The 71,859-nt window shown below is 48.9% G+C and overlaps 2 protein-coding genes across 3 annotated transcripts in view; both read right to left on the reverse strand.

The window, feature by feature from the left end:
- Positions 1-3,755, reverse strand: part of Atp9a (ATPase phospholipid transporting 9A (putative)) — a 107,229-nt gene extending 103,474 nt beyond the window's left edge. The window contains exon 1 of one of the 2 annotated variants that reach the window (NM_001427018.1): positions 3,708-3,755. In NM_001427018.1, the coding sequence (NP_001413947.1) occupies positions 3,708-3,721 (14 nt within the window). In that variant the 5' untranslated portion in view covers positions 3,722-3,755. Of the gene's footprint in view, positions 1-3,301; positions 3,597-3,707 lie in introns of those variants that run through there. The other variant, XM_039106727.2, reaches the window with a different exon arrangement.
- Positions 3,756-9,028: 5,273 nt separating this feature from the next.
- On the reverse strand, positions 9,029-27,067 carry Sall4 (spalt-like transcription factor 4). The gene is given in 4 exon segments (NM_001427495.1): positions 9,029-11,223; positions 13,107-13,393; positions 13,738-16,101; positions 26,833-27,067. Coding segments are annotated over 4 exon segments (3,213 nt in total). The 5' UTR covers positions 26,951-27,067; the 3' UTR covers positions 9,029-10,779.
- Positions 27,068-71,859: the final 44,792 nt, after the last annotated feature.

Raw genomic sequence — 71,859 nt, forward strand, 5'->3', positions numbered from 1 at the left:
GAGACAGCAGCTGCCTTGAACCAGCTTCTAGACTCTGTCCAGGCAGCCAAAGACCTTTGACATGGAATGCTGCTCAACCAGAAGCTAAGGTCATGATGTCATCAAATGGTTTACAGCCATGTGGTGCGAATGTCTTGCTTCCGGACTGGACCTTTCCGACAGTCTTCCCCTCCTCCGACTGACGGCTCTGGGGCCAGCCAAAGCCTCGGCACTGGAGGGGAATCTCTACAATGTGTCACTATATGTGTGTTTTCGTTTGAGACGAGGTCTCATGCAGCCCAGGCTGGTCTCAAACTCAAGAGTGAGCCGTCTCTCTCACAGTTTTGTGGGGACTGCCAGGACGCCCAGCAGAGACTGGGGCCACCAGTTTCCTCTCTGCTCACTCCACTGGCCAGTTATGATTGAGGAAGACCAAATTCTCACCTTAGGCTGGAGAGACGCCTAAGAAGATTGAGGCCATCTTCTGACCCCCCCCCAGACACTCCACGTGCATGGTGCGCATATACACAGGAAACATAAAATAAAAGTAAGTTTTACAAAAAAATCGAGACCTGGCTGGCCTGGAACTCAGATCCACCTGCCTCTGCCTCCCAAATGCTGAGGTTATGGGTATTTGACACAGCATCCACTTTTGGTTTAGTTTTTAAAAGAAAAAGATAAGTTTTAACCAGACAGGTGGTGCATACCTATAATCCCTGGGGAGGTGGAGGCAGGAGAATCAGGAGTTCTAGGCCAGCCTGAGCTACATAGTGAATCTGAGGCTGACTAGCCTTGGCTATATAAGACTTGGTTAATAAGAAATGCCCTCTTCTGCCCTGAGGGCACCGCAGATACGGTGCGCGCGCGCGCGCGCGCGCGCACACACACACACACACACACACACACACACAAATGTAGGCAAACCACCCATACATGTAAAATTAAAAACAAGCCAATCTTTATTTTTTATTTGTGTGTGTGTGTATGTATATATGTATGTATGTATGTGTGTGGATATGTGTTTGCACACATGCAAGCATGAAGGGGCGGTATATGTCTGAGTATGAGGGGGAGTGTGTATGTGGGAACACGTGTTTTGCATATGTGTATGTATGTGCACCGAGTATATCTATGAGCACAGGGGCCTAGTGCTCACAGAAGTCAGGAGAGTACTTCAGATCCCCTGGAACTGAAGTACTGAACGGATGGCTCTGAGCCACCATGTATGCCGCTGACAGTAATCACACCCGGGTTCTCTACAAGAGCAACAAGTGCTCCTAACTGCTAAGCAGCCTGTAAACCAGACTTTAAATAAACGACTTATTTTATGTGTGTGGGTGGGTGCAGGGAAACACCAAGGTGCTATGTGGAGCTCAGGGTCCAGCTCAGGTCACCAGGTTCAGCAGCAAACATCTCTCTTCAGAGCCATCACCAGAGGCCTCACTCTGTAGTTCTGCCTACTCTAAAACTCTCTCCGTAGACCAGGCTGGCCTCAAACTCACAAGAGATCCACCTGCCTCTGCCTCCTGAGTGCTGGGACTAAAGACGTGCGCCACCACTGCCACCCATGATTTTTTTTTTTAAGATTTATCTTATGTATTAAGTATACGTTGCTCTCTTCAGACACACCAGAAGAGGGCATCGGATTCCATTACAGATGGTTGTGAGCCACCATGTGGTTCCTGGGAACTGAACTCAGGGCCTCTAGAAGAACAGTCAGTGTGCTCAACCACTGAGCCATCTCTCCAGCCCCTCATGATTTTTTAATATAAAATTATCTGCCCTACTCCTGCTAGGCCTCTGAAAATCAAAGCACATTCTATCCTGTAAACCAGCCGACTTAAGCGGATTGCTCAAACTCTTCTGAAATGCACTGACCCAGGCCCTCAACCAGGACTCCCGTCTAAAGTCAGGAAGGGGCCTCTGGAAAGATACACAAAAGCTGGACCTGGTGGCAAAGGGACGTCATCCCGCCTAATCTACTAGGGTGGCTGAGGCAGGAGGGTCACAAGTAAGTCCCTCCTGGAGAGCATTCAGAGCCAGGAGAATTTCAGTGAGAACCCAACTCAAATAAAAGACAGAAGAAGCTGGGTGTCCGATACAGCTGAGTGTTTTACAGCGCTTGCCTGAGCCCAACCCCCAACACTGGAAAAGAAACAAAGACAACACCGTTTGCTAGCACAGGACCTCAGCTTCTTGTATCAGAACCCAAGGGCACTCAGGCACTTAAGGAAGGCCGCACAGCATTCGGCAAAGCCTATACGCCTCCCCCACTAGATTGTGCACGCCGCCCAACGCCATGTAAATACTACATAATGGATCACACCGGCCCATGAAGGCATGCTGACACGCTCAGGATACAGGTCATTTCCGTTCTTCACATTTCAAAAATCAGCAGGTAGCTGAATCTGTGAACAGAGGCCACAGACGAGACCCCAAGATTCTCATTTTATGGTCTTTCAGGGATGGCTTCAAGTTCCCCAAGTAAACACCTGCACCTGCACACCTATTAGTCAGCCCTTGTTTAAGTCAGATTTTCCTGACAATCACCGGGCACAGTCTGCATTTAATAAGGAGACACGAGTCAACCGCGGCACATTAGTCTGCTGATCTTACTAATTAAAATGTTTATTGCGGGGGGGGGTAGGGGGTACTGGGGTGGGGTTCCAGGCAGAGCTCTGAAGAAGTGTCTTCATAAAAACACATATTCTGGGGGCTGGGGGTGTAGCTCAGTGGTAGAGTGCCTAGCAGGCTGAAGGACCCGGGTTTGGTCCCTAGCACCATCAAAACCCAAAACAACAAGAAAGCCAGCAAACACACAAACACCACCCGCAGGAAGTGTGGGGCAGGAAACGTGGGAACCGTCTTCCAGCACCTTCCCGCCCCCGCCCCCACCGTTTCCGTTTCCCACTCGGTAGAATTGAACCGAAGCCTCAGGGAAGCCAGGCACAAAGAGCCCACAAGATGGCAGCTGGCATGTCTCCTTCTTACACGGATACCTGGTTAGCAGCCCCACCCAGCTCCGGCGTCCCGCGGCCCAGCCACGGGGAACCCCGGAGAGGGCGCCCCAGGCCCCGCCCAGCCGCATCGCCTCACCTGCGCGGCCCGTAGAAACGCACCTCCCAGGTCCCACCCCCAGGGGCTCCGATTGGCGGGTGGAGGCGCAGCCTGGGACTCTGCGATCTCTCCAGCCTGACCCCTGTCCCCAAGGGATCGGACCCGCCGGGGCCGCCAGCCCTTGGAGGTCCCCCGCATGGCGGGACAGGCTCCCAGGGGCCGCGGCAGGTGTCCCCTCCTCCCTGCCCCCGGCCCGGCCACTCACCCCGCGCGCGGCCTACTGTCCACCCGCTTCTTGTGGCGCACGGGCTGCAGCGGGATGCTGTCCGTCATGTCGCCGCCCGCCGCGCCCCCTGCGCTCCCCGCGGCCTCCGCGCCGCCCCGGGGCAGGGGGAGGAGGCGCCGGCAGCGGGCGGGCCGGGCCCGCAGCGCAGGGGCGAGGTCGCGAGCGCCGGGCCACGCGCGGAGCCGCCCGCGCGGCCCGACCGACGGACACGGCCGCACCATGGGCCCCGCTCCGCGCTGCGCCCACGCGCGCGCCCGCCGCCCGGGGCCGCCGCAGTGTCCCCGCCCCGGTCCGCGCCGCGCGCCCCCCACGCGCGCCCACCCGGCCACGCGCCCCCCGCCGTGTCCGTGCGCGCGAGCGCGAGCGCGCGCCCCGCTGCACTCACCCCACCCCGGGCATTCTCTCCTGCTCGCTCCGAGCCGTGTGCACACACCCCGCCCTGCTCACCCCACCTCCACGCCGCGGCCACCCGCACACACAGCCTGCCTCCTCTGCTGCACCTTGGGTCTCACGCTCGGGTCCCCCGAGTTTCGGGCCGGGGTCGGGGGGGCGAAGATGGGAAGGTTTTCGGACCCCTACACACCCTCTTCCACCACACCCCTCGCTCCAGCAGCTTTCCTAAATCACAATAACAGACTCAGCTGCGCCTTCACCCAAACACCCAGACACAGTCCTGCTCCACCACTGATCGTGTGCACAGGTTCTGCGTCTGTCAGTCTGTCTCTATCTCGCAAAGGAATTTGTGAAAATAAAAACACTCAGGGCGTTTTAAGAGCAGCCACCATTGCTTGACACACCTGCAACTTCAGCCCCTGTGGATGGAGACCCTCTGGTGGCCTCCCAGGGCACCTGCGCACTCGCGGCATACACTCAGCACAGGTATTTGCTATTTTAAAAATCATGAAAACAAACCTTTAAAAAAATATATCAGGGGTTGGAGAGATGACTCAGTGGTTAAGAGCACTGACTGCTCTTCCAGAGGTCGTGAGTTCAATTCCCACCAACCACATTGGTGGCTCACAGCCATCTGTAATGGGGTCTGATGCCTCTTCTGGTGTGTCTGAAGACGGCTACAGTGTACTCACATACATGAAATAAATAAAATATCAGTACTTAAGATTGGCGAATCTGTTTTAATATAATTGTCAAGTTGAGAAGTGTTTTGTAGGGATTTAGCTCAGTGGTAGAGCGCTTGCCTAGGGAGAGAGAGAGAGAGAGAGAGAGAGAGAGAGAGAGAGAGAGAGAGAGAGAGGTGTTTTGTATTTAAATAGGTATGCTCATTTCAACACTCTTTATTAATAAAATGTATTTCAATGTCAAAAAAAATCAGTACATAGGAGCCAAGTTTGGTGCCGTATGCCTTTGATCCCAGCGGTTGGGAGGTAGAGGCAGGCTATCGGAGTTCTGGTCTACAGAGCCTTGGTCAGCCAGGGATACACAGAGAAATGCTGTCTCAAAAATAAAAACAAATAAAAATTTAAAAATCAGCATATAGCGGGCCAGAGACATGGTTCATTGGTGATGTGCGTCAGTTGCACCTGTACAGGACCTGAGTTCGATTCCCAGCACCCTTGTACTGATCATTGTCGATAGTCCCGTTCCAGGGGAAATAATGCCCTCTTTCGGTCACTTCCGGTATTGCATGCATATGATTCAGACCAAAAAAACAAAAACAAAAAACCAGTAAAAATACACAAATCTTTTTAAAAATGAGTCTGTATGTCAAATACCCCAAGATGTAACACAGTGTGACTAACATAAATGATGCCAAAATTGAGGAGCAGTTTCTGCTGATGTCTTCTGCCAGGGTCCCTGCCTTTTATAGTTTCTACATCAAGGAGGGAATCTGGGCAAAAGATACCAACCGAAAAACATGACTGAGATTCCAAAAAAACTCCCCAAGAAAGGAGGCACCAGAAATACCTTTGAGGAGAAAATGCCATTCTTCTACCAGCCAACAATTCTTCTTTGCTTCTGGAATGGTACATCCCAGCCAGGTCCTAGGTTTCATCCCCAATATCAAGACACTTGTGCATGTACACACACACACACACACACACACACACACGCACACACGCACACACGCACACACCCCACCATATATGACATGACACACAGTCAGAGCTCAGTCAGTGCATTTAGGTAGACCCATTACAGTAAGAGCAAATCCTACCTCCTGACTCACATCTTTACATCTTTCCCCAACTTCTCAGACAGGGTCTCGCTATATAGCCCTAACAGACCTGGAACTCTAGACCAGGCTGGCTTCAAAGTAATTCACCTGCCTCTGCCACCCTAGTGCTGGCACAAAACCATGAGGTCATTGGGAACCAGGGCTGGGTTCCACACTCCAGCCATCAGTAAATGGGCCTCGGGTCACAACAGACAGAACCCTTTAGAGGACCAAACAAACACTGTCCCATACACATTCAAGCACTCCCTGGTCTCCTACGGCTACCCTCCCTGGGCCCCAGCTGTAGCAAGAGCTGCTGGTCAGCCAGGATCCTGGAGGCTTCCAGCACCTTAGAGCTGTGAAACACCTCCCAGCAAACCCCACGCTCTGCATGGGGCCTATTTCCTCCTCTGAAACAGAGCTCAGGACAGTTCCGGACTCAGGCAGCCTTGGAAGAAGCATCAGTCAGCCATTAGCATTAGCAGGGCTAGTGTGTAGGCGGGAAGAAACACCATGTGGGCAAGGTTCCAGGGCAGCAGAATGTGCCTGTGTGTGAAATGGTCTCCATGGCTAGCCCAGGTTAGCCTCGACTTCCCAATCTTTCTGCCTCAGCCTCCCGAGCGCTGGAATTAAGTACAAGCCCCACCTAAAAGAAACACTTCTTAAAGGCTCCATTCTAATAAGACAAGGTCTCGGGGAGAAAGACATCCAAAGCCTTAGTATTCACTGGGCACGGTGGTGTAGGAACACTGAGGGTTGACTCCAATGAGTCGCAGGTTCTCCTGGGCTACATGGGAAGATCCTGTCTCAAAAAATAAAAAACAATGTTACAGCCCTCTCCTTTCAACCAGCTCTGCGTCCTTGACTCCTGGGTGTCCAGAAAGATGTTTGAAGAATCACGTGATCTAGTCCGGCTCTGGCTTCCCAGAAGTCAGCAAGGCCAGCTGGTGGGCTTCACACAACTCAGGTGGCTTCCTCCGAGGACGGCAACCGGTGTGAACCGGACTATACTGGAGCCTCTTAGTTCAGGCCACAGAGCTTCAAGCTCTTAGCCGAGGCTGCAGGCTGCTTGCTATGTAAGGAGTGCTGGCAGGAACGCAATGAGACAGAGGGGGTGGGGAACGTGGGGGTCAGGATGAATCAGAACTCTTTGTTTCTGGATCTGACATGTGAACTGGCTCAGGGGAAGGCACTAACTGCAGCAGGGCAGTGATTTGCAACCCAAGCCCATGTAAAGGTGGGACTGGGAACAGACTCCGAAGGGCTAGTCACTCCCCATGAGGCCCATGAGAAGTGACTACACAGCTATCCTCTGACATATGCCACTCTGATGGGTGCATGCGAAGACACACACACACACACACACACACACACACACACACACACACACACCAGACATACACACACTCTTGTGCACACAACACACACATGAAATGATAGATGGCCCAGCAGTTAAAGGTGTTTCCCATCAAGCCCAAGGGTGGGAGGTCAATCTCCACAATCTAGGTCAGAGGAAAGGATCAGATGCCACTGGGTTTCCTCTGTGTCGCCCCCCCCCCCACACACACACACCCTCCAGTACTCACACACAATAAAACAAGTACAACTTTTTAAAAGGTTTTGCATAGGGCCTGGTGGTATATGCTTTTAATCCCAGTTTTACAGGGCACAGAGGCAGGCAGGTCTCTGCGAGTTCCAGGCCCCTACTTAGGAGCTAATTTCATTTATTTATTTATTTTCAAGCCAGGGTTTCTCCGTGTGGGTCTGGTTGTCCTGGAACTTGACCTGTAGAGCACACCAGCCCTGACCTCGGAGATGTGCCTTCCTCTGCCTCCCAAGTTCTAGGATCCTACGTTTGGGACATACCATATCAGTCAGTCAGTCCGAGTTTAATTTCTAACTACCCAATCCCTCTCTTCTGTTTCTGGAAAGCAGCGCTTTTAGGGCCAAGCCATGAACCTACAGAATCTAATCATCATGCAGCCCAGACTGACCTTGGATTTCCTTTCTTCCTTAACTCCCAAGTGTGGGGATTATGGGTGTGGGCCCACACCTGACTTTAAACTACAATAGTTTTTTCCAGGAAGTGCAGGGGACCTGGAGGAGGAACTCCATCTCACATCTCTCACTTAGGGGCAGGCTTGGAACAGTCCAGCCACTAAAAGGACAGATATTACACTCAACAGGAAAGAAACTCTCCAGAGGGGGATCTTGGTCGCAGGAGAGCGAGAGAGACAGACGGGATATCCTATTTTGTCCACTGGTCAGGATAACCTAGCTTTATTAGCTTTGAGCTCTTGTGTTATAAAGCACAGCCGTGTAAATGCAGAGGGTCCCGCCAGCTGAGGGCTTGCCCTGCAGCCATCAGCCATGCTTCCCATCAGTTTGTAAATTCATTTCTGATAGTGTGTAATTTAAATGTTCTGCTTGGCTTGAGGGCAGTAGGGTGGGGACGGCAGATAGGGCAGAAGTCCAATTTCGGGGAAGTTCATTTTTTCCCCCTCATAAAAAGGTCAGATGTGTTTTAGCATTAGAATGAATTTCCCTACCGAATTTTTAGTTACTGTGGATTGCTATGCTGGGGGCTGTTTTCCCACTCGGGGATTAATTCATCATTAAAGAAGATATAAGCCACCCATCCCAGGACAGGCTGGCAAGGTCTCCACACCTCAATCCTGACAACGGCCTAGACGCAGGTCAGTTCACTTGCTTTACTTTTCTGCAAAAGCACCACTTTGTTTCCCAGAACCACCCAGATGTCCCTTATGTAAAGCTGATGCTCTTAAACACTTTCTGTTTGGCTAACCAACTGCGGCCAGCAGTCTGTACAGGCAAAGCCCCTGAAAGGAATGGCACTAAAGAAAGCAACAGGGCTGCTATTCGATTGGCCACTATTCACATATGGACGTAATGCCAAAATCATAAACTTGCTCCTTGGACACCCCCATTTCCACTGCCCAAGCAGTGCCTGGAACCACAAGTTCCTAGTCACTTTCATGTGAATGCTCTGGGGTGTATACCCATCAGGCTGAAGAGTTAATTATTATTAATGGATCATCTTACATCCTGTGCTACATTGGACCCCGTCCCCCCCCCAAAAAAAACCAAAAAAACAAAAACAAAAATACCCCGCCCCCCAAAAAAGCCACCTACCCCACCCACCATAAAGGGCCTACTCCATGAGTTCTAGGCCAGACTGGATACATGAGCTTGCTCAGCAGGCAACCTCTGCCAAGTCTGCCCCCCAGTTCAATCCCCAGGACCCACTAGTGGGAAGGAATCCCACAAGTGATCCCTTGGCCTCCAGAAGCACAGTCTTCTGCAAGCACATGTGTGTGTGTGCATCCATGGTGTGCACAGTATATAATATAAGCGTGCCCAAAGTTCAGCAGCAGGTCGACCCTCACACTCACGCATGCCCCAGCAGGTCCAGAATGGACCTAACCACATACATGTTTGTGAGACTCTAAAATTAGCCAGGGGAATGCTAGGAAAACAGAACCTATCAGGAAAAACTTACACGCAAATCTGACGGAGGGGAAAAACATTCAGTTTTATTTCAGACATACAGCATCAGCAGGTAAAACTATGGCGTAGTCCACACATTCATTCACAGGGCGTGAGAAAGCCACGGCTGGTGTGTTCTCTGTAACAGTACCCACATCACAGTGTAAACAGGTGAGCAGGCGAACGCTTCATCACGGGGCTCACTTACAATCCCAGAAGGAAAGGCACGACTTGGCAAATAAAAAACAAAAACGAAAGCAAAAAACACCCCAACAACAGCAACGAAAAGTCTTGGATCCTAAAATCAGGTGCAACAACTCTGAGGAAAAACACCGCTGAGAGAACTCTCCAACTTCGTTTGGCAACGGCATTCCACACGGCGGGAAGAATGTTCTTCCCAGAAACTGGAGAAGTCTCCCCTTCCTCATTAAACCATCAAAACACTGTTACAACAGCTGTTCAAAATTATTACACAAACAAAAATGTAATTTAAAAACAAACCAAAAACACAGAACCAACAGGTCCTTCTCGTCAGTACAACTCTCAAGGTTTAAGACCTGGCAATACTTGGGTGGTCACAAAAATAGCAAAATAGAGACTTTTTGACTATAAAAATAAAGATAATTGAGGTAGATAAATTAAAGCCCTCATATCCAAGACTTGCTGGTCTCAACTCTATAACCTTCACGATGGCAGGGGACGGGTGGATGTGGAAATATTCAGGACTTGGGATAATTGAAATAAACGAGAAAGGTTAGCATATAGAGGCGTTGAGGAGACCCTCCTGGTGGCTGCTAGGAGCCTTTCCCTAAGAGGAAACACGCAGTTCTCCAAGGCAGCAGGCACTGAAGATAACCATGTAAAACCTCCTGAGGTGCTCACTCTAATGCCCACCCACCCCAGAGTCTGGGAAGGTGGTTTGTGGGAGATGGGGGGAGGGGGGTGAGCTGGCACTCTCAGGGCTCTGAACTGTTAAAATAAGCAGCAGGATAAATGGTGGGCTCCCCAGGGACCAGGGTGTGTGTGTGTGTGTGTGTGTGTGTGTGTGTGTGTGTGTGTGTGTGTGTATGTGTGTGTAGGGTGTCCTATCCAAGGTCATAAGGTTGAAGGAAGTGGGATAATTGAACAGCCCTAAGTTTTCTGGCGTTCTTTTTCTATTAAAGTACATAAAAAAAAAAAAAAAAAAAAAAAAAAAAAAAAAAAAAAAAAAAAAACAAGATTTCTGAAGACAGGCTCGGGAGGCATAAAACCAGGTCCCCACATTTACCCGCATTAGTCACCACAGAAGGACACAGCACCCTCACCCCCAGGACTGGGTTAGAAAGTTGTCACTTCCACTGTGGTCCAATGAGTCCCAACTGTTTCACTTTGAAACAGGCGACAGTCTTTGGAAACAGCCATGAGGTCACACAAAGCTTCTAGTATACAACTCGTCCCAAGTTAACAAAACTATTTTTCAAAACCAGATTCTTTCCAAAATGTTTTAAAAAAAAAAGTGGTTTGTTTTTTGTTTTTTTTAGGTTTTTTTTTTGTTGTTTTTTGTTTTTTTGGCTTGGTTTTTGTTGTTTTTCTGTTTTTCACTTTTTCTCCATTTTGTTTTCATTCTTTTTTTTGGAAAGCAGCATAACGTGATTGTAGGATTGCCCAAGGGTATGGTCACAAGCCACATCACTTGCATATCAGGAAGAGTAGGGAGAAAGGGAGATGGGCTGTTAAGGAAACTGAACAATGAAGAAGACTCTAGAATCTCACTCCGGCAGCCTCCTCCTCTTCCTCCTTAGCTGACTGCGATCTTATTTTCCTCCAGAAAATGAGGAAACTGGTGTTTGGCCACCCCATCGGGAACGCCAGGCTTCTCTAGGTTCCCGCTCATGGCCCCACTCATGGCCCCGCTCCCGCCGGTCTGGGAGCCATCCAGCTTAGAAAGCGTGGGGTTGCTCACCACGGAGCTGGCCCCCAGAGACACAGGCAGGGTGGGGATCCCTCCACTCTGGATCACAGAGATCTCATTGGTCTTCATGGCCAGACCCCCATTGAGGACACTGGTGTACTGGTTCCACGTGGCAGGGTCCACACTCACCGTGGGGGACAGGAGCTCCTTGGGAAACACCTCAGGTGCTCTCTTTCCCTCAGCACCCAGGGCGGCCATGGTATTCTCTATGGCCAGCTTCCTGCCTCGGCGGGCGGAGTTATTGTTGGTCCCATGAGTCATGTAGTGTACCTGTGGGGGGGAGGGGAGGAAGGGAACACAGCACAGAGAGGGTTTTATCAGATGTCCTCTGCTTGTAGGCAAGCCCAAGTCACCTGGCTTCATCCAGGTCCAGTGATGAGTGGTGGGAAGGGCAGCCTGGGTTACAATCAGACCTTATATCAGTAATCCAGATAATAATAAAATTCAGGTATCTGTACAGTTAGAGAACATGGTCATGTGTGGGCACCACTACCCAGTTGATGCCAGTTAAGACCGTGGATCTGAGTTCAAGGATAGCCTGGGCTACAGAGGGAGCTCCAAGACAGTGAAACAGCCTTAATTAAAAAAAAATTCTTTTTTCTCTTATCCTTTTAAATTATGTGCATGTGCGTGCACATAGAGGCTAGAGACATCAGGTCCCCCAAAATTGAGATGACTGGTGGCTTCGAAGCCATTGAACATGGGCACTAGGAATGCAACAGACCCTCTGTAAGAGCAGTATGTGCTTCTGACCACTGAGCCATCTCACCAGCCCCCTGGCTGACATTCGAAAGCCCCCTCAGGTGTCAGGCTCACAGGCAATACATGTTCTCTAGGCCGTCTGTAGCACCCTTACTGCTGCCGGCAGCTGCTGGGATCATGTATGTCCGCCATCCCAGTAAGCAGCAGTGTTGACTCCAGCATCTGCTGCCGAGGGAGACTAAGGCTCCTTCCTCACCTGCTCAGAGCCCTCATGGAGAAAGGCACTCCCAACAGCCATGCAGGGCCAACGAGCTCATTAACTGCCTTCTAAACTAAGGCAACTCCATTCCTAGCCTGATGTTCTAGCCAACTAATTTGTTTTGGTTTTGGTTTTTAAGAGACAGGCAGATTTCTGAGTCTGAGGCCAATCTCGTCTAGAGAGCCAGTTCCAGCCAGGATTACAGAGAAACCCATCTCAGAAAACACACACATACATACACACACACACACACACACACACACAAAGACAACAGAAGAGATAAGAATCTCTCCTAGCTGAGACTAACATTTAATACTGACTCTCCCTGCCCACCACCTTCGCCTCCTAAGTGGAATCACCAAGGCTGGTTTAAAAGACGACAGACATGCCCCAAGAGCTTTCTGATACAGAGAGGCACTGCCAGCCCGGCTTCACCCAGCACCAACGTGCACTCTTGGTAATGCTGGAGATGAACCCAGCATCTCCAACACCAAGAGGTGGGAGCCATCCCACATAGGTGCGGAGACCTGAGCTCAGGTCCTCTGCAGAATAGGGATCCTGGGTGATTTACCACATCCAACCACTCATTAATTGCTCTTATAGAATCCAAGGTTGGACTCCCAGAACCCACGTGGTAAGCTAGCTCTAGAGACCAAGCTAGCTCTCATGAACAATTTACTTAAGTGCCAGAGAATCTTCCTCTGACCTCCATATGTACAAAGCTCTAATGTGGCACACATACATATACACACACGTGTGCAAAACGCTCACACCCACAGAGAGAGAGGGAGAGAGGGAGAGAGGGAGAGAGAGAGGGAAGGAGGGAGGGAGAGAGTGGGAGAGTGGAAGAGAGGGAAAGGGAGAGAGGGAGAGAGAAAACAAGAGTGAGATCATGCGAGCCCTCGTAATCCCAGTCAGGAAGACTGAGTTCCAGCTACCCAAGACACAAGTAAGACTTTTACCTCAACACATAGGAGGCAGAGGCAAGAATATCTCTGAGACCAGCTTGGTCTACATACAGTGCAAGTTCAGGATAAGCTAGTCTTATGTCAGCCACGCTGGCCTCGAACTGAGAGAACCCTCCTGCTTCTGCCTCTGGCGTTGCTGGGTTTATAATGTTTTGAGACACACGAACCCAAAGGATGTGTTCTGCGCACACAGAGGTCACACGCCAACACCTGTCGGGACCCACCTTCAGGTTGCCTTTCGTGGTGAAGGCCCGAGCACATATGTTACACACGAAAGGCTTTTCTCCCGTGTGCGTTCGCTCGTGGATCTGCAGGGCACTGGCGGACGAGAAGTTCTTCCCGCACCGGGTGCAAGAGTGTTGCTTGGCCTGGCGGCGCGGCGGCTGCTGGGAAGCTAGCAGAGGCGTCATGCCTGAGGGCACGCTCGGGGGTCCCACAAAGGAGCCAGGTACTTCAACTTTGACAAAGGTGGGCTGTGCTCGGATAAATGTCGAGGGGAGGCTGGTACGGCCTAAAGTGAAGAAGGGGAGAAACACAAACTTTTATCATTGAACACCCAACTCACTGCTTAAATAAAGCAAAAGGGGTTAAGGTTCAAAAGGGTTCGTGGGTTCAAGAGGAGGGGGGGGAAATCAAGACAAAACCAGCATTCATATTGTACACACTCAGCCTACACGAATTATGATAAACAGAGAAAGCCTACTGGGTGCCGGGATAGAGGTAGTTATTAAGATTCCCGAGACCCAGAACAGAGTAATTGCCCTAAAGAAGCCGCCTCAAGTTCAACCTAGGCTCTTTTTTCTGATGACCTTGAGCCCAAAAAGGACATTAGGGGAAATCCAAAGCCCCCATCACCTTCGGTGTCCACGCGGCAGCTCTCGACACCCTCGGCCTTGTGACCGTCGGGAGACCGGGACTTGACACTTCCAGCTTGGCTATTGGCAGGGGACACTGCCTGGTAGCACATGGTCTCCGTGGCATCTGGGCTCCGGCTCGGACACTCCTGGTCACCCATGAGCGAGGAAGAGTCATTGGTCAGGCAACTGTCACCGGCCTCCAGAGAGCCGCTTTCTCGACTGCTCTGCCGTTGCAAGGCCAAAGCAGGAAGAGCCCCTCTCCCCTGAGCATCCAGGGGAGCCATCACCGGAAAGCCCAGGGAGGGCGACGCCAGATGGGTTCCGGGGAGCGGCGCGGAGACCGTCGAGGGGCCACCGGGAACATCCTGGATACAAGCCTCCTCCGCTTCCATCCCTTCTACCGCGTCTTCCTGGCAGACACCGCTGCCACCGCCGTTCTCACTGACGGCCATGGGCTCGGGAACTGTGAAGTCGCAGGGACTCTCGGGCAGAGGCGTGTTGGGGATCTGGCCACCCATGTGCATCCGGATATGCTGCTGTAACATGACGGCATTGGTGAACTTCTTCTGGCAGATGGGGCACGAATGCTGGGTCTTTACGGCCATGTTTGTTCGGTGAACCCCAAGATGTGTCTTCAGGTTGCCTTTGGTGGAGAAGGCCCGGCCACAGATCTTGCATTGGAATGGTCTCTCTCCTGTGTGGGTACGGTAATGCATCTTAAGGGAACTCTGACAGCTGAGGACCCGATGACAAATGAGACACTCGTTGGGGTCGGTGGTGGCCTTGTCTATGTTCTCCACTAGCTGCTGTAACTTCAGGGTCTCTGACCCTGACTCTGGGGCTCCAGTGCCCTGGAAGCCCCCAGCCCTTGGGGGATTACGCATCATCCCCGCCCCGAGGAGTGGAAGGCCCACCTCGCTTTCTGGAGAAGGCCCTGGCTGTATGTCGTTGGGCAAGGAGCCGCCCATGAGGTCCTTGGGGTTAGGCCCTGAAGTGAGCTTCTGAGGTAGCCCTATGGAAGGGGTTCCCGTGACCGGGACAGGCTCAGTGTCTACAGAGAGACTTGACTCGTCTACAGGGATGGGGACAGGGAGTGCATAGTGAGGACTGGTGCTTGATGCCCCTTTGTCCTGGAATTCAGTGGCAAACAGCTGGGGGTTCGCCTTCACCTGAGGGTGTCGATGGAAGTGGACCTTGAGGTTGCCCTTGGTGGTGAAGCGGTGACCACAGACAGGGCACACGTAAGGTCTCTCTCCGGTGTGGGAGCGAAGATGAATCTGAAGGGAGCTATCGGTCCCGAAAACCTTACTACAGTACCTACACTTGTGCTTACCGAGGACAACCTCGTCCTTGGTCTTGGCATCTAACATGGAGGCGGAGAGGTTTTGGGGTTTCCCCTTTCCTTTCTTGGACTGGTCCAGTGTCACAGTAGAGAAGGGACTCTGCAGGAGCACAGAGCCCGGGGTCTGAGGTAGCAGGGCATTCGGGAGGCGGGACATGAAGTTGGGGAGAACTCGAGTCCCGTCCGGCTTCAAGGCGAAGGGTGTGAACCCCGAGGACAATGAGCTGGCCGTGGAGGGGACAGCGGCATGAGGTAGCTTGGCTTGTTTCAAGGCATCTAGAGACAGAGTTGGGTTGGAGGCTTTCTGGCTAAGCAGGGCCACAGCAGCAGACACCTGCTGGGAGACAGAGACCTGCTGAGACACGTGGTTGCTTAAGGCCTTGAGAGTGTCCGCGCCTGCCACGCCAGAGTGGAGGGCATGCGCGGCCCACATGTTCACCTGGACTCTGATCTGTTCCGTTAGCTGGATCTGCTGGAGCTGCTGCTGCTGCAGGCACAAGATCTGCTCCAGGATCCAAGGGATGCTGAGAGCGGCAGGCACGGGGGCCGCGGGGACATCGGTGCTCCGCTGGTTCACTGCCACCTTGGTGCCACGGAGCGCTTGCAGAGTCACATTGGTGTTGGCTACTTTGCCTTTGGGCAAATAGCTTATGTCCTGGGGTGCGGGTGGCTGGGTCGCCTCTGTCTTCAAGTACAGGATGGAGTCCGTGCCTAGGTTCTCCTTCAAGTCCCCCGAGCTGCTGCCGCCATTCTCCTGGAGACCATCTTTATTGCTTGGGCTGCCCAGGACAGCTCTGGAAAAGTCCTCTGGAGGCACAGCCCCCTCGCTGTCATTCATGATGAGGACAGGAGGGTTCTTAGTGCAACTTTTCTTGTGTTCCATGAACTCAGAGAGACTGAAGAACTCCGCACAGCACTTGTTACAGATGTGAGTATCCTCCCGTCGGGACCGCTTCACCGGGGCGGGGGCGGGGTCCTCCGAGGCTTCATCTCCGTTCCCTGAGGAATTCACTGGAACACCTGTGAAAGGAGTCAGAAGGTGAGCGCGCTGCCCTGAGAGGGGATGTGGAGTGACCCACAGAAATACAGCTCTCCATCACCACGCCCTGACTCGAACAGACTGTGTCAGGGACACTAAGTCCCCCTTCGCCCAAATGACCGAAACAGGATAAGGGGAATTATGTCTCCCTAAAAGACACTAGCAAGCCTCACGCCCCATGACTGTCTGTGCACATGACTTCATCTGGATGGGATCTCACTTAGTCCAGGCAGCCCCAAACCTGTTTTATAGCAGAGGCTGGCTTTGAACTCCTAACCCTCCCTGCCTCTATTTCCAGAGTGCTGAGATTAGAAGAGTCTGTTACCGTGCCTGGACTGGACAGAGCTTTTGGCAATCGAATGTTAAGCTGGGTCTTAACACTCGAGTGTTTAGCACGGCTCCAAGAGGAATAGGGACCAGTGAGACACGGTCCTAGAGAACAGGGCCTGAAGAGATGGAGTTAAGGGCCCTCAAAAACAACGGCTGAAACCACAGGAATCTTATCAGTTCTCCAGAGCCGGGAGGAGGAACCCTGACCCTAAATTCAGTCCTTCTTCCACATCTGTGAGAATGAATCAACTGTTGTTTTCAGTCCCTCCAACTTGAGGTAGTTTTTTAGAGCAATGCGGGGTGCACAGTATTTTACTACAGGAACTCTGCAGCCCACATTAGCATTGATTTCATAGCAATTCTACCTCACTCAGCCTCCCAGAAGCTAGGATTAAAGCCACGTGCCACTCCACCCCACTAGTTAAACTAACCCCATCAATCCCGATGCCCAGGGATGCCTCCCTGGGCATCGGCTTGCAGACTCACAGACAGATGACAGCCAACAGCAGACATCAGAACAGGGTCACATCATACTGATCGCCACAACCCAAATGGCAAACAACAAATCCCATCCCACCCAGGTGATGAGCACCCACCATTCAGGAAAGACTGGGCCACGGCTGGGGAGATGGCTCAGTAGTTAGAGTACTGACTGCTCTTCCAGAGGCCCTGAGTTCAATTCCCAGCAACCACATGGTGGCTCACAACCATCTGTAATGGGATCCGATGCCCTCTTCTGGTGTGTCTGAAGACAGCTACAGTGTAGTTATATAAAACAAATAAATAAATCTTAAAAAAAAAAAGACTGGGCTTAAAGAACTTTAAAAGGCCCAACAAGACATCATCAATCCATCCCAGTTTAGTACACCTGTAGTTATCAGGGACCTGGGAGGGTGAGGCAGAAGGATCATGAGTTCAAAACCAGCCTTGCTAGCTGGGGCCTTTAACCATAGACCTTGAGAGGCAGAGGTAGCCAGATCCCTGGGAGTTCAAGACTACTCTGACACATAAGCCAAGTTCCAGCCATTCTGTGAGCCCCATTTCTTTTCAGGTTTATTATCTATAAGTACACTGTCGCTGTCTTCAGACACACCAGAAGAGGGCATCGGACCCCATTACAGATGTTTGTGAGCTAGGCTGGAGAGATGGCTCAGCGGTTAAGATCACCCGACTTTGGGGCTGGGGATTTAGCTCAGTGGTAGAGCGCTTACCTAGGAAGCGCAAGGCCCTGGGTTCGGTCCCCAGCTCCGGAAAAAAAAAGAACCAAAAAAAAGAATTCAATTCCCAGCAACCACATGGTGGCTCACAACCATCTGTAAGGAGATCCGATGCCCTCTTCTGGTGTATCTGAAGACAGCTACAGTGTACTTATATATATAATAAATAAAATAAATCTTAAAAAAAAAAAAAAAAAACAGATGTTTGTGAGCCACCATGTGGTTGCTGGGATTTGAACTCAGGACCTCTGGAAGAGCAGTCAAGTGTTCTTAACCACTGAGCCATCTCTCCAGCCCCTTGAGCCCCATCTCTAAAAGCCAGCTAGGTAACTTAGTGAGAAGGGCTGGACTCGGGAGATAGAGCTCAGTGGTAGAGATCTTACCCAGCATGCAGTGGTTCTGAGTTATATCCCGAGCACCACATACACAATCACTCATGTGGAATACAGATGGCCATACACAGGGTGAGTCTGAGGATGAGAGTCTGTCTACAAATGTCTCCATGGGAAAAGCTACTGGCAAAGGTGCGGACAGACTTCGCCTCCTCCAGGAGAGTCAGGTCCAGCTCTAAAAGCAAGCTTTTATATAAATATAGAAAAAGAAAACTGGAGATGCACGATGGGGAACCGACACCCCCCCCCCCCCGACTCCGCCACTGGCTGACATTAAATAACAGAAGATCCAAGTTAGGACTGCTCTGTTTGGTCTTCGCAACACCAAGACGGTGGTGCAAAAGCAACGTCATCAACAGACCGGTGCTCAGCGTTCAGAGTACTGACGGGTTTGCTCATGCTGATCCAGATGTGGAAGTCAGAGGACAACCTGTGGGAACTGGCTTTGTCCTCTACCTCCCGGTGGAGACTACCTCGGGTCATCAGGCTTGGCTCAATGTGTCTTAACCAGCTAAGCCACCTTACAGGTGACTAGAGTCTTCTGAGAGTCTCGCATAGGCCAAGCTGATGGCAATCTACTCACTGCCCTGCCTCTTCCTCCCAAGTGCAGAATCGACAAGTGATGGGGAGACTGGATTCAACCTAGAGCTAGGGAAGGGCCCTAGAACAGCACCACCAACGTGGCCGCCAAGTTCAATCTCGTACAGCCTCCATAAAACTCTCAACTGTTCCAGATTTTGGACCAAGTAATAGGATGGCTAGTAATAGGCACATGTGGCTAAGGGAGCAAGAGTCGTCCTAAACGTGACTGCCAAGGCACCAAGTTCCAAGTACCAACTGGACTTACACCTTAAGAAGGTTTACCAGGGGAGCAGGAGAGATGAGATGGTTCAGCCGTTAAGAAAGAGCACAGACTAAAGATCCCGAGTTCAATCCCCAGCAACCACATGGTGGCTCACAGCCATCTGCAATGGGATCCGATGCCCTCTTCTGGTGTGTCTGAGACAGTGGCAGTATACATAAAATATAAAATCTTAAAAAAAAAATGTTTATCAGGGGGCTAGTTTTAGCTCACCGAGTATGAACAGTGGTTGTTCTTGCACAGGATCCAGGTTTGACTCCCAGCACCCACAACATGGAGGCCCTAACTGTAACTCCAGTCAGTTCCAGGGGATCTAGTGTCTTGTTTCACCTGTAAGCACTGTATATACATGATACATACATACGCACATACATACCCTCAGGTAAAACACTCACACACAAAAGATAATAAACGTCCGCGTCAATGGGATGTGACTAGGCCTTCAGGAGTGACTTCAAGCCAAGCCTCCTGATTCAGTCAGCAGCTTTCACTGAGGGGAAGGGGGAGGGGAGACCTGGGGCCCTGTGTTAGGTCTTTCCCTAGTACACACGCGTCCTAAGAAAACAATGCTCTTTTTTCTCAACAGTGTGTGTGTGTGTATGTATGTGTATATATATATATACATATATATATACATATATATGCATATATATATATATATATGAGAATGAAAGTCTAGGGGACAAGGGATCCCGCTGGATAGGAAGCCATGAATCAAGACTTTAATCCCAGTTCAAGAAAGGGAGAGGCAGACAGTAAAGGCACTGCAGCTCTCTCTCCCTTCCCCTCTCAAAAAAAAAAAAAAAAAAGGAAAAAAGGGGGGTTGGAGAGATGGCTCAGTGGTTAGGAACACTGACTGCTCTTCCTGAGTTCAATTCCCAGCACCCACATGGTGGCTCACAACCATCTGTAACGGGGTCCGATGCCCTCTTCTGGTGTGTCTGAAGACAGTGATAGTGTACTCACATAAATCTTTAAAAAAAAAAGAAAAAGGAAAAAGAAAAGGCTGGGGACTGGGCAGCATGAAGCATACACCTGGAATCTATCTGCTACACAGAATAAGTCATGTGACTGTACACTCCTGGAATAGTAGCATCTAAAGAGGCAGAGGATCAGAAGTTCAGGGTCACCCTTGGTTACATGAGGTGGCCTAGACACAGGATACCCAGTATAAAAGAATTTAAAATTAGGAATTAAGCCGACTACCTGTCATTTCAGCCCTAGAGGTTCCCAACTTCCAGGTCAGCCTGGGCTACCTGATCCTGTCTAAATACCACACCTTCCAGGTCTAGTACCAAGGCTGCTCAGCAAAGAACCTTTGTCACTCTTCCAGATGACCAGGCTTTGATTCCAAGTACCTACATGGCTGCTCTTTAACAGTAACTCTAGTTCAAGGAGATCCCAATCTCAAACAGTAATCAGGCATGAACTCCATGAACATAACAAAAAGATATACAAATACCAGTGGGGCAAGGTGGCTCCTGGCTTTAATCCCAGCATTCAGGAGGCAGAGGCAGGCAGATCTCTGAGTTCAAGGCCAGCCTTGTTTATAGAGTTCCGAGGGGGGGGGGGGGGTGTAACAGAAACTAACAAAAAAAAACCTTTTAAAGAAAACTCCTCTGAGAGGAAGGGGGGTAGCCTCCCTGCAGATCTGACTGAACCCCATCTTCCACCTCAGTAACTCGTCTGCCTACACTTCCCACATTAACAGCCACCAACAGCTCTTAGTTTACCAAGTTTCCACATAATTAAATGGGGGGAAAAAAAAACCATCCCAAGATAACTTTGTTTTCTCTAAGAGGACCACACAGGAGTCTTTACTGTTGTTTGAACTGGGGTCTCACAGGACACGCTGACCCGGAACACACAAGGCAACCTCAAGCTAGCTTCTGCCTCAACCAGCATTGTTTTTTTTTGTTTGTTTGTTTGTTTTTTTGTTTTTTTTTTCCGGAGCTGGGGACCGAACCCAGGGCCTTGAGCTTCCTAGGTAAGCGCTCTACCACTGAGCTAAATCCCCAGCCCCCAACCAGCATTGTTAAAGAATATTCCATCACTTCAGGCTTTGCCTGAATTTTTAGGAGAAAGGAATTTTTGAAAGACAGGAAGCAGGCTGGGCAGGGTGTGGGTGTGTCCAGACGTCGAAAGTCTACAGGGAAATGAAACTGTTGCTAGCCCCGGATAGCTAGCTAGAAAGCAGTGAAGGTCGTCCTTTTGTTTGTATTGAGACAGGGTTTCTCTGTGTAGCCCTGGCTATCCTGGAACTAGGTACACCAGGCTGGCCTCGAACCCAGAGACTAGTTTGCCTCTGTCTCTCGAATGCCAGAGTGTGTACCACCACTGCTCCCCAGGAAGGTCTCTTTAAATTGGCACCAATTGGGGCAGAAGGTCTTCAGCCTGTCCTCCATCCACCCGCCCTTAGTCTGGAAATCACCAATGCCCTGCACAACCACCATTCACTCCGTTTCAGTTTCCTCCCTCCCTCCCATCCGGGCATCCAGATGACCATGGACCTCTGATCTCTAGCTTCCAGCTCCCTAGTGCTCCCACGAATGCAACCAACACCGTGTCTAGCTTAAGTTTTCTGCAGGGCTGGAGACAGACCCTACAGCTAGACCTCCTACATGCTAGACCAGCACTCTATCAACTGGACCACATCCCTGTCTGCCTTTAAAAGGCCAGCAATGCCATAGACAGCCAAGGTGACATCCAAAAACCTAACCTAAAAAAACATAATAAAAGTCAGAGTTCTCCAACCATAACCACACTGCACCACCTTAACCTGTCATTTTACTTTTTCTTTAAAGATTTATTTTTATTTATTCCATGTATCTAAGTACACCGTAGCTGTCTTCAGACACACCTGAAGGGGACATCGGATCCCATTATGGATGGTTGTGAGCCACCACGTGGTTGCTGGGAATTGAAGTCGGGACCTGTGGAAGAGCAGTCAGTGTTCTTAACCGCTGAGCCGTCTCTCCAGTCCAACCTGTCATTTTATTAACAGGGTATACGTTACCACTGTATTCCCCTGATATCCGTAAAGGGGATGGACAGCAGACACCGAGGTTGGAGGCTGAGGGATCCTGTCTGGCACACCCTCTGGTCTTCGTCACACCCCCACATGGGGTATTGAGCCCAAGCCCTCACACCAGCTAGGGGAGGGCTCTCCCACTGAGCCGTATCTCCCAACCCCCAACCTTTAATCTCTGGGATTTAGCATAGCAAACACTATGCAAATAGTTTTCAGGCAGCATTGTTTAGGGGAGCAGAAGCGGCCAGAAAACATAGCTAAGCGAGGGTCCACTTTGTCATTTTTCCCAAGAGATTGCAAAGGGAAAGAGGGCTAAATGCTTTCATTTCTGGTGACTGTTCAATGCTCAGCACTCGGCTGGAAAGGGGCCTATGGCACAAAAAAGGTTAAGCACTTCTGCTCCAGAAGGATGCACCAGCTCAGAGTGATTTACAGCCGGGATGCCAACCGCCTTCACTGTATACACAAGCCCCAAAGCCCCCCCCCCCCCCCCCCCCCGTGCACCAGTAACATCCCACTTAAAACTGTAGCCGATGTTTGCTCAGGCAGTTAAAAAACTACCTCTTCCATACCACCGTCGGCAAATAATAGGACGGTGTATTTGCCGAGGAGAAAGAGGACCCTGTTAGGAACAATTGCTGGCCATGCTTAAATTAACCCGAAGGGAAGGGAAGCAAAGTCCACCGGGATATCTCGGGCGAGCCCGGCTTCCATCCCCCACCCCGAATTTTAGGAATGTTATCTCTTCAGCATCTAGTTATCCAGTAAGTTGGAAGAATGCAGTAAACGCAGCAGGGGTCTTCGATTCAATCTCCGCCAGATGAATGGAAAATGCGCTTACTATTGTATTGGAAGAAAGCTAATCAGCCGGAGGCCAATCCCTGGCAGAAGACACTCAAAACAGCTGAAAACAAAAAAAAATTGAAATCTGTGTATCTTGATAAAAAGCCTGGCGCCTTGGGCTTATCTGTTACTGGCCCTTTATTAAAGGAGGACAATGAGCAGTTTACCTAAAGCACACAAGTATCTTAGACCCTGCCCTACCTCCAGGATAAATGCTTACCAATAAAAAAAAAAAAAAGGAATTATGTCTCTGGGTATTACAGATCCAGCTGTTTTTAAACCGGCTTCTTACGGGAAGCTTTAAAATCTACACACAGAGGTCAAACCTGACCCGGAATTAAGTCTCTAATTAATCAAGAAGTGCAGAAATCAGAAGCAATCAGGGTTTAAAGTTCAGGGGCCTGTGGAAAAGATTTTGTAAGGGTAAAAAGTGTTTCGAGAAAGCCAGAACGGGTGCAGATGCTTGCCACAGCTAATGAATGATCCCAGATAAACCAGTTCTCCTGTCTTCGGAATGTACGCTGTAGCAGCACACACAATGATACAAACTTTTAAGGATAGAAGGCTCAGAGACATGCTACATAAAAATACACCTATATCCCAAGTAAGGGACACTTGCCTCAACTGAAACAAGCTTGCCAACTTCAAGGGAGATGAGAGGAGTCTCTCCCTGGGAGGAACATGCCTGTCCCAGAGCTTTAACCTGTTTATCAGTGTCTGCTAAAAAGTTCAGATTAAAATGACAATGGCGACCTCCCCAATTTATCTGTTACTCATCTTCCTCCCCCCCAGAAAGAAATGCAAATTATGTTAGCTCCCAGTTGCTGGCGAGGAATCTCTTTATCACCTAGTTTCTGAAGTTGATTTGAAAAATCAAAAGGGGACAAGACTTCCAAATCTTCCAATCCCAGCATTAGAGGCAGAGACATCTATCCCAAGGCTGGAACAGGTTGGAAAGCTGTCATGGCTGCTATGCAGACAGACTAGGGGGGTGGGGGGAGGACAAGCCAAAGCAGCTTGGAGCACCTCGGCTGCCCCTTTTTTTGATTGCTCTAGGACCATCAACAAACACCCCCATGGATTCAAGTGAAGGCTAAAGTCAAGTGTGAGGGGAACCCACTGGCCAACCCTTACCACCCAGGAACCTCTATTAACTTTCCTGAGTAAAATACCAAAGCTACTTCAGTTGAGAGAAATAACGGTGAGGTCCTGCAGGGTCCCGGGCTGGAGCCTGGCACAGTATGTTCTAGTGAAAACTGTCATCCTGAACGAAGTTACCAATCACAAACCTTTTCACGGCCACTGTATACAAGAGTACGAAGGCCGGGTGAGTAAGGAGGACCCTAATCCATCTAGGCAAGGTTACCCCCTAGGATGGAATGCCCACCCTCCTCCTACCAAATCTTGCCAAAATTCTTTTCCCCAAATTCTCATTTGACACTTACGTCCAAAAGGAGACTGGAAAATAACTTGTGCCTCGGCCACCCGAAATGGTCCCCCAGTTCCCTAGACTAGATTCTGCTAAACGCCCCCCTCCCATCACCAATGACAAAGTATTGTTTACTGATGGTTGAGCACCACAGACGGTTCCGGAGCACATTTTACATGCAATTAAATGAATAAAAAGGGTCGTGTGCAAATTGGAACTCCCCCTCCCCCTTCGGGGAAGACTAAATTCGCTTGAAACCTTAACTAAGCCAAAGCTCAAGCAGGTCAATAGAGGACTGAGAGGAGCGCTAAATTACTAAAAACCTGGGAATCGTAATAGCTGAAGGTTGTAATCCAGTTTAGCACAAAGGGCATTTGGAACCCTTTTGAGAAAATGCTAATTTTCCTTTAAGTACTGTAAGCCCCTTCTCCTTGACCACCTGCGGATTTTTTGATCTGCTAATTATAGCCTGGATTTCATTTTCCTTGCTCAGAAAAACCGAATTCTCCTACAGACTGACCAAGAGGGACCCAAAAGCTTCCAAAAGATGAAGATTTAATCTAATCTGAGGGTGATCCCAAAATGCAGCCATTAAAAACTTTTTATTTAAAAACAAAAGTCTTTCCAAGATCACAATCGAGATACCCCTACCCCCACTGCAAACATGTTTTAATAATTCTCAGAGAAGATTCCCAAACACTGATGGTGTGGCGGAAGGTAGGGGACCCCACAGAGATCACCCGGGTGCCTGTCTGTGGCCCTGCTACCCTCACTCACCAGGTGTGTGTCGCGGTCCGCACATAACCGGTCTCCAGAGGGCGCCCGCACGCCAGCGGCCGGGCTCCGACCGCGGGTGATCCGCAGAAAACTCGCTTCCCAAACCTCGGTGGCTGCGCGCGCCCAGCGGCCTCAGGGTGCAGCCAGGTTAACCCAGACTCCAGCCAGCGGAGATTTCGGAAGCCTTCTATAGCAACCTACCCCTCCATTCCGCCCACCCCCAGAGTCCCAACCACCAGCCAAATGGGGGGGGGGGGGACCCACTAGTATGCGCTCACCCCAAATGGAGGGGGATGGGAGGTCATCGCAGGACCAGGGGAGGGGTCAGGGCCCGGAGCTCGCCCCTCCTCTCCAGAGGAAGCAGGCGGGCTGAGGGTTAACCCTTTTGTTCCAGGTGGACCAGACGACCTAGCCTCTCCATGATCTGCACCCCCACCCCCAGCTCCCCGGGCCAAGGCACAAAGAATCCACCCCCGCTGCCCGGCCTTATGATATGGGATGCTCCAACGCCCCAAAACTCACATCCGCCCCCTCGAACAAGCAATGACCTTCCAGTTGCCCTGAGGGGGTGTGGGGAGAATACAATGAGAGGTAGAAGGTCACTGAACTTTGATAAACTCGGGAAGTTTTGGAAAAGTAGGGTCGCACTCCCCCGAGTACAGGAGCGCCCAAGAAGAGCGCGCAGAGTCCTCCGCGCACCGGCCACCCTACTCGGAGAGCTGGAGTCGAGCGGGAGGCCCAGGGGAACACTCTCCCCCCAAGGTTCCCAGTTTCTCCGGCGACAGTCCGGCGGGCAGGGACCAGGGGCTCGCCCGCAGCTCCCGGCCGCGCCGAGGTCCTGAACTCCGTGGAGGCACAGGACGGGTCAGCCGCAACCCGACCTCTCCCCTTTCACCTCCCGGGCGTGTGCTGAGCAGTACCGCCCGGGGAATCCGTGCAAAAAAAATAAATAAAGGAGCGGGGGTGCGCTCCAGCGGGGGTGACCATGCACCCGCTGCCCCGGCCCGGGCCCGCACCCTCCGGCTGGCTGCGGTTATTTTTAGATAGTCGGAAATCAAAGATGGCTGGAGGTCAGGCCCCGAAAGGTTAGGGCGAGGATCGGCAGCAGGCGGCGTAGCCCCCGGGAAAAGCGGCAAGCAAAAAAAAAAAAAAAAAAAAAGAAGTAAACAAAATATCTAAAATTACAAAAAAATAGAATAAAAGCTCTCAAAAGGAACTAAACCCAGCAGCCTCCCCCGCCCTCTGGGCTGCGCGGGTGGCCTGTACCCCGGCCTGGGGGTGGGGGGAGGTCGCGCCCCCTCCCCCCACTCGGCCTGGGAGGGGCGCGTGCAACAGATCGCCCTCCTCCGGGGGGGTCCCCCAGAGGTGCGCCCCTCCCCCAGGGGCCCCCAAGAGGGTAGTAGAGGGTGGGAAGACTTGGGGGGTCTCTTTCTTTAAAAGCGGCGCCACTAGAGAGGGGGCGAAGAAAGCCCAAGTTACCAGCGTAGGGGGGGTGCTTATGTATCCAAGCGAGGGAAACCAATTATGGAACTGTGGACAAGGAGAGGAAAACTAGAGAGGCAGAGCGTGGAATCAACTTTACAATAAGAGAGAACTGGGGGGGTGGGGGATTTGCAAAGGAGTGGGGGGATTGAGGCTCCCTCCGAGGTGGGGGGATTGAAGCTCCCTCCCTCCCTCCGCGCCTCTCCTTTCCCGGAACAGAGTCCGGAATCCCCATTCCAGAATCGGCTCCCGGAACCCTCACCCTCGAGGGACGCGCGGCAGTGCTGGGAGCGCCCTCCCGGGACGCACGGACAGTCCGGCGCACGGACGGGGCCGCAGCCGCACTCACCGGGTTCCTCCGCCGCCGGCGCCTCTGCGAGGCCAGGGCTCGGTTGCTGCAGCGGCTGCTCGCCCTGGCCCTCCTCCGAGTTGATGTGCTGGGGCTTCGCCTGCTTGCGCCTCGACATGGTGCGCGCATCGGGGCGCCGGGAAGAGCCCTGGTGACTTGGCCCTTCTCCGCCACCAATTCCTGGAGTTAGGAAATTTTACCCCCCTTCGGCAGGAACGCGCATGTCCCAGTAATTATTATTATCAATAATGCATTGCGATTTATCATGAGCTCTGACAGCTGATTGGCCTGGGTCCAAGACCTCAGAGATCATTTAAATAAGCCCTCATTGATCAGGGAGGGGAGAGGCATGCTGGGCCTTGTAGTCCGGCCCTACATGTGACAAAGGCGTGTTCCTCTGGGAAGCATAGCTAATTAGCATCCGGGCTCAGATTGGCCGAGGCGTGGACGGACTTGGGGGGGGGGGGGGAATCATCCTCGCGGCCACTATCCGAATTCTGGGACGAAAAAGGAAAATTGGTTTATTGTAAACCAGGGCGGGACTTGAAAGTTCTAGAACCGATGTATCTCGGTTACGCGCTCCACAAAATTATTGTAGTAATTGGCGTAGTCGATAACTACCAGCTGAGAAAGGTCTCTCCGCTCACAGAAAAATTCTTCCGTTCAACTTTTCCCTCAAAAATCAAACCTGACAAGAGACTCGAGACCCTTTTCAATTTTTTTTTAATTGAAAATTTAAAAGTGCAGTTTGAAGGCTGCTGGTGCCTTCTGCCCATCCCAACTCTCCAAGCCGCCCCCACCTCCCCAACCTACCTAATTTTATGCTATTCATACCCACCAGGGTTTGCTTGCTTAAAATGCTGACTAATACTCTCGGGATTCATATTCACGAGCCAGGGTTTGTTGTAAACTTCCTGAACTTTCAAAAGCACTTCTAAACCACCGTCTCCTAACTGTAGAAAGGGCAGATTCAAAGCAAATTTGCTAGCGGTGATACCAGAATAGCAAGCAGTTGCTGATCCTATCCCTGAAGCTGTTCCGTCCGCAGAGGGAAATAGTGGGCTCCCAAAAGCAACATGGGTGTTTGCCCTTAACTGCTTTCCAGGACACTCCGCAATACAGAACTGGTTTACAGAAAAGCCTCTTCCTTCTAAGGTTGTACGATCCTGATTCAGGGATGCCTAGAATTTTCTAAAAGGGTGTGTATGGATATAAAAATTTATTTCACAAATCTACCCAAACTATATTGGCTAACTCCCTTGCACAGTGCATGAGCTCCATGATGAAGTTCAACTAACTAGTCAGCCCCTTCTGTGGCTTTCCTATGCGACCTGAGACGGGTAGATCTTTATTTGACCTTGCCTTCGTTATAAGGGACTGGGCAGACATCGGCCCATCTTTCTGCTAGCTATTTTCTTGGCTAGCTGTTAGTCGTTTCCTGTTTCTGAGCAGCTACTGAGGAAGGAAGGGGAAAATGGGAGCCCGAGCTCATGAGCGTGTTCACCTGTGCGTGTGGACAGCCCAGAGCTGAATAAATCAGCTGGACCACAGGTTTGATATTGGAAGTTACTGCTGAGACCTTACAGAAGAAATGCTGGCTTTCCAGCTCTGGCCCTTCTTCTGGAACATATCTTGAATTACTTCGAGGAGGGCAACATCTAAAGGAAGTAAGGCAGCCCCTCCTGCCAGCCAGACCGGAGCTGGCCGGGAGGAGTCCGTCCTCATACTCCATAAAAGCACTTTAAGATTCTGATACTGAGTCAGAAGGCAAAGTCACACCTGCCTTCTCTCTGACTAATCTACCAATATTCTCAACACCTTTCTGGGAAGGGAGCAGAGCAGGCGTCATAGCTCACAAATCTAAAGGAATGTACAGTTTACAGCTCAAAAAAAAAAAACAAAAACAAAAAAAAAACAAAAACAAAAACAAAAAAACCCAATGAGCACTTTAAGGAAAACATTGTATAATATAGTTCTTTTTCTTTATCTAGCTAGTAACAGGGAAAGCAGAGCGCAACCCATGGAATGAGGTGGGACCTTGGGCCACGTCAGTCAGGATAATAATACAGAGATGATGAGGACAGTTTTCATAAGGCTAAGGTAGGAAGAACTCACGTTGGAGGGAGACCCTGTATGAGAGAGAGAGAGAGAGAGAGAGAGAGAGAGAGAGAGAGAGAGAGAGAAATTAGGAGGAGGAAGCAGAGGCCAACAGTTTTTTATTTCATTTTATTTTTGTTTTTTTGGGGGGAGGGGCTTTTTTGTTTTGTTTGAGACAATGTTTCACATTGCACAGATGGCCTTGAGCTCCGGGTCCTCATAGGCTTCACGAGTGTGCCCGTGGGTAAACACACTCACACAAGTACAAGTACACTTGGGTCTCAGAGGCATGAGACACCATGACTACTGCACACACTCGGTGTTTATCTACTGCCTTCATTTGTGAACCCCAGCCAGGCACCGGCAGACAGGACTGGAAGAAGCCTTTGGAGATGGCCAGAAGCTGACAGAGGGTGAAGAGTAGAAGGTAAGTTGTTATTTAGTAGCTTCCAGTGAGTTGAGCAGCCAAAAGACCTGGGTGAGGAATGTCTTCCGTCAGATCACTGGGCTTGCCAAGCCCCATTGTTTGCAGGGTTGGCTCTAGGCAGGACCACTCACCAAGATGGTGACTGGTAAGTTTTTACCCTGTCTGTGAATGCTGAACCCCTACTCTTCAGAGAGAGGGATTTGGGGCGCACAAACCCATTTCATTGCTGTGACCACCGAGGCTCCTATTCCCTTGCGCACTTACTGCACATTTATTTAACTATTTGTTTATTCGTTAATCAGGGTCCTCCGCAGCCCAGACATTCAATGCACTCTGTAGCCTAGGATGATGGGAAACTCCCATCTTTCCCACTTTAAACGCCAGGATCTCAGGTGTCTGGCTCCCTCTGGAGCTAAGGATGACCTTGAGTATCCACCAAGGATTGCAGAATTGTGCCTTCAGGAACTTTCTGACTGAGCTGTATAGCTCTCCGTGTCTCCACCAACCACTACCTTCTATCTCTTCCCTTCCACTCTCCCCTCCACCTAGCCCACTCTTGAGCTCCCAGTTTCATCATGTACCCCCCAAACCCAGCCTTCCTCTTCTACATTATAACACTTCCATGTGCCCAACATCTCCTCTCTGCCTCCTTTGATGCCCACCATCTAAGAATGACTCTTTCTTTCTTTTTTTTTAAAGATTTATTTATTGTATATGAGTACACTGGTACACTGTAGCTGTCTTCAGACACACCAGAAGAGGGCATCAGATCTCATTACAGATGGTTGTGAGCCACCATGTGGTTGCTGGGATTTGAACTCAGGACCTCTGGAAGAGCAGTCAGTGCTCTTAACCACTGAGCCACTCTCCAGCCCGATGACTCTTCCTTTTAAGGCATAGACTGTAGTTCAAGATTTAGGACAGATTTCTTTGTGGGGCGGGGGTAAGGTAGAGGCTAGAGGGTGAGACAGGTCTCAGGAAGCCCAGGCTTGCCTCAAACTTGTGGCCATCTTCCTGCCTCAGAATCCCAGTGGTCTCTCCTTATACTATGTGGATCCTTGGGATCAAACACAAGTCATCAGGCTTGGCAGCAAGCTTCTTCAGCAGCCAAACCATCTGGCCAGCCCCTTGTTTATGTTTTGTTCTCTTTGAGACAGAATGACCTCCCAACTTCATAAATAGCCAAGGGTGACCCGGAACTTCTGATTCTCCCGTTTCCACCTCCCAAGTGCTAAGATAACAGGAGTGCACCATGATGCCCCATTTGAGCAGTGCTGGGAATGGAACCCAGGGCTTTGTGCATGGTGGACAGGCATTGTACCAACAAATCTCCAGCCCATGTGTTCTTGATTTCTGGTATTTCTCAGCGTCCTCCAGTTTCCTGTGTCTGTCACATCGTCAGAGCAGGAGGATGAGCACGTCCCTTTGTTTGCCTCTCACACGGCAGCCTCCACCATGCTTGACAGCCTCAGCCCCGTGTCCTCTCCATGTCCCTGGGGTAATGGGACACGGCCGTCACCATAACGATAAGGAGCCAGAGGTTGTGATGTTAGGAGCCATGAGTATAAAAGAGCACTAGAAGAAACGATCAGAGAGGAGGAAACGTGTGGAGTGACGCAGGCATCACGGACAGCTGTTGACAATTCCCTAAAATAAAAGGAGAATTGTCATATCAAGTAGCAATGAGCAGGCCCTCAGAGAGAGATTGGGCTGACTGTGTTCACAGCTGAGTTACTCACAATACGTATAAGGTAGCAGTAAGGCAAGTGTCCGTCTGTCAAGGGGTGAATGGATAAACACAGTCTGGAATGCAACACAGTGAACTATTACTCAGCCTTTGAAACGAAGGCCATTTCTTCAAGCTGGGCATAGAGGGTCACCCATCTTTAATCCCAGCAACTTGGGAAACAGAAGCAGGCAGATCTCTGTGAGTCTGAGGCCAGCCAGGTCTACTTAGTGAGTTCCAAGAGAGCCAGGGCTGTATAGTCTGACTCTGCCTCCGAAAAACCCAAAAATCTAAAAGCCAAGCAAACAAAGCGGGAAGGCCCTTCTGATGCATGTCACGATATGGATGAATATTGATGTTCTGGTAAATGTCCTAGGTCGGGCACAAAGGACAAGTGCTGTAGGTCTCAGAGAGGAGTCTGTAGTCACGTCGCAGTTGGGAGATGAGTGGTCTAAACCAGGCAAGGGGTCCAGGTTTGCAAGAACAGGGGCCTGGATAAAAGAGCAGTTTTTTAACTATACTTAACACAGAGACCAATTTGGGAATGGTTAACCCACTTCACTTTGGCAACCTTTTCATTCTCTGTATACATAACGTCTAGTTAGAGCCTTATAGTTTTTCCCCCTCCCTCTTTCCCCTCCTCCTCTTTTTCTTCCTCCTCCCCCTTCTTCCTCTTCCTCTTCCTCCTCCAGATAGAACCTAAGGCCTTTTACTTGCTAGGCAAGGGCTCTAAAACCAGGATAGCCCATAGCCCTCTTCCCACCCCTACCACCCCCTTTTTTTATATGAAACAGAGTCTCCTATAGCCCAGGCTGGCCTTGAATTTCTAATGCCCTGCCTCTACCTCCCACACGCTGGGATCGCAGGACTGTGCTCCCTGCCTGCATCGGGTTTATTTCTTAAGCCTTTGCACTAAAATTCATTTTTTAGAAAGGGTATCTAGAGGTTGAATGCCCGTAACCCTCCAAAACTCGAGCCACACTTCCGGAGGTATCAGATGGGACGGTTTATATACGGGTAGTGTATTTTACTATGGTTGGGAGTAAAAGAACAGTTATAAACTGGTTTGTGGTGCGGCCACACAAACATAGGGATGGGCAAGAAATCACCAAATGTGCTTATGTCAAAAGGCATTCGATGATAACTTTACGGTGTATAAAGCTCATCAAATGGGTAGGGCTGTGGTTGTTTTAGACAGGATATCACAGTGTAGCCCTGGCACTCACTGGGTAGACCAGAGTGGCCTTGAACCCACAGAGATCCACCTGGCTCTGCCTCCCAGGTCCTGGAATTAAAGATGTGTGACCGAAGGCTGATCACTGGTCTCAAACTCTGCCTCCTTTCTTTTAGCCTCCTCAGTGCTGAGAATATAGGTGTGTGCCATCATGTTGGCATTAAATGAGGGTTTTGTTTTTTATGCGTATGAGTGTTTTGCACGTATGTATGTATGTATGTATGTATGCATGTATGTACATATATGCATCTGCATTGCCAGTGCAGAATGTTGGAAGAGGCCAGAAGTGGGTGTTGGATCCCCTGGAACTGGAGTTACAGACAGCTGCGAGCCACCGTCTGGGTGCTGACAACCTAGCATAGAACCTCTGGGAGAGCAGCCAGTATTCTTAACCTCTGTACCATCCCTCCAGACTCTTGACCTTGGTTTTGTTTTAAAGAATTATTTACTTATTTTATGTATATGAGTACACTGTAGCTGTCCTCAGACCCACCAGAAGAAGGCATCAGATCCCATTACAGATGGTTGTGAGCCACCATGTGGCTGCTGGGAATTGAACTCAGGACCTCTGGAAGAGCAGTCGGTGCTCTTAACCACTGAGCCATCTCTCCAGTCCCCTGGTTTTGTTTTAAAGCAGGATCTTATGTGACCCAGATTCCTATACACCCTCATATAACACAGCCCCCATGCCTGCTTTTTCTTCCGTGCTGGGGACTGAGCCCAGGACTTTCTGAATGCCGTGCTAAGCCTTTTACTGACTGAGCTACATTCTCCAGCCTGAAAGGTTTTTTTCGGGGGGGGGGGGTCTGTTTGTTTGTTTGTTTTCTTTTTTCTGTTTTTAAAACAGGGTTTCTCTCTGTAGCCCTGGCTGTCTCGGACTCTGTAAACCAGGCTGTCCTGGCTCTCACTCTGTAGACCAGGCTGTCCTGGCTCTCACTCTGTAGACCAGGCTGTCCTGGCTCTCACTCTGTAGACCAGGCTGTCCTCGAACTCACAGAGATGCACCTGCCTCTGCCTCCCTAGTGCTGAGATGAAAGGTGTGCGCCACCACATCCAGCTTTCCTAAAGCATTATGGGGAAGGGGCTGGAGGGTCTATCCCTCTCTGAGGGTCCCTAAGCAGTTAGCAAGTGGTAGGGAAGAGAGACTGTCTTTTCAAAGGGATGGCCAGAAGTGACTTGACTGTGCTTCTGTAAAGGGATTCTCAGCCATGTTCCAGTACGCACCTCCAAGGAGGTTCAAGTGTGCTTTTGCACAATGGAGAAAAGAAGCAGGTTTGGGAAAGGGAGGGAAGGAGGGAGAGGAGGAGCCAAGAAAGGGTAAGGGAGAATAAAGATGATCGAAATTATATAATATACAGTTGGGGTCTGGAGAGATGGCTCAGCCGTTAAAGCTTAGGCTCACAACCAAAATAATGGACAGGGTTATGGTAACACTCACCCTCAATCCTGTACTTAAGAGGCAAGAAGATCGTTGTGAGCTCAAAGCCAGCATAGTGAGTCCCAGGCAGGCCAAGAGGACACAGAGAGACCCTATTACAAAAATAAATTAATGAATAGGCATAGTATACATGTATGAAACTGTCATAGTGAAACCCATTAATATATACTAATTTAATTTTTTTTTAAATCAGTCATGGTGACTCACAAGTATAATCCCAGCACTCAGGAGGCAGAGGCAGACAGGTTAATGCAAGTTTGAGACCAGCCCGGTTTATATATCAGGTTTTTGTTCCCAGGTTTAGGAGTGAGACCCTGTCTCAAAATTCTAGGACAAGCAGGACATGGTAGTGCACCCCTTTAACCCCAACACTCAAAAGGTAGAGACAGGCAGATCTCTGTGAGTTCATGGCCAGCCTGATCTACATAGTAAATTAGAACACAGCCAGAATTATATAATAGAGAGAACCCCCCATCTCAAAACAAAACAACAACAACAACAAAAAAAATCTAGAACAAAAAAAAGGAAAAATGGGGCTGGGGAGATGGCTCAGCGGTTAAGAGCACTGACTGCTCTTCCAGAGGTCCTGAGTTCAAATCCCAGCAACCACATGGTGGCTCACAACCATCTGTAATGGGACCTGATGCCCTCTTCTGGTGTGTCTGAAGACAGATACAGTGTACTCACATACATAAATCTTTTTTAAAAAGGAGTTTGAAGCTAGCCTGGGCTACATGAGACTCTATTTAAAAAAAAGAAAAAGAAAAAGAAAAAAGGAGAGCCACTAAATCAAGAATAGCCTACCAGGTTGGGGAAGGGGTGGCATGAGCCTTTGATCCCAGCACTCTGGAAACAGAAGCAGGCAGAGTTCAGTGAGTTTGAAGCCAGCGTGGTCTACATGGCAAGTTCTACGCCAGCCAGTGCTGCAGAGCGAGCTGCTGTTTCAAAAACACCCCCTCCCAAAACACAAACAAACAAAATGACAAAAATGTGTAGGCCAAGTATACTCACTTGGGAGGCTGAGCAGGAAGGAGAAAGCTGTGAACTCCAGGGCAGCCTGGGCTACATGAAGAGACCTTGTCTCTAATGTCCAACCAAAGCCAAAAAGAAAATAGGAAAGCAGTAAGTGTTTAACAATCCCTAAGAAGTGAAAAGGATTACAATCGGGTGTTCATGTGCGTGTGTGCGTGCGGATGCACGTGCGTGTGCCTGTGTCAAGGCTACCCTTTAAATGTCTAAGTCTCAGATTCTGGGTGTCTGCTCACTCATGGCCGGGTAGCACAGCTGACTGGCCAAGTGACCACTGCTGCTCTAATTTGGGAGATTCAGGGTCTGACTTACAGTAACAGCCGGGGAGTCCCATGGATTTGGTATCTGCCCCGGGTGGCCACCGAGAACCTGGAAGGCAATCCCTCCACTCTCAGAACTCCAGTTTGAAACTTAATGGGATGCATTACTCTGGGGCTGAATGCCCAGTTTTCTAATTGTCCTGGCCCGGAGCCCTCCTGTTGGGACGATTTAGGGCTGCAGAGTTGGCAGATTGCAAAGGGCACCCGGGTGTGTCGTCAACTCCAGATCACTGCTGAACAGCTCTAGCTGCACTGACTGTGGCTGGTGCATCGAAGGCTATGGTGGTGGACAAAGGTAGGCTGGGGAGAGCCTCTGCTGGTAAACGTTTCCACGGACACATGAGGCCCTACGGATGCCCAACATCCGTGAGAGTACACAGCTGGAGAGAGTCCGGTACCCCACTGCCTGGAGGGACGATGCAGGAGCATCCCCAAGGCTCGCTGCTCATCCAGCCTAGCCTGATGTGCTCCAGGTTCAATGAGAGACTGTCTTTTTTCTTTTTTTTTTCTTTTTTTTTCTTTTCTTTTTTCCTTTTCTTTTTCTCGGAGCTGGGGACCAAACTCAGGGCCTTGCGCTTGCTAGGCAAGCGCTCTACCACTGAGCCAAATCCACAACCCGACTGTCTTTTTTCTTAAAAGAGGATTTATTTATTATACAGGAGCACACTGTCGCTGTCCTCAGACACACCAGAAGAGGGCATCAGATCTCACTACAGATGGTTGTGAGCCACCATGTGGTTGCTGGGATTTGAACTCAGGACCTCTGGAAGAGCAGTCAGTGCTCCTTAACACTGACCATTTCTCCAGCCCCGAGAGAGTGTCTTAAAAAGTCAAGTGGAGAGAAAACAGAGAAGACACCGATGCCAGCCTCTGGCCTCTACACACCTCACATAGACACATTCCAGAAAACTAGGCAGGGTGACTCCTGTCTGTAATCTCAGCACTCAAGAGGCTGAGGCAGAAGGATTGCTATACGTTTGAGACCAGCCTAGGCTACATATAGAATTCCAGGCTAGCCTCAGTTACAGGGCAAGACCTTGACTCAAAATAACATTGTAGGGCTATGTAGAAAGAGCAAGGGACCCTTAAAAGTAGACGTGCACGCACACACACACACACACACACACACACACACACACAAAGCAGGAATGAATTGTCAGAAAGGATTCTCTCTTCCTTTCAGTCCCTCAGTTAAAAGGAAATGAATGAAGACCCTGTTCTTAGGGTCATTTGTCACATATCATTGATGAGCCCAGGCTAGCCCAAGCACATGATCTCTAGGTGTGGTTCAGGCTAAGTTTACCTTGATGGTTCCTGCAGAAAAGGAAAGTTTTGTCCTCTTCAGAAGCAAGGTCTGAGGACACATGGCTTTAACAATCTAGCAGGCAGAAGCATTCAGCTGCAAGCAAGCGCTCTTACATTTTACTTTGTTCCATGTATATATGTATGTATGTATGTATATGTGTGTGTATGTATGTATGCTTGTGTGTGTGTGTCTGTGTGTGTGTGTGTGTCTGTGTGTCTGTGTGTGTACGTACGAGAGAGACAGGATTGCTCCGTGTAGCCCTAGTTGTCCTGGAACTCCTTTCAACAGAAAGCAGCCAAGTTCCTGTGTTTTGGCCTCTGCTGGTACTTTATAGATTCAGAGCCCTTAAGAGCACCCCCACCTCAAAACCCTGCTGTATTCCCTTTGTGGGATCTTGTGCAAGACCAGACCTTCTGGCTGAGTGTTCAGGCTGCAGCGATCATCCCCAAAACAGGCTTATCGGGTGGCTAGTGGATTGTGTAACTGGCCAAGAGGGAAATGTATAGATTTTCAAAAACAAGTTGAAGGTTCAATTGATCGGATGGACGGGTTTTGCGCATAAAACGTTTTCCATTTTGCTCTCTGCTTAAGCAACCCCGTGTTTCCTTCTTAAATATTCTGTAAGCGTCCCCCAAATCTTTGTCAAAGGTTTTTTTTTTCCCTCCACTTCTCTCTCTTTTTGGATCATCTACAAGACACAAATGTCACCCAGACGCCAAAGCTTTGCCTATAAAAACATCAGTGAGGGGAATGTTTGTGTCGTTTTTCTCCAAGTTTTTGGTCATTGCAACCTCAGTGTCAGTACTAGAGACCCAGCCTGCCCCTGAGTTTACTGTCCCAAATGTCTGCCTGTCTTTACAATATGAATTATAATTGAGCATAAACTTGTCAGAGAACCCTGCTAGACACACAAAAAACGTGGGGCAGCTCAAGCCCCACAATTAAGAATGTTAATCGCTGTGAAAAGAAAAGGACACCATTGTTCACGCTGTGCTCCACAAACACCCGAGATGGCTTGTGCTTGGAATGGGAGGACCATGCCAGGGAAGATGAAATGCTGGCTCCTTTGTGATGATGTGTGGAGAGGTTTTCACCCCCTCCACCCCACCCCAGACTCTCAAGCAAACAAATGACTAGGCCCCAGCCTGCTGAGACAACAGGGGTGAGGGAGGGGCTCCCACGTGGACAGGAGCCCCAAAGCCCAGCAGGAGGGGAAGACAGAAGTGGCTGAAGAAATGGGGGTGTAGGAGGAGGACACAAATGTCAAGGCGACAAAAAGGTGGAGGGACAGGAGGCAGAATAACAACAGTTGACCGCCTTAACCCACAGGAAAGCAAAAAATGGGTGGGTTTTTTTTCCTTTAAAAGTGGGGGGGGGGGGCTGGGGATTTAGCTCAGTGGTAGAGCGCTTACCTAGGAAGCGCAAGGCCCTGGGTTCAGTCCCCGGCTCCGAAAAAAAGAACCAAAAAAAAAAAAGTGTGTGTGTGTGTGTGTGTGTGTGTGTGTGTGTGTGTGTGTGTGTGTGTGTGTGTTGGCCCTGGGGATTGAACTTGGAGACTTGAATATTCAAAGCAAGTGCTCTCCCTCTGAGCTATATCCACATTCCTTCCCTCCTCGGCTTCCTCTTCTTCCTCCTCCTCTTCCTTCTCCTCATCTTCCTTTTCTTCCTCTTCTTGCTCCCCCTTCCTCCTCTTCTTTCTCTTTCTTCTCTGTCTTCCTCTTTCTTCTCCTCCTTCTCTCCTTTCTTCTTCTTTCTCTGTCTTCCTCTTCTCCTCCTTCTCTTCTTTCTCTTTCTTCTCTGTCTTCCTCTTTCTTCTCCTCCTTCTCTCCTTTCTTCTTTCTCTGTCTTCCTCTTCTCCTCCTCCTCTTCTTTCTCTTTCTTTCTTTTTTTTTTCTTTTTTCTTTTTTTTGGAGCTGGGGACCGAACTCAGGGCCTTGCGCTTGCTAGGCAAGCGCTCTACCACTGAGCTAAATCCCCAACCCCTTTCTCTTTCTTCTCTGTCTTCCTCTTTCTTCTTCTCCTCCTTTTCTTTCTCTTTCTTCTCTGTCTTCCTCTTCTCTTTTCTTCTTTCTGTCTTCTCTGTCTTCCTCTTCTTCTTCTCTTCTTTCTCTGTCTTCTCTGTCTTCCTCTTTCTCCTCCTCCTTCCCTTCTTTCTCTCCTTTGTTTGGTTTCTTCTTTTCAGACCCAGTCTCTCTCTGCTGCCCCGGCTGTCCTGGAATTAGCTTTGTAGACCAGGCTGGCCTGGAACTCGTTGAGATCCCCCTGCCCTGCTTCCCAGCCTTTTTGTTAATTCTCTTTCCTTTCTTTGAAAGAGTGTTATGGCTTTTGTTTTTGTTTTTAATGTGCATTGGTATTTTGCCTGTGTGTATGTCGATGTAAGGGGGTGTCAGATCCCCTAGAGCTGGAGTTACAGACAGTTGTGAGATGCCATGTGGGTCCTGGGAAGTGAACCCTTGCCCTCCGGAAGAGCAGACCGCTGAGCCATCTCTTCAGCCCCATTATGTATGGTTTTTTATTAGATTTTTTTTTCTTTTCTTTTTTTCGGAGCTGGGGACCGAACCCAGGGCCTTGTGCTTGCTAGGCAAGCGCTGGCACGCACTCTTTTATTACATTTTTATGTGCACTCTATAGTGCTCCCACGGTGGTGAAATACTTGTTTGACACTCAACTACGACTTTTACTTGTGTGAGCCAGCAGCAAGAGCTGTGAGGACAAACAAAGACGAACAAGAAACTGCCTTCAAATCCAGCTCTGGGGGACCTGACACACGCCTCAGGCCTCCTCAAGCAGTAGGCATACATGTGGTGTACATATATCATACTAAATACATATACATACATACACACATACATATACGCAAACACACATACATATATAAATATATACATACACACATACATATATATACACATATGCATACATACATACACACATACATATATACACATATGCATACATACATACACACATACATATACGCAAACACACATACATACACATAAATATATACACACATACATATATACACATATGCATACATACACACATACATATATACACATATGCATACATACATACACACAGGCAAATAGTTGTACACATATAAAACAAAATGAATCTTTTAAAACAGTAATTCTTTTTGAACTTTACTTTGGCGCAGGGTTACCTATGCTGGGCATGTTCCTCCCCTGACCCATTTCTCCAGCCCTACCCTGGCTTCAGATGTCAGCCACTGTCAGGATGCTAAATGGGTATTTCCAGCCTTAGCAGACACTCAGTGCCTGGTGTTGTGGCCCATGCCTGCGATCCTAGTACTTGGAAAGCAGAGTCGATCGAGCCTTAGCCGCACAGGCAGTTCCAAGCTGGATCGGACGAAATAGTGAGACCCGGTTCCTCAGAAAAGAGAACAAAGCAAAAATAATACCCCAAAAGGAACCAGGTGGGTGGGGTTGGCGCATGTCTTTGATCCCAGCACTTGGAAGGCAAAGAGGCAGACCTAGATCTCTGAGTTAGAGACCAGCCTGGTTTACAGAGGGAGTTCTGGGACAGCCAGGGATACACAGAGAAACTCTTGTCTTGGAGAGAGAGACAGAGACAAAGACAGACAGACAGACAGACACACACACACAGAGAGAGAGAGAGAGAGAGAGAGAGAGAGAGAGAGAGAGACCCAAAGGGGGGCAGTAAAAAGCTAGGCATGAGACAGGAAGGCTCCTCTAAGAGTGGGCAGCACAACAACCTGGGCTTGGGTCCTGGTCTACACAAGAGAACTGAGCACTGAAAGTCATCACTGTCTGCTCTTGAAGCATTTCCACCCTCTGCTGCCAGCTTCTGGGCTAGGCCTTCTCCACCAGGGTGAATGGTACTTTTTTTCTTTTTTTTTTTTTTAAATTATTTATTATATATAAGTACACTATAGCTGTCTTCAGACAAAGCAGAAGAGGGAATCAGCTCCCATTACAGATGGCTGTGAGCCACCATGTGGTTGCTGGGATTTGAACTCAGGACCTCTGGAAGAGCAGTCAGTGCTCTTAACCACTGAGCCATCGCTCCAGCCCCACTTTTTTTCTTTTAACCTTAACATTTTATCTATTTCTGTCTGTCTGTCTGTCTGTCTGTCTGTCTATCTATCTATCTATCTATCTATCTATCTATCTATCTATTGTTGTTTTTTCAAGGCAGGGATTCCCTGTGTATCCTCAGCTGACTTGGAACTCACTCTGCAGACCAGGCTGACTTCGAACTCGCAGAGATCCGTCCGCCTCTGCTTCTGGCGTGTTAGGACCAAAGGTTCATGCTGCTGCCACCTGGCTTTGATGTGTTTTATCTTTGTTTTCAGCATGTAAGACAAGCGCTTGCATGTATACGTGTACCCCACATACACACAGGTGCCAGCAGCAAGCTTCCAGTCCCCTGGAACTAGAGTTACAGATGGTTCCCACGCGGGTGCAAGCCGGGAACTGAACTCGGGTCCCCTGAAGGAATAGCCAGTGCTCTTAACTGCTCGGGCACCTCGAAAGCCCACTGGGCCGTGAGCCAAAATAAACAAGCCCTTTCCCTTTCTCCCTTTAAGTTGCTTGTGTTAGCGTGTTTTTTTGTTTTTGTTTTTTGTTGTTGTTTTGTTTTTTTTACCAGACACGGAAAAAGTCATCAGTTAGTAAAACACTTACCTGTCTTATGGCCAAAAATATCTGAGACAATTTGCAGTGAGTCATCCACAGAAGATAATAGTATTTGAGGGCTGGGGCAATACGGTCGAGTGGGCAAGGACCTGAGTCAGATATTCAATACCCACGGGGTATGTAATACCTATTTTTTTGGGGGGTTCTTTTTTTCGGAGCTGGGGACCGAACCCAGGGCCTTACGCTTCCTAGGCAAGCGCTCTACCACTGAGCTAAATCCCCAACCCCTGTAATACCTATTTTTGAACCCAGTGTTAAAGAAGCAGAGACTGGAGGGTCTCTGGGACTAACTGGCTAGTCAGCCTAAGATTATTGGCAAGCCCCGGGTTCTCTGAGACATCCTGTTTCAAAAAAACAAGTTAGATGACTGCTGAGGGGTTACACCTGAGGTTGACCCCTGACCCGACCTCTGACCCTTGACCCTGACCCCTGACACAGGTGCACTTCATGGGATTCACTGTGCCATGGGGAAAACTCACAGTAGATAAGTAAATAATTATGAACCAAACAAAGCCTGTTATAGAAATAACCTCGGGTGGGGAAGCCATGCCTCCCTCATGTATCGGACGCTGAATATAAATTCAGTCTATAGCTGAGGGTAACCTTGAGTTTTGATCTTCTTGCCTTACGGTCTGAGTGTGCACCGCTATGCTTAGCTTAGGTCCAGACACAGGGACTCGAACCCAATGCTTCCTGCAAGTAGGGAAGTACCACATCCACAGAGCTACAGCCCCAGCCCTGGTTTGGAATCTTAGAACCCTGTAACCCCGGCTGACTGACCTCATCTCACTACGCACCTCAGTCTGGTTGACCTCAAACTCTGATTCTCCTGCCTCAGCCTCCCCAGCACTTGGCAGGGCAGGCCCAATACCCGAGGGATTTTCAACCCAGAATTTAGGGCACACTTGTTCCTATGCACATCTAGGGGGAGCCTCCCTGCGGGCTGTGAGCTCTCTACTCCTGCCTGGGCCAAAGTGCAAGTGCCTCTCTCCAGCCAGGCCTTTCCCACTAGCCACGTTCGGTTCTTAAAGGGCAGTAAATATTTGCAAACTAGGAACAAATGGCAGGAAGGGGACAAAAGCGCAGATCCATTTCAAAGCCTCACTGACGGCCTGGGAGGCAGGGGAGCCCTGTGGCTGGTGGGGGAGGGGCAGCCATTGGCTCCAGCCTCCCGTACTCTCCTGGGCAGGAGATGACAGGATTTGCTCATCAGCACATTTGTGGAGTTAAAAGTGTGTGAAATATTTCATGTGCTTTGTGCAAAAGGGTTAGTGACATAAATAACCGGCAGAGAGAGAGAGAGAGAGAGAGAGAGAGAGACTTGGAAGAAATGGGGGGTCTGTCCATTAGCCAGGGCTAGCTTGCAGACATCCTGAGTATATGTGTGTGTTGTGCGCGCACGCGCACGTGCACACATGCGTGTGGAGGTCTGAGTCGGTATCAGGTGTCTTCCCCGGTCATATGACATCTTATTATTTCTTTTAAAGGTATTTACTTTTATCATTCCTAATTATATCTAGGTGCGTATGTCTGTGTGAGCATTACACAGGAGAGCCAGCCAGAGGCATCAGATCCCCTGGAATGGTTGTGAGGCACCTGACTTAGACACTGGGAACCAAACTCAGATCCCCTGGAAGAGCAGCAGATGCTCTTAGCTGTCTCTTCAGGCCTCTCCAGGGATTCCTTTCCAGACCAGGTCTCTGGCTGAAACCGGAGCTCCCAGATTTGGATGCGCTGGCTGGCTGGGGAGCCTCAGGATCCTCCTGTCCTTCCGTCCTTCCTCCATGTTGTGCACCACCACACCTGGCTTTTTTGTGGTTGGTTTTGTTTTTTCAAGAGAGGGTTTCTCCATGTGACAACCCTGGCTGACCTGAAACTCCTTTTGCAGACCAGGCTGGCCTGAACTCACAAGAAATCTGCTGGCTCCTGCCTGCCCAGGGCTGGGGTTTAGGCCTGGCTCGCACCTGGGGGCCGGGAATTCCTCATGTTTGTGCGCTGTATCCCCTGAGCTATCTCCCTAGTCCACACGGAGACGTTCTTTGTGTTACCTGCCACGGAGGTAGATGCTGTGACCCCAATAAACACTCTTGTGTACCGTATTTTCTTTTTTTTAAAATGTTCTCTGGTAACCAGACGGTGGTAGCCCGTGCCTTTAAACCCAGCACTCAGGAGGCAGAAGCAGGTGGATATCTATGAATTTGGGGCTAGCCTGGTCTACAGAGGGAGTTCCAGGATAGCCAGGGCTACACAGAGAGAAACCTCGTCTCAAACAAAACAAAACAACAATAAAGTGTACTCACTGGTGCCGGAGAGAAGAGATGGTTCGGTGTAAGAGGACTGCTACTCTTCAAGAGGACCTGGGTTCGAGTCCCAGCTCCCACATAGCAGCTCACAATTGCCTATGCCCTCTCCTGGCTTCTATAGGTTACCAGGCACATTGGGTGGCTAACAACCACCTGTAACGTCAGCATCTAGGAAAATCAGATGCTTTTGGCCTTAGTAGGTGCCTGTACTTTTATGCACACACAGTGTGTGTGTGTGTGTGTGTGTGTGTGTGTGTGTGTGTGTGTGCGTGCGTGTCTGTGCGCACGTGTGTGTATACAGGCATGCACACACACACACACACATTGAAAACTAAATGTCTAAGTAAATACATACAGTGTTATTTGTGTGGTGGCAGGCATGTTGGGTGAAGGGACAACTTGAACTCAGTGCTTTTTCCTGCTGAGCCATCTTGCTGCTGCCCTCAAACAGGTTCCCCTCACCCTCTATCCCTGGAATTTGCTCTGTAGACCAGGCTGGCATAAAACTCACCGAGAGCGGCCTGCTTTTGCCTCCTGGAGGCTGGTTCCCACCATTTTTGTGGTCTTTGTTTCTTTTCTTTTTCCTTTTTTCTTTTTTTTTCTTTTTTTTTTTTCTTTTCTTTTTTTTGAGAAAGGCTGTCTCATTCTATATCCCCAGCTAGAATTCATTAGCTAGCCCAGGCTGGCCTCAAACTTGCAGCAATCCTCCGGCCTCAGCCTTCTGAAGCTGAGATTCCACGTGTGAACTGACCGGTCTGGCAACACCTGGCTTTTTGCTAGGTTCAACCAACAGCAGTGGGCGTGGCCAGCGATGGTACGGACCAAGGAAGCGAGGAGGAGGGGCTGACTCTCTGACTGACCATGTCACAGGCCAGGGTCCATGGTCCTTTCCCATGGTTCTTGCAGTTTCTGCTGAGGTCCTCTTCCCTTTGCAGATGAGAGCAAGGATGGCTCACATGTCTGGTAGCACTAGGGTAGCCATCCCTGCAGGGGTCCTGTGACTCTTTCCTCCCCAAACATCCCCCCCCCACTTCCCAGTCTCTTTCCCCTCCCCCTTCTATCTTCAAGACAGGTAGCCCTGGCGGTCCTGGAACTCGGTATGTAGGCCAGGCTGGCCTCAAACTCAGAGATTCCCCTGCCTGTGCCTCTGCCTGGGATTAAAGGCATTGCCATCACCCTGGGGCTCCCCATGAGTTTCTTAACTCTCTGTCTGCACCTCTTCAGCACGCCCTCGGTTAAACTGCCCCTCCCCCCGCTTCCCCCCCCCCCCCCCAGGCCTTCTCATTATTTCAGCTGCCTGAGTTCCGACACTTCTGCTGTTATGTTTTTGTTTGTTTGAGACAAGGTCTGTGTAGCCCTGGCTGTCCCGGAACTCAATCTGTAGCCCAGGCTGACCTCGTAGAGATCCACCTGCCTCTGCTTCCCAAGTGCTGGGATTTAAAGTGTGCACCACCATGTCCACTTTTTTTTTAAATTAATTAATTAATTTATTTATTTATTTATAAATGTTCATTATATTATTTTTTAAAAATATTTTTATGTATGTAAGTGTTTTGCCTACATGTATACCCACGCACGTACCACTTGAGCCCTGGCGCCCTCAGAGGCCAAAAGAGAGAGCCTCAGATCCCCGAGACTGGTGTTACAGACAGTTGTGAACCGCCATGTGGGTTCTGGGAATCCAGCGCTCTTAACCACTGAGCCACTGCTCCGGCCCCCATTACATTCTTTTATTTATATGTTCTGGTTTGTGCGCGTGGCGTGTGGGAGTGCACGGGTAGATCAGAGGACGATTGAACAATTGCTTCACTCCTCCTAACGTCCCTGGTGGGGGTCAAGCTCAGGCTTGGGGACAAACGTCTTTACCCACTGAGCCATCTCATCGGCCTCTTTTTCACTACACAGATGCGGGTGGAGCCCAGAACTTTTGTCTATGCCAGGCAGCGCTCTGAGCTCGGTCCCCGGACCCTGGGGTCTCCCTGTGGATCCGTGGGTGGGCTGGGGCAGCAGACCTGTACATGGTGGGGGTTGGGGGCACCTCGAGGTGTTTAAAAGTAGCCCCTGCTTTGTATCTGCAGCCACTCCAGGGAAATAAAGCCGTTTGCTTATAAAGAATTTCCATAAACATCTCTGAGGATGTCTATTAGGGGTAATCTTGGGATGCGCATTAAACTAAACAGCGTAGTGTAAACACACGACCAGGCTCAAAGAGGAGAATGAATGGCCCAGGTTTGCCCTGGACCTCGGCCTTGCACAAGGCAGGGGGAAACCCTGCGGCTCAGGTTCCTTTTAGAAAGAGGCAGATACAAAACCCGGGAGCTGGAGGCAGCCAACCAGAGCATGTCTCTCTGTCTGTCTCTCTCTGTCTCTCTGTTTCTCTCTGTCTCTCTGTCTCTGTCTCTCTGTCTCTCTCTCTGTCTCTCTGTCTCTGTCTGTCTCTGTCTGTCTCTGTCTCTGTCTCTGTCTCTCTCTCTGTCTCTGTCTGTCTCTCTGTCTCTCTCTCTGTCTCTCTGTCTCTCTCTCTGTCTCTCTGTCTCTGTCTGTCTCTGTCTGTCTCTGTCTCTGTCTGTCTCTGTCTCTCTCTCTGTCTCTGTCTGTCTCTGTCTCTCTGTCTGTCTCTCTGTCTCTCTGTCCCTCTCTGTCTCTCTCTGTCTCTCTGTCTCTCTCTCTGTCTCTCTATCTCTCTGTCTGTCTCTGTCTCTCTGTCTGTCTCTCTGTCTCTCTGTCTCTGTCTCTTTCTGTCTCTCTGTCTGTCTGTCTCTGTCTCTCTGTCTCTCTGTCCCTTTTGGAGGTAGTATTCATATTGCCTGTGCATTCTTGTTCCTATGTGGGGTGGGGGTACATTGGGGTCTTCCTTGATTCCCTCCATCCTATTTTATTTTGGAAACTGAACCCAGGACCTTCTTAAGAGGCAAGAGCAGTGAGTACTCTTAACTGCTGAGCCAGTTCCCCACCAGGCAGGCCCAGCAGTAGGCTGTCTGGCTAGCATGCTTCTGTGATTCTCCTGCCTTCCTCAGGAGTTACATACAGACTTGCCCAGATTTCGTGCCGGAGCCAGGGATGTGAACTCAGGACCTCCTGCTCTCAAGGTAGGTACTTTCCAACTGAGCCATCTCTGGGGACAAACTCTCTCGAGCTCTCAGGAGCTATATTTGCTTGTAAAGTGCATCGCTGTAGATGCCTGAAGCCACTTCTGCTGAAAAGCTGTGATGGCAAGGTGGACCTGTCATTTCAGCTGCTCAGGAGACCGAGGCAGAAGAATTGTAAGTTCAGGGCTTGCCTGGGTAACAGAGAGATGTGAAAACAATGCTCTCTGATACCCGAGGACACTTCTCTAGGTGGCAGGCACTCTAGGGTGTTGCAAAGGCCACTCATGTGTCCTTTTTTGTTGTTGTTGTTTTCTGTTCCTGTGATAAAAGAGTTTGCCAATGGCTCAGCAGTTAAGAGCACTGACTGCTCTTCCAGAGGTCCTGAGTTCAAATCCCAGCAACCCCAGAGTGGCTCTCACCATCTGTAATGGGATCCGATGTACTCCTCTGGTGTGTCTGAAGACAGAGCACTTATCCATATAAAATAAATAAATCTTAAAAAGAAAAAAAGATTCTCCAAAGAGACCAGCACTAACCCTTAAAAGAGACAGCGTGTTGTCTCGCCATCTCCTCCTGCTGCCGGGGGGAAAATGACACCATCACCGACTTACAGTCAAGGACAAGGACAGGAAGCAGGAAGAAGCCTATGACTTCCTCAGATGGTGGGTACAGTTTGGTTAGCATTTCCCAGGCCTGCCGTTCTGTCTACAATGTCAGCATCTGGGAGTACCCTAGACAGTCTTATACAAAATAGTTTACTTTCCCCTTTGTGTCAAGCCTCCTGCCCAATCAGACATCTGTTTTTGCTGTGTGCTTACTATTTGGTTTTGTTTTTCAGAAACGGGCTCTCATTCTGTAGCCCAGGCTGGAACTCTATATAGCTCAGGGTGGCCTTGAACTCACAGCAACCCGCCTGCCTTAGCCTGCTAAGTGCTAAGATTACAGATGTGAACCACAAACCCCAAAGTTTCAATGTGCTTAAAAGAGCGTTATATTGATGTACATGTGTGTGCATGCCCGCGTGAGTACATACCACATGTGTGCAATGCACAATGAGGCCAGAAGAGGGCAGGCCAGATCTCCTGGAGCTGGAGTGGCAGGCAGTTGTGAGCCACCAGATGTGGGTCCTGAAACTTGAGCCCTCTAAAGAGAGGCAAGCACTCTCAAGTGCTGAGCCATTTCTCCAGTTCTTAGCCTGATCTTTTTCCTTCTTTTTTTAACCTCGACAGATCTTCCTACCTCCATCATTAGGGTACAGGCTGCTTACAGGAGTGAGAACACCACCACAGCTAACTTTCTGGTGTAACGTATGTATGTATGTATGTATGTATGTATGTATGTATGTATGTGAGACAAGGTTTCTCTGTTTAGCTCTAACTGTTCTGGAATGCACAGTGTAGACCAGGCTGGGACTAACAGCATCTGCAGCCACTACCCTGGCTCCTGGTGTATTTTAAATGAGTCTTCCAAATCAACTCTCAGTATACTGTGTTGTTTATGTTATGTTCTGATGTCTGTACAGATATGTGTGTCTATACATGTGAACCTATGCCCAGCACTGCCCTACATATGTTAAATGTATACACATGTACACAAACGCACGCCGTTCGCACTTTATATTTTTTCCTGGAAAATAGTAGAGACTGCTTCATATCCGTCCCATTTCCGGTTGTTGTTCCTTTTTGAAGGTTAGTATATTATCTGTCTATGTAAAGAGGCTGCATATGGGGGTGTAGGTGTGCCACAGTGAAGAAGTGGCCATTGGAAGACAGCGGCCATCAGCAGACAGTGGCCATCAGAGGAGAGTGGCCACAGAGGACAGTGGCCATCAGCAGACAGTGGCCAGAGCAGACATTGGCCATCAGTGGGCAGTGGCCACAGAGGACAGTGGCCATCAGTAGACAGTGGCCATCAGTAGACAGTGGCCATCAGCAGACAGTGGCCATTGGTGGACAGTGGCCATCAGCAGACAGTGGCCATCAGTAGACAGTGGCCATCAGCAGACAGTGGCCATCAGTAGACAGTGGCCATCAGTAGACAGTGGCCAGAGCAGACAGTGGCCATCATTGGGCAGTGGCCACAGAGGACAGTGGCCATCAGGGGGCAGTGGCCACAGAGGACAGTGGCCATCAGCAGAGCACTTTCAGGAGTGGCTCTTACCGTCTACTTCATCTCTGAGGCAGCGTCTCTCTCCTCACTTCTGTCTCCAGCTGTGGCACAGCACTTCAGACTAGCTGGTCCCTGTGTGGGCAATTCTTCTATGTCTGCCCCCGTCTCGCTGCAGGAGAGGGACTGTGCACAGGTCGCCAAACATACGAGATGGTCACTTCACTGAGCCATCTCTCCAGCTCTCAGAATCTCATTAGAGTAGAAGTAGATTATTGACTTTTTTTTTTGGTAAGATCAAAATTCAAAATGTTTAAAAATTAATGTCGCATTAACATTTCACAGATACTGAGGTTGGGTACAGTGGCACACATCTGTAACCTGAGCATTTGGGAGGTGACGGCAGAAAGGTCAGGAGTTCAAGGTCATCTTTAGCTTCACAGTGCGTTTGAAGCCAGCTTGGCCTACATGAGAGAGAGAAAAAAAAGCAGGGTAAAAAGCAGAGCTAGCCAAGTGGTAGCAGTGCGAGCCTTTAGTCCCAGCACTCAGGAGGCAGAGTCAAGCTAATCTCTGCATTGGAGGCCAGCCTGGTCTACACAGTGGGCTCCAGGACAACCAGGGGAAGCCCTTCAAAAGATACAAAAACAAAAAACACCACCACCATCACCGAAGCCAAAAGAGAAAAGAAAAAGTAAAAGAAAGGGAAAGAGGAAAGAGGGAGGCTCGGAAATAACTCCGTGGTTTGTGGCACGTTGACTTCGCTTGCACAAAGCCCCAGGTTCCTTCCCCAGCACCCATGCCTGGCAGTGCAGGCCTACAAGTTCTGTACTATAAGGAGCAGAGAATCGGCAGTTCAAGGCCACCTTTGGCTGCATAGCAAGTTGAGGGCAACCTGAGCTACAGAAGACCCTGCCTCAAAACACAAAGCAGGCAGAGGTTTGAATCCATACCCATCTGGCTTTAATTAACTAACTAATTAATTAATTTTATATTTATTTTCTGTATATGAGTGTTTTGCTTGCACGTATGCCTGTGTTCCACAGGTGTGCCTGCTGCCCACAGAGTCTAGAAGGTGCGGATTTGCCCTAGAGCCTGACTTATGGAAGGTTCTGACTGCTACGTGGCAGCTGGGAAACAAACCTGGGTCTTCCTCAAGAACAGCATGGAGCCATCCCTCCAGACCCTGGTTTGTTCTGGGTTTTCATTTGTTTTGTTGGTTGGTTCTTCTGTTTTGTTTTGTTTAAGACATGGTTTCTCTAGGTAGACCTGGATAGCCTAGAACTGACTATGTAGATCAGGTTGTCCTCGAACTCACAGAGGTCTGAGTGCTGCCTTCTGAGTGTGGATATTAGCCATGAGTGTCACCACGCCCACCCAATTTAGCTTGAATTTATGTCTCTAAGAAGCCACAACTCTCACTGAGAGCAGGAAAGGAGAAACAGGAAAAAACGTTGGAATGCTGGAAAGAATTTCTCATCCATTTTCTTCACCTTTTGGATACATGACTGCTTCAGCTTTCATTTATTTATTTATTTATTTATTTATTTATTTATTTATTTATTTTTGGTTCTTTTTTTTGGAGCTGGGGACCGAACCTAGGGCCTTGCGCTTCCTAGGTAAGCGCTCTACCACTGAGCTAAATCCCCAGCCCCCTGCTTCAGCTTTCTAAAACCAATCTCTCTCCTCCCTTCTCTTCTCTCTCCTCCCTGCTCCTCTCTCTCCTCCCCTCTCCTCCCTGATGCCCTACCCTGCCTGTACCCTGCTCCTTTCTCCTAGTCCTGACCTGGAAAATGTTCTAGTAAGGAATGAAGAGAACAGACACCAGGCTACTGATCAGAGAAACATGACTGCAGCAACAGTCCCAGGCCATGGCACCTTAGACCTTAGCTTGTCAGTGTTAGAGCGACAGATTAGCTCAAAGCTCTGCTTGTTTACACGGATCCAGAATTATCCACCAACAGCTATTTATGGAACATTCGGGATACATCAGGTCCCCAGGTACTAGCATGAGGCCAGGGAGGTTCCTGGAGCAAGTGGACACCAATACTTAGGTGATTTCCCACCTGAGCCTGAAGCCCCCTCCTAGAACTTCATGATGCCAGGTACCCAGTCTATAGCCCTGGACAGTACATGGGAAGGACACAAACCATGGAGATTAACAGTCAAGGCCCTGGGATTGGAGATTTAGCTCAGTGGTAGAGCGCTTGCCTAGGAAGCGCAAGGCCCTGAGTTCGGTCCCCAGCTCCGAGAAAAAAAAAAAAAAAAAAGAACAAAAAAAAAAAAAAAAAAAAAAAAAGTCAAGGCCCTGTGCTCTCATGCAGAGTGGATTCTGTTAAGAACCGCCTCCATCAGCCGGTGGGATGACTCTGTGGGTAACAGTGTGTAAAAGGGTTTGCCACACAAGCCTGAAGTCATGAGTTTGATCCCCAGAGCTCACTCCTGCAAACCCTCGACTTGTACATCAGTGCTGTGGCATGCCCATGTGTGCACACACACCAAAGCACAAATACATAGATAGACAGACAGACAGATAGAAACATAGATACACAGATATATATGTATTACATACAATCATAGGTAGATAGATACATAGGTTGATAGATGATGGATAGATGGATGACAGATAGATAGATAGATAGATAGATAGATAGATAGATAGATAGATAGATAGATAGATATGTATGTACATACATTCATAGGTAGATACATAGATTGATAGATGATAAATGCATAGATAGATGATTGATAGATGATAGATAAACAGTCAATAGATGGATGATAGACAGACAGACAGACAATAGATGGATGACAGACAGACAGACAATAGATGGATGACAGATAGACAGACAGACAATAGATGGATGACAGAGATAGATAGATAGATAGATAGATAGATGATCGATGGAAGATAGATGATAGATAGATTGATAGATAGATAGATAGATAGATGATGATAGATATAATTTAAAAATAATAAATGGGCTGTCTGACGTAGTAGTACACAGATCTCTAATCCTAAGGGAGACCCAAAGAGGTGGATCTCTGAGTTCAAGGCTAACCAGTGTACATCGTAGTGCCAGGATAGCCAGGGCTACACAGAGAAATCTTCTCTCAAAAAATAAAGTTCTGTTTCTTTTTGTTGAGCTGAGAGCTGAACTCAGGGCCTTGCACTTGCTGGGCAGGTGATCTGCCACAAGCTTCACTACAGTCCATTTTTTGTTTGTTTTTTGTTTTTGTTTTGAAACTGGATCCTGTTAAGCTATTCGGGCAGGTTCTGCACTTTGTGATCCTCCTGTCTCAGCCTCCCAGGTGGCACACAAATCAAACCAACCAAATAAATAAGTAAATGGAGACTTCAGGACCTGCTCAAGATGAACTGAGTGAGGAAATCACACGGGAGACGGCACACTTAAGTTGACAAGAGCTGTGGTAAGTTTTTTATCTCCATATACCAAACTCTGTGCGCATGCTATGCATAGACAGACAGATTATCTCTTTCTACCTATTTACGTATCTATTATCTGTCTACCATTGGTCATTCTTTTTTTTTTTGGTTCTTTTTTTCGGAGCTGGGGACCCGAACCCAGGGCCTTGCGCTTCCTAGGTAAGCGCTCTACCACTGAGCTAAATCCCCAGCTCCTCTTTTTTTTTTTTTCTTAATTTTTATTTTATTTATATGAGTACACTGTAGCTGTCTTCAGACACACAGAAGAGAGCATCAGATCTCATTACAGATGGTTGTGAGCCACCGTGTGGTTGCTGGAATTTGAACTCAGGACCTCTGGAAGAGCAGTCAGTGCTCTTAACCACTGAACCATCTATCCAGTCCCCATTGGTCATTCTTCTAGTCAGTTATGTGTCTATGCACTGGCCCTTGAAGGCACTAGAATCTGTGTGCACATACCCTCCTCTCCCTATACACACACATACACACAGACACACACACACAGAGAGAGAGAGAGAGGGAGAGAGAGAGAGAGAGAAACACATACAAACACACATTTAAAAATGAAACTAAATCGTGGAAGTGGAGAGATAGCTCAGCAGTTAAGAACATTGGCTGCTCTTCCAGAGGACCAGGGTTCGATCCCCAGCACCCACATGGTGGCTAACTACCATTTATTTGTACTCTAGTTCTGAGGAGATCCAGGGCCCTCCTGTAGCCTGTGTACACATTGCACACATACATGCCCGAAAAACACCCACTGATGTAAAGTAAACTAATTAATTGATATAGAAAAGAAAAGTCTGCACCGACCCTCAGTAAGTAACGAACTGTTTTGGCTAGCTACCTTGAGGACTGTGGATGTATAGGACAGCAGACTGGAAAACCTTGGGTCGGGGATTCGAAGAGGGCAGCCATGTTTTAGCAGATACACTTCTGGATTAACTGATTTCGACTACAAGGGAAAGTTGTTAATGTATTACTTGGGTAGCTTGAATTTAAATCTTAGGTAATCTAAAAGTAAGGGTTTGGCTAGAGTAGGGAGGTGACTCCGTGGTCAGTCAAGCTGCTAATTCATGTGTTCATGACTGTGGTTGTATTCTGGGCCCTGAGGAAACGAACCAATGCAAAAACCAAGCAAACCTAGAAACAGAAGGCATTAATATCTAGTTTCTCTCTTAAAAATCATAGCCAGGCACATGCCTTTAATCCCAGCACTGGGCATCGGGGTAGGGATCAAACTCAGGCAGATCTCTGAGTTTGAGGCCAGCCTGATCTACAGAGAGACAGACAGCACTACACAGAGAAACCCTATCTCAGAAACAAGCAAACAAGACAAAAGAACCATCCTGGAACCCAGGAACATATCCTACCCCACGTTTACATCCTCTGGGAGCTCAGCCTGCAGCTATCCCTTTATTACTTTACCCTGTCAGGGCACAGTTTGGTCACTGGAGTGACAACAACCTGGCTAGCAGGGTGGTGGACACCATTCTCAGTTCCGAACAAGGAGATTGCCCAAGGTTAACTGTCTTATTTATTTTATTTATTTAGCTTTGGTTCTAATGTCATAGCTTTCATTAGTAAACCCAGTCACAGGTCCCCACCTCCCCCAAATACCAGCATTTTTTTTTAAATCTAATTCTTCAGGTACATCTAATTTTCTTCCTTTGAGACAGCATCTCACTGGGTTGTAATGGAGCTGGAGGTGTAGACCAGGCTGCCTCCAATTCATAGAGATCCACTTGCTTCTGTCTCCTGAGTGTCGGGGATCAGGGCATGTACTGCCACACCTGACTGAAATGAAAGGAAAGTGAGCAGAGAAAGGGGCAGAGGGAGAGACACAGGTCCAATCCAGAACATCCCCCTGCCGCTCGGAGGCTGGGAGAGAACTCGGCTTTGCAGCTAGTCTGAGTTACAAACAACGAAAACAAACAAAAATCCTTAATCGTTTAAAACAAATCAAGGAAGGCCTAAGTCCCTGGGTTGTCTCTTTGTCTTTCTCCTACTTTCCTGAAGTTGAAATTCCACCTAAAACAATGGAAAAGAAAATCCAAGGTTACTTAGGTAAACAGTGCCGGCTGTCCCATGGACCTCAAGTCACAGAACCTCAGCTTATACAGCAACGCTTAAACAAAGGGCCTTTGTGCTGGGATCAACTGCCTCTAACTTAGCATACAGTGGCTGCTTGGTTCTGGAGGCTCCAAAGGCCACATGTCATCAAGGATCCCCCAGGAGGGACAGTTGGAATAAACATCTGGGAGAAGGAGCCAGCTGTCTTGGGAGTTAGCACCCAGGCAGACAGCTCTGTTCCTGTGCTCTGCCCATTGCCTCCCTTTACACCTAGGTCTCTGGTTGAATCAGGACTTTCCATTTGGGGTCTCCACCTGGGGAATCCACCTGGGGTCTCCACCTGGGGAATCCACCTGGGGTCTCCATCTAGGGAGTCCACCTGGAGAGTCCACCTGGGGCTCCACCTGGAGAGTCCACCTGGGGTCTCCATCTAGGGAGTCCACCTGGAGAGTCCACCTGGGGTCGCCACCTGGGGAATCCACCTGGGGTCTCCATCTAGGGAGTCCACCTGGAGAATCCACCTGGGGTCTCCACCTGGAGAGTCCACCTGGAGTCCAGATGATCTACAAACACACAAACACTCCTCCAAAGACTGTTTCCACCATATCTTCTTTCTCCCAAATGACTGAATCCAAAAAAGTGGCCCTTTAAAGGTTGCTCGGAACAGCTCACCTTTAATCCTAGCACCCCAGGTGACAGGGGACAGCCTTTGTGAGTTTGATGTCAGTAGGGGTTAAACATTGAATTGCTAACGCAAGGGGAATTGTTTGTTTCAGCACTCTCCATCAAATGGGCGTGGTATAGACACGTGTGCACCTGCCTCTGTGATTTGGGCATGGGTTAAGTCCGTCTGACCTTCAGGGAAGGTGAAAGGTTGTATACTCACATGGTGTCTTTAGATTGGACTGGATAGGAAGTGTCCACTTAGAGATAAAGCCAGCATCTAGTACTCAGCAGCCATAGTTACTCTCCAGGGAACAGCGGCAGCACGCAAGGGCCCTGGTGTCCTAGGAGCTGCCTTAACTCAGGCACACTGCAAACAGACACCTTTCCTTTAAAAAATTAGGGTACATTCAGGGCAGAAGGGAGGGAGGGAGGATGGGCTCAGGAGATGGCTCAGTGGTTAAGAGCACTTGCTGCTCTTGCAGAGGACCAGGGTTCATTTCTCAGAACCCATGTCCTGAGTTTGCATCTGCCTATAACTCCAGCTTCAGGGGATCTGATGCCCTCTTCTGGGTTATGTGGGCACCAGGGTACATGTGGTATAGATTCACGCAGACACAAAAGTAACGATCTTTAGAATTTTTTTTTAATTTTTATTAATATGAGTACACTGTAGCTGTGTTCAGACACACCAGAGGAGGGCATTGGATCCCATTACAGATGGCTGTGAGCCACCATGTGGGTGCTGGGATTTGAACTCAGGACCTCTGGAAGAGCCCTCTTAAGCCCTGAGCCATCTCTCCAGCCCTAGAAATTTATTTTTAAATTTCTCTTTAGATTTATTTGATGGGTACGAATGTTTTGCTTCCATGTGTGTCGGTGTGCCATGAGGGAGCCTGGCGCCCGTGGGTGTTAGAAGAAAGCACCAGATCCCCTGGAACTGGAGCTGCAGATCGTTGCAAGCTGCCAATGGATGCTGGGAATTGAACCAACGTCCTTTAGAAGAGCAACGGTGCTCTTGACAACTAAGCCATCTCCACAGACCCCCAAATAAACCTTAAAGTAAAGGGGGGAGGGGGAGAGAGGTAGAGACCAGAGAGATGGCTCAGCGGGCGAGAGCACTTACTGTTCCTGTGCAGGACTCTAATTAGGTTCCCAGCACCCACATCTGGCTGCTCACAACTGTCCTGACTCCAGCTTAGGAAATTCTGCATCAGTCATGTGTTATACATTCCTCTAAGTATAACACACACACCCACACACACACACACACACCACACACACACGAGTAACAATAAAATAATTCTTTTTGTTTTAAAGGAATGAAGGAAAGAGAAAGAGATCGAATTCCATTTCATGCCACAACATAAATAAAAACCCAAGGCCAGGGGCTGGGGATTTAGCTCAGTGGTAGAGCGCTTGCCTAGCAAGCACAAGGCCTGGGTTCGGTCCCCAGCTCAGAAAGAAAGAAAAGAAAAGAAAAGAAAAAAAGAAAAGAAAAGAAAGAAAGAAAAAACAAAACAAACAACAACAAAAAAAAACCCCAAGGCCAGGAAGAGGAGGTTAGCCTGGGCTACAGAGGAAGCACATCAAAGGGCAGCCTGAGCAATGTAATTATATGTTAATTCAAAATACAACAGCAAGGCTCATAGCTGGGTGGTGAAGCACTCACCCAGAGTATGTGAGGCTCTGGGTTCTCTCCACGGGCACTGTTAAAAAAACAAAAACAAAAACAAAAACAAAAACAAAAACAAAAACAGGAAAAAGAGCCATCACACCACCATTTTGCGTGCCGCTGCCTTTTGGGGTCGGTAGTGGCTTCTGTATTTATTTGCACTCTTGCCAAGCTCTTTGGCTTGTGAACTCGGGCATATCCTGGCAACTCTAAAATAACCACCAACCGTTAGGGACACCCTGCTTGGCTTTGAGGTGGACCTGGCTCTCTTGTTTCTGGTTTTCATTTACTATGTATCTTTATGGGGGCCACGTGGGTAGTGCGCACCTGTGTGGGTGTCCTCTGTGTTTGTATCCCCCGTGGCTAATTGGATTGATTTCTATCCATAGTGTTAAGATGAAACAACGCACAAAAGCAACTTACCGGGAAAGGGCCTTGAACTCACAGAGACCCACCGACCTCTGTCTTCCAAGCGCTGTCTGTGATTAAAGGCGTGCACCATCAGACCTGGCTAGGAGAAGATATTTTTCAGGTCTAATATTTGATAGGAGTCTAGAATATAGAATATAAAAAAAAGACAGGCCTGTGTAGCCAGGCCTGCCTTCATTCTAGCCACTCCATTCGGGAGGCTGAGACAGGAGGAACACAAGTTAGAGCCTGCCTGAACAACTTAGCAGGATCCCGTTTCAAAAATGGACTGTGGGTGAAGCTTGTGGCAGACCACCTGCCTAGCAAATACAAGGCCCGAGTTCAATTCCCAGCTCAACAACAACAACAAATAAATAAACCGTTTTATTTTTGATTTTTCAAGACAGGGTGTCTCTGCATAGACCTGACTGTCCTGGAACTTGCCCTGTAGACCAGACTGGCCTTGAACTCAGAGATCCACCTGCCTCTACTTTTTGGGTGCTGGGAATAATGTAAATGTGTTTGTGTGTGTGTGTGTGTGTAAATATGTTTATATGTATATATGTGTATTTGTGTGTGTAAATATGTTTATATGTATATATGTGTATTTGTGTGTGTATATATATGTGTTTGTGTGTGTTTATATGTGTGTATGTGTTTGTGTGTGTGTGTACATGGTGAATGAGCATGTGCATACTAACAAGTCATGCCACATATGTAGAAGTCAGAGGACAACTAGTCAGGGGTCAGTGGTCTCCTTCCATCACGTGGGAGCCTGGGGATTGAACTCAGATCCTCGGGCTTGGCACCAGACACCTTTACTGACTAAGACATCTCATCCACCGAGCCATCTCATCAGCCTCAAGAACAAACCCTTACAACTTCACAACAAAAAGACGACAAAGAACTCCATCAAAATGTAAGCCGTGGATCTGAATCGTGTCTGTTCTCAAAGACAATTCACAAATGGCCAGAATCAGACCAAAGTCAAATTACACGAGGTCAGACCCCACATCCTCCGGGACAGCCAAAAAAGCCCCACTAAAATAGATGGGCTATATGACCTGACAGTTGTATCTCCGGGTATGTGCCCCAAAGGACAGAAAATGTATTCTCAAAAGCTGGGAATGTCCTGCTTATGCCTGTAATTCATGTACTCAGGAGGATGCAACAAAGGGTTGGCAGGACTTGTTGTGAGTTCTAAGGTAGCCTTAGGTACGTGGCAAGACCATCCACAAATAAACAGCAACTCCAAACAAACAACACTAAACGCACTCTCAAATACACACACACACTCACACACACTCACACACACACCATGCACACACACTCACACACCCACACACTCACACACACACCATGCACACACACTCACACTCACCCACAGACACACACACTCATACACTCACCCACACTCACACACACACCATGCACACACACACATGCACACCATGCACACACACACTCACACGCACTCACACAGACACACCCACATTCACACACTCACCCATACTCACACACACACCATGCACACACATACTCACACACTCACCCACACTCACACACACACACCATGCACACACACACTCACACACTCACCCACACTCACACACATACCATGCACACACTCACACACTCACCCACACTCACACACCCACACTCACACACTCACACACACAGACATACACACACTCATACACTCACCCACACTCACACACACACACTCACACACTCATTGTTGAGATTAGTGTCATTCATACTGAGTAGCCAAAGGACGGATCGCACGAAGTCAGCTTACGCTAGAGAATATTATTTGGCCATCAGAAGGAGCGAAATGTTGATATGCAGTACAATATTTTGTACTGCATATTTTTGAGAAGAATTCCAAAACAAAAGCCAGACACAAAAAGTCACACACTCCATGCATTCTTATTCTGCTTTTCTGAGACATGGTCTTATGATGTCATCCTGGCCCTAGAACTTACTGTGTGTGATTCCCCTGCCTCTGCCCTCCCTGAGTGCTGGGTTACAGGCATGTGTCTCGGTGACTTTTCTGTGGGTGCTGGAGCTTAGCCCTTCAAGCCCTCGGACTTGTGCATTAAGCCCATTACCCATAGAGCCACCACTGCAGCCTTTCCTATCATTTTTTTTTTTTTTGGTTCTTTTTTTTCGGAGCTGGGGACCGAACCCAGGGCCTTGCGCTTCCTAGGTAAGCGCTCTACCACTGAGCTAAATCCCCAGCCCTCCTATCATTTTTTAGGACTAGCTTTTACTTCTAGAGGTTTGGGGATCAGCTGCAGTCTTCCAGTCAGGGTGGATTGTGTTAACACGGGGAGTGCAGAGGAGAAAGAGCTGGGCCAGGTTCAGTAGCAGAGTGTTTGCCCTGGAACTTACTCTGCAGACCAGGCTGGCCTTGAACTCAGAGATCTGCCTACCTCTGCCTCCTGAGTGCTGGGAATAAAGGCATGTGCCACTGACACCTGGCCTTGCCCTGAGTTTTATACCCAGCAGAGGAAGAGAAGGAGAGGAAAGAAGGAATCTGAAGGGGCGGGGGGGGGGGGCGATTCTCCAAATCCCTGTATGTGAAGATTCATTATTTCTCAACATTTGATTTTTGGGGGTCCCTTTCCCCCGCAATGGTGGAGAGCGAATCAGGCTTATAAGAACTGTATCCTGGGGCTAGACAGATGGCTCAGTGGTTAAGAGCACTTGCTGCTCTTCCAGAGGATCAAACTCAGTTCCTAGCATCTGTGTCAGCAGGTTGAGCCTCCTGAGGATGTGACGCCCTCTTCGGATCTCTGCAGACAGTAGCACACATGTACCATATACACGCACACAAATGCACACACACGCAGGTGTAAACACATACACGTGTGCGCATAAATAAGAATAAAATAAATCTTTTTTAAAAAGTGCGTATGAGGCAAATGCTCTACCACTGAGCTACATCCAGTCCTTGGGTTTTTGAGACAGCATCTCACTATGTGGGTTGATGATGATGGTGGTAGTGGTGAAGATGTGTGTGTGTGTGTGTGTGTGTGTGTGTGTGTGTGTGTGTGTACATGCTGTGGCCTCTGTGTAGTCAGAGGGTAACCTGTAGGAATCAATTCTTTGCTTTCACTGTGTGGGTTCTGGGGACTGAACTCAGGTCATCAAGCACCTTTCCCCATCAACCCATTTCCCTGGCCTGGCCTCTAACCCAATCTTCTTGCCTTAGCTTCCCCTGGCACCCATAGATGTTCTGGACTCTGCAGATTGCCACTTGGCAGGATGGGGGAATGGAGTATGCAAATGTGCTCTTCCTTTTCTCTTTCAGGTGTCCTGAGTGTCAGAGGCACAGACTCCCAGCACCATGAAGCAGAGGCAGGCTCCAGGCCAGCCTTGGATGTTCAGCTGGTGGAGGGGGGAGCCAGTCTTGGATACACAGCAAACTTGGGGTGGGGGTGGGAGGTCGAAACAGAGAAAACACAAGTGCCTGGCTGCAGCTGTCACACGCAGAAGAAGAAAAGCCATCACCATGAACGCAGACCTTTGCCACCAAGCCAGATTCAGGAACTGTCCACATGATTCTTACCTGATAGACTAGTTATGACAGCTGGGCCACAAAGGTAGCCCTATCCAGGTCCCCCTGCTCCCTACCAGGGCCCTGCCTGGCCCTGCATCTCCCTCAACGACTGTCACTAAGGCATCCAATAAGAATGGGCGCAGATGAGGCGGAGACCACATTTTAATAGTCTGGGGAGGTGGCATCCTCACAGGGCGGTGTAAAAAAGAGCAAAAATGATTTTGGATAAACCCTGAAGAAATTTTACTGCCCAGCACAGCGTAAATCAAGCCCTGTGCAAATGCAATAAAACAACTGTTTAGTCTGCGTGGCTCATACCGCAGACCTCGGGATTCTGTGTTTTGGTCTTATTGCTGCAATAAACTGTCTAGACAGCAATTAACAAACTACTTTTCCCTCAGATGTTTGGAGGGCCGGTGAAGTGGCTTCAGCACTTACAAATACAGCAGCTTCTTCCTGCCAACCCCCCACCCCCCATAATGACTGGGTAGGGAAGAGTGGGCAGGACTGGAATCTGGCCAGAAGGAGCCTCCTGGAGGGCTCCTCTCTAAGACCCACCCCAAGATGTTCTCATGGATGCTTCTTTTTTTTTTTTTTTTTGGTTCTTTTTTTTCCGGAGCTGAGGACCGAACCCAGGGCCTTGCGCTTCCTAGGTAAGCGCTCTACCACTGAGCTAAATCCCCAGCCCCTCATGGATGCTTCTTAAGCCTCAGTTTCTTATTCTGAAGCCCTGAGACAGGACGGTGACCAGAACGGATCGTATTCGTGTAAATAAGTGGTGTCCTTAGTGGTTGGTACCTTTACCTGCTGAGCCACTCAGTAGCTGACTTACCTATCATTCACCCACTGGTTAGGGCCTCTATGCCAGGCAAGGACTCTACCATCAAGCTCCATCATTCCCCTTTCACAGAGTTAACTCATTTCTATTTTTCCTTCAGAGTCTCATGTAGCCCAGGCTGGCCCCAAATTCACTATGAATGAATGTTGCTGACGATGACCTAAATCCTAGTTTTCTGCCTCCCAAGTATTGGCATCTCAGGTGTGTGCCACGCCGGTTCTTTGGTGCTGGTCAAACCCAGGGCTTCCTGCATGCCTGTCAGCATCCTACCAACAGAGCTTCAGCCCCGCCCCAGAGTTTTTCTTCTTTGTTAAATACGGAACACTTCAGGATTTCGCATTTGTGTGCAAGCACAGGGGCCATGCTAATCTCTGTATCGTTCCAATGTCAGTGTCCATACTGCCGAAGCGAGCCCCAGGGTCATTTTTTGTAAGTAGGCAGCATGAGCTGGCTAAGGTAAACCCCTCACATCCGGTAGAGGAGAGACTAAAGGAAGCAGGCTTTGTTTAGTTGGTCTTTTGAGACGGTTTCTCTGTGTAACCCTGGCTGTCCTGGAACTCACTTTGTAGATGAGACTGGCCTCCACCTCCCAGAACTGCCTGCCTCTGCCTCTGCCTCTGCCTCTGCCTCTGCCTCTGCCTCTGCCTCTGCCTCTGCCTCTGCCTCTGCCTCTGCCTCTGCCTCTGCCTCTGCCTCTGCCTCTGCCTCTGCCTCTGCCTCTGCCTCTGCCTCTCTGCCTCTCTGCCTCTCTGCCTCTCTCTGCCTCTCTGCCTCTGCCTCTGCCTCTGCCTCTGCCTCTGCTTCTGCCTCTGCCTCTCTCTGCCTCTCTGCCTCTCTGCCTCTCTCTGCCTCTCTGCTTCTGCCTCTGCCTCTGCCTCTGCCTCTACCTCTGCCTCTGCCTCTGCGTATGGGGATTAAAGGGCTTTATCACCATGCCTGGCCTTAAGATTAATTAAAAAAAAATGTGTACATGTACCTGGAGTGATGAATGAATGGCACACACTTTTGATCCAAGCGCTTGGAGGCAGAGGCAGGAGAATCTCTGTGAGTTTGAGGCCAGCCTGTTCCACCTAGTAAGTTTCAGGATGGCTAGGGCTATGTGGAGAGATGACGTAAAAAAAAATATTGGTATAGATGCCTATGGGTGTATTGTGTGTGTACACACTTAGGTGGTTTTGAGTGTAGGTGCCTGAGGAGTCAGAGGAGGACTTCAGACTCCTAGAGCTGGAACCACAGGCGGTTGGGTGGTGGGATTTGAACTCGGGTCTTCTGTAAGGCGATATACATTCTTTTTGTTTTGTTGTTCCTGTTGTTTTTGTATAGTCCTGGCTACCTTGAAACTCAGAGATCCACCTGCCTCTGCCCCAAGAGTCCTGGGAGGAAAGGTGTGTGCTACCCTGTAGGACAGTATTTGTCAGCTGACAATATATGTTCTTACCCACTGAGCCATCTCCCCAGCCCCTGGTATATTTTAATTCTTTGTAATGATGGGTCTCACTGTGACATTTTTGTGTATGTACATGAAATTTCAGTCACAATATCTTTATGAAATAAACTGCATCTTATTTTATTTTTGTGGTTATTGTCTGGTTTGGTTTTTAATTTTGACACTTTGGAAGAAGAAGCAGATGGCTCTCTGCCAGCCTGGTCTACATATCAAATTCCAGGATAGCCAAGGCTACATAGAAAGACCCTGTCTGAATAAATTTTTTTTTTTTGGACATTTAGTGTGTGTGCTTGTATGCATGCACATTTTCAGGTGCACCGGGGTCATGGCCAACCTTTAGAGGTCAGAGATCTATTTATGTAATTCATTTCTCTCCTTCTACCATGAGACCCCAGGGATTAAACTCAGGCCACTAGGAGCCTCTTGCCAGCCCAAGAGACAGTACTTTAGCAGGGCGGTCTGTATGTGCTGCTCCTCCAGGCAGGGGCCTGGTGCCTCGGAGTCACCCTCAAGAAAGGGGAGAGGTTCTGCCCAAGATTCTGAGCTGGAGTAAGAGCCTGGGACGGTAGTGACTTCTGTTCCGTTAAACAGAGCACAGTACAGACTCAAAGGACTCCTCAGCCTCCAGCCTGACAGCACAAGGTTTAGACTGTTCTACCACACACTTAGCTTTCTGAAGAAAGACTAAGCGTCCCCATGCTTTTAGATGGGCACGAAGCGTGGCCACTCAGAGGAGGACGTGAAAAGGGAAGCCGCCTTCGTGTCCATCGGTCCTCCAGGTGAGCTTCCGGGTGTTCCCAAGCCACGGTGAGATTATGCTATCCTGAGACCACTGCCTGCACATTCTGAGCTGGAAGCTGCACAACAGACTGCTCAGGGACCAACCTCGAACACCAGCCACTTGAGTTCTCTCCAGGCTGCTGCCAGCTGGACCCGCTTCGTGAAGGCTTGAAACCCCGAAACCCTGGGTCCCAGATTGTCTGCCCAGTGCTGCTCTGAGGCAAAGTCTGCCTCTCAGGTGCTGGATTAGAGGTGTGTGCCACTAGATCCAGCCTGACCTGGTTTTTTTGTTTGTTTTAAGTTTTGAAGGATAATGTATTTGCGTGTTATTAGTGACATTAACATTTTCACTGTAGATTTGCTGTAGTGGCCACACCTTTAATCCCAGCACCAGCAAGGCAGGGTCAGGCTAGGTCATCTTGGTCTACAGAGTGAGCCCAGGACAGTGGGAGCTACACAGTGAGAAGACCCTGTCTCGGAAACAAACAAAGCCAGGAGTCATGGTGCACACCTGTAATCCAGTGCCTGCTGGGAAGATGGGGGTGGAGTGATCTCTGGGACTCAGTGATGTGAAGTCAGTCCAACCTAACAGGCCAGCTCCAGGCCAGTGAAGACCACGGCTCAAAAAAAACAAAACAAACAAGGTTGGGGCTGGTGAGATGGTTCAGGGGGAAAGAGAGTGCATACACACACACACACACACACACACACACACACACACAGACACACACACAGACACACGCACGGACGCATGCACGAAAACAAGCATAAAGTAAGTCTTTTAAGAAGATAACACAAAACCGAATTGGGCTTGCATTTGTTTAATACCAGAACTCAGGAGGAGACAGAGGCAAGTGGATCTCTGGGAATTTAAACTTAGCCTTTTCTCCGTAGTAAGTTCAAGGACAAGCCATGGCTACACTGTGAGATCCCGACTTAAAAAAACAAAACAAAACAAAACCCACAAAGTGGGCTATTGGACATTACCTAAGAACTGAAACCTGACGGTAAACTCGGAAAGACCCACCTGCCTCTGTCTCCAGAGCATTGGAATTCAAGATGTGTCCCATCACTCTCAGATTAATTGATAAATTATATTAAGATTTATTGATTTTTTTTTTTTTTGGTTCTTTTTTTCGGAGCTGGGGACCGAACCCAGGGCCTTGTGCTTCCTAGGCAAGCGCTCTACCACTGAGCTAAATCCCAACCCCGATTTATTGATTTTTTTTCATTTTTTTTTTTTGGTTCTTTTTTTTTTTTCGGAGCTGGGGACCGAACCCAGGGCCTTGTGCTTCCTAGGCAAGCGCTCTACCACTGAGCTAAATCCCAACCCCGATTTATTGATTTTTAATTTAAATGCATGGGTGTTTTTGTTTCGTGTATGTCTGTGTAGCACAGAGGCCAGAAGGCAGCATTGGTTCACCCGGAGCTGGAATTTCATATTGTTGTGAGCTGCCATGTGGGTGCTGGGAATCAAACCAGGGACCTCTAGCAACTGGTACTCCTTTTTTTTTTTTTCTTTTTGTCAGAGCTGGGGACTGAACCCAGGGCCTTGTGCTAGGCAAGCGCAACTGGTACTCTTAACCAATGAGCTGACTCTCCAGCCCGTTTGATTCGTTTTTAAAAACTCTGACTCTGGCTGGCGGTTTCTCTCTCTCTCTCTCTCTCTCTCTCTCTTTAATATTTTTATTTATTATATATAAATACACACCAGAAAAGGGTATTGGAGTCCATTGTGAGCCACCATGTGGTTGCTGGGATTTGAACTCAGAACCTCTAGGAAGAGCAGTCAGTGCTCTTAACCACTGAGCCATCTCTCCAGCAGGCTGGTGGTAACAAACATCTCTAATCCCAGTTTAGGAGGCAGAGGTAGGCAGATCTCTGAGTCTGAGGCCAGCTTGGTCTAGAGAGCGGGTCTAGGACTACTGGGATTCACAGGGAAACCCTGTCTCAAACAAAACAAAAGAAAACTCTCTTGGCTGAGGTCAGAGGCAGGGCTGTGGTTAGCTGCTCATCCTCCCGTCCTGCTCTGTGGGAGTTCCCTTTCTTCCTTCCCTGGCTTTTAAATCTGTGCTGGGTTTTTTTCCCCTAGAAGTTTCCAGTCTTTCTTCTTCTTGGCTGTGTTCACAGAGGTTCCAGCAAAGTCCTGCTTGACAGCCAGTCCCATCTAGTCTCCTTATCACAGGCTAATTACTGCTGAGTTGGGAACAAAGTCTACATTTACTCAAGAGTTTCATCCCTTGTCAATAAATAAATGTAAAACACAAACCGGGACAACTTTGAAGTTAAAATGAAAACTTGACGAGATGTCCCTAGTGTCTATATCTGTGTCTCCCTCCCACCCACCCTGGCCCTTTTTGGTTTTTCAAGATGGGGTTTCTCTGTGTAGCCCTGACTGTTTTGGTACTCACTCTGTAGGCCAGGCTGGCCTCAAACATACAGAGGTCTGTAAAAGTGTGCACTGCCACTACCAAGGAACCATTTCTAATTTTTTAAAAGTTAGATGTATTTTTCCCCTTCATTTGTGATGGGGGTGAAACCCAAGGTCTCCTGCATACTAGGCAAATGGTCTACCTCTGAGCCATGCCTTCAAGACACACACACACATCCACATGAACACACACATACATGCATACAAGCACACATATATAACACACATGTAAAAATATGTGCACGAATACATATATATACACACACATACTTGTATATAAGCACACACACATGTAACACATTTTATATATGTGTGTATGTATGCAGAGACAAATATATACATACATAGATAGACACACACACATATATGCACACACAAACACTATACACACACACACTTCCCCACAGAAGGTGACCTGGGATAGCTTATAGAAGTACTAGTTGTGGGGTTGGGGATTTAGCTCAGTGGTTGAGCGCTTGCCTAGCAAGCGCAAGGCCCTGGGTTCGGTCCCCAGCTCCGAAAAAAAGAAGAGAAGAAAAAAAAAAAAAAGAAGTACTAGTTGTGGAAGGGGCTGGACTGAGTGCCAGCACTCAAGGGCCACAGAGTGGCCACATATGCTAGTCACCTTTAATTATGTTATTTGTGTATGTTAACATGTACATGCACACATACCATGGCATCAAAGTCAGAGGACAACTGCGGAAGTCAAGGGCTCTCCTTTGATCTTACAGTATTGATGGATTGATTGAGTTCAGTTTGTCAGGTTCCAGCCTTTACCTGCTGGGTCACCTCGCCAGCCCTCATCTTTAATTTTATACTCTTTTTTTCCTAAGACGAGGTCTCTCTGTGTGGCCATGGCTAACCTAGAACCCACTCTTTATTCCAGTCTGGTCTCAGAGTGATTCTCCTGCCTCAGCCTCCTGGGTGCTGGCATTATGGAGGACAACTCCCACACCTGGTAGATTTCACACAGTTTTAATAATTTGAACATTGTCTTCATGTCTGTTGATGAATGCTGCTCACATGCTGCTGAGTTATTTATTAATTTGTTTGTTTATTTATTCAATAAGTGCACTGTCGCTGTCCTCAGACACACCAGAAGAGGGCATCAGATCCCATTACAGATGGTTGTGAGCCACCATGTGGTTGCTGGGAATTGAACTCATGACCTCTGGAAGAGCAGTTGGTACTCTTAACCATTGAGCCATCCCTCCAGCCACCTCTGCTACTGAATTATAGCCTAGTCCTCTCCTCAGTCTTCATGTGGGGCACATCGATTCTTCAGCTTAACAATTTTTGGGGAGCAGGGGTTGAGACACAGTCTTGCTATGTAGGCAGGCTGGCCTCGAACCTGTGGATTTATGAGCCTCCTGCTTTAACCTTTAAATGCTGGGACTGCAGACATGAATCCCCACCTACAACGGAACATTCTTATAGTTTTAAATAATGATTATATTTGTGTGTGCGTGTGGGCACATGCGTGTACACGTACATGCTAAGGCACAGGTGTGGTAAGCAGAGGGCCACTCTCCTTCCATCATGTAGGTCTCGGGGATGGAAACCAGGTCCCCAGGTTTGATGACCTGCTGAGCAATCTTGCCTGTCCCCTGTTACTGTTTTCATTTTTATTTTGTTCTCGAATTCTAAAATTTAGTTCATTCTAGGGGGCTGGAGAGATGGCTCAGTGGTTAGAGCACTGACTGCTCTTCCCGAGGTCCTGAGTTCAAATCCCAGCAACCACACGGTGGCTCACAACCATCTGCAATGATATCCGATGCCCTCTTCTGGTGTGTCTGAAGAAAGCGACAGTGTACTCACATACATAAAATAAATAAATCTTTAAAAAAAAATAAATTTTAGTTCATTCTAAACATCCAACTTTCCTGTTGACCTTCACAGGAATGGAAATTGAACGGGTTCCAGTGAACTAGAACATTCCTATCCACGGGGAGGCAGTTTGTGGCCTAGCAGCGAACACTCTGGCTCCAGGAGCAAAGTGAAGACCTCTCGATGTTCCCTGTGGGTCCTACTAAGTGTGTGCACCCCCATGTTCTGGGCAAGCCAGTTAGGAGAGCGCTCTCGGCTCTTTGAGGCATCCGGTCTTGCAGATGGACAGGCCCTGCCTTTGTGTGGCCTTAAGAAAGTTATTTATGGAGGACGGAGACAACGCTGGGTGGATGAAAGGTTGGCTGTAAAGGAAGCAGGGCTTGGAGGGGCAGGTTTCTCTCTATAGCAGCGACTCTCCACATAAGATAAATCACCCTGGACCATTAAACCTTCAGGAGAATGCTTGTAAACCTCCCTTGACTCTCAGGGAGCTCACTGTCTCCCCGGTACCCATGTGGTGCGGGGGCTCATGGCCTTGCCCTAGCCACCAGCTCGGCATAGTCTCACCCTCCCGGGGCCCTGGCCTGGGAAACTGAACCAGAAAATCACTTCCAAAGCCATCATTTTGGTGGACAGCTGTCTCTGTTTGCCCAGAATGGACGAGCTTCCTGGGAAGGGAGGTGGGGAGGGCCCCAAGCACAATCAGGCAAGACCACGGTCACAGTTCCCCTCTGTACCTCGGATGCAATGGGGTTTCACAGTGCTCTGTTTATATTTGTCAAGGCCCACTGTGTGCCAGGCACAGCTCTCCCCCTTTTTTTTTTTATTTTAAAATTGCGTTGATTCAGGGCCCCCAACTGCATTGATTGTGCATTGATTGTGGTGGCGCCCAACTTTAAGAGAGGCAGAGACAGGTGGAGCTCTGTGAGTTCAAGGCCAGCCTGGTCTACAGAGTGAGTTCCAGGAACCCAGGGGTATCTAGAGAGACCTGGTCTCCACCTCTGGGCCAGGGCATGCATTTGTGCAAGTCTGGGCTCTCCGTCCACCGAGTGGGTTTCCAGGTTTGGCAGCAGGTACCGTTACCCACTGAGCCACCTCGCCGGCCCAACGTCAGCCCTTTACTTGGTGCTCTCTCTGGTTTAATTCTCACCACCTACTGAGCTTGGCGCCCACATAGGTTGGGGACTAGATGGGGACCCTGCCTTGCTAGGGCTTGGTGCTAGCATTAAGTCATATGTGGCAGGCAAAACTGAAGGCTAGGCCTTAACTCTCCCCTGCATTGTCTTCGTCTGAGCACTGAAGTTCTCCCCTCCCCCATCCCTCTCCGCTCTCTTTTCTTTCAGCAATGCCAGTAATGGAGCCTAGGGCCTCATGCCCACCAGTCAATCACTGGCCACGGGGCCACACCCTTCCCCCTTTCTGTCTCTTACTGAAATGGGAATTTGGGGGAGCTTTTGAGAAACTCCCCAGGAAAAGGGACTTTGGAACTAGGCATAGTAGCTTATACCTGTAGTCTGGGAGGTTGAGATAGGAGGATTCCTGGGAGTTCTAGGCTCACATGAGCCATGGTGCGAGGCCCTGTCTACAAAAGAAAAAAAAAAAAAAAACATTAAGGGACCGAGGGAGGACCAGTAATGAGTGGATGCTTTTGTTAACATTGGCAACACGAGGTGCCAGGGAATCTGTCTGCAGCTCAACTTCCCATGCCCGCTGAGACGCCAAGACTGATTTTCTCTACGTCTCTGAACCCCTTCTTTGCCTGGCCTCAGAAACCACAGCAGTGGCTGGTCAAACCCAGCACGCATGCCTGACTACCTGGGACCACCAGAAACAAGAGGCAGTGGGATTTTTCTTACCAAACTCAGGGTACCTCCTGTCAGAGGGAGACCCCAGAAAAACATACGCTAGCCCACTCTACTCCTATCCTCCCACCCCCACTCCCACTAAAGTTCTCTCCAGAGAACTTTGCAGATTTGAGATTTGGGGAGGTTTGGCACTAACCACTGTCTCAGCTAACAGTTCACTTTTATTGAGGCCCTACTATGTGACAGGAGTGTCTATTCTTACTTTACAGCTGCCTGTGGAACAGGTAACCTTTTATTGCAAACCAAGGCATGGAAAGCTGCAAGGGTTCATCTAGAAAGTGGCCAGACTCAGCACCCTGGCCATTGGTAGCTGGCAATGCCTGGAGGCTGTTAAGGTTACAACACACTGTTGGGGTGATCCTGGCATCTATGTGGGGGTCAGGGACTCTGTGGCACGTCCTGCATTGCACCAAACTGTTCCCTTTCCTTTAGAGAGGAATGATGTCATTCCAAAAGCTATTGGCTCTGGGGATCCATACATTTACTGTGGCATGTCCCCTCTCCCGTCATGCACACAGGCATGACAGTGAGGAAGATGACTGTTCGTGGGTTCAGGACCAATTGGCTTTGCCAAGTACAATGGCACATGTGGGTAACCCCAGCACTAGAGAGACAGAGGCAGGAGGATTGCTGTTAAGTTTGAGCCCAGCCTGGTCTACACAGTGAGACCCTGTCTCAAAAAAATGTTTTAAAAGATCTGGGGGCTGGAGAGGTGGCTCAGTGGTTAAGAGCACTGACTGCTCTTCCAGAGGTCCTGAGTTCAATTCCCAGCAACCACGTGGTGGCTCACAACCATCTGTAATGAGATCTGATGCCCTCTTCTGATGTGTCTGAAGGCAGCTACAATGTACTCATATACAATAAATAAATCTTAAAAAAAAAAAAAAGAGGGGTTGGGGATTTAGCTCAGTGGTAGAGCGCTTGCCTAGGAAGCACAAGGCCCTGGGTTCGGTCCCCAGCCCCGAAAAAAAAGAACCAAAAAAAAAAGATCTGGGTATGGGGCACGATCAGCTGGTACAGTGCTTGCCAAGTGAGTGAGGCCCCGGGTTCAATCCCAGCACTGCATAAACTAGGGTTGATAACACAGGCCTACAGTCCCAGGGGAGGTCATGGGCAAAGGATGTGTTCCAAGGTCGTCCTTGGCTACAGAGTTTGAGGCTCATTTTTCTTTTTTTCTTTTCTTTTTTCTTTTTTCCTTTTTTTCTTTTCCGGAGCTGAGGACCGAACCCAGGGCCTTACGCTTGCTAGGCAAGTGCTCTACCACTGAGCTAAATCCCCAACCCTCATTTTTCAAAATTCTAGAACCATAGGCTTGTGTTGCCACTGTGTCAGGCAGAGTTTACCCTCCACACACCAGAGACTCCAGAAGCAAAGACAACCTCTATGATGCAAGGAAGCATTACCCAACCACACAGGGCTTTTACAGATGCTCTCTCTCTCAGGACTATTTGGGAAAAGGAGGAGGAAGAGGAGGAGGAGGAGGAGGATGGGAAACAAACAAACAGACAAAAAAACAGTGCTGGCAAGACGGTTCATCAGGTAGCGGAGCTTGCCACCAAGCATGACAACCCAAGTTCGATCCCTTGAGCCTACATGGTGGAAGGAAAAAAACAGGACTTCTGAAAGTTGTTCTCTGACCTATGCACACACTGGAACACATGAGAGCACATACATACACATACAGACACACACAGACACACAATAAATATGAAAGAGTAACAACAAAAGTCCAGCCAGATGTGGCATTTTGGTGTATAGAGGCAGGGGGATTGCTACAGATCCTAGGCTGGTCAGAGATCTTGCCTCAAAAGTAAACGGACAAATCCATTTGGTCCCTGTAGATGTCATGGCCCACACTGTAATAAGCAGCATCCTGGAATGCCCAGTTGTGATCAGAGAAAGTCCCATATGGTGACACCCCGGGACAAGGACAATGGGTCTCACAGGCTGTGTGTGTGTGTGTGTGTGTGTGTGTGTGTGTGTGCTCCTCCCCCATAGAAACTAAAGGCTTCTTAGCAGAAGAGAGATGGTGTCCCACCAGGGGGCCCAGCAACCTGTCATCATGGACGTTTTAATGAATTCACCAAGGCTGTGGCTCCGGGGGCATTTCCATTTTATGACATCTTTTTATACTCCAGAGGAGAGGATTCTGAATAAAAATGCTTTTTATTATTAGCATTTGGTTAAAAAACATCCTTAATGAGGTGTTAAGAGGCATCCTACACCCCACTGTGGAGGAAGCAAGAGAGATCA

The sequence above is a fragment of the Rattus norvegicus genome, chromosome 3 (genome assembly GCF_036323735.1).
Source record: "Rattus norvegicus strain BN/NHsdMcwi chromosome 3, GRCr8, whole genome shotgun sequence".
NCBI classification, from domain to species: Eukaryota; Metazoa; Chordata; class Mammalia; order Rodentia; family Muridae; genus Rattus; species Rattus norvegicus.